The sequence below is a fragment of the Pleurodeles waltl genome, chromosome 3_1 (assembly GCF_031143425.1).
Source record: "Pleurodeles waltl isolate 20211129_DDA chromosome 3_1, aPleWal1.hap1.20221129, whole genome shotgun sequence".
Classification (NCBI taxonomy): Eukaryota; Metazoa; Chordata; class Amphibia; order Caudata; family Salamandridae; genus Pleurodeles; species Pleurodeles waltl.
The window spans coordinates 906,891,233-906,963,321 of record NC_090440.1 but is presented as its reverse complement, the minus strand read 5'-3'; positions in this window follow the sequence as shown (position 1 = coordinate 906,963,321).

The window sequence follows — 72,089 nt, the reverse complement described above, 5'->3', positions numbered from 1 at the left end:
TTTCCATCTTGGCTCCAGACAAGTCTTCCACATATTCTTTTTAACCAAAACCCACACACCAGCCTTTAGGCTGTGGCACTGTTCCTGGATTGGTTGAACTGTTGCTGCTTTGAACTGATGAGACAAAGAGTGAACCACAGCAGCTAGACCTTTGCAATATTCCAGCACTAAGTCCTCTGCTATGTTCAGAAGTGCTGGCAGTATCCTTGCACGACCCATCAGTATCGCATAAGGAGATAGACCCATCTTCCTGTCAGGGGTGCGACGCATGCTCATCAGTACAAGTGGCAATGCATCAGACCATTTCAATGCTGTAGATGCACAAACCTTTGCAATCAAGCTTTCAGTGTTCCATTAATTTGCTCCACCAATCCAGATGCCTCGGGTCTGTAACTGCAGTGAAATTTTTGCTCAGTGTTCAAAGCTGCACACAACCACTTTATAATCTCATTATTGAAATAAATTCCTCAATCTGACTCCAAAGGAGTCCGGAATGCGTACCTCGGTATCAGTTCTCAGAGCAGCAGCTTAGCTACAGTGAGACTATCATTCCTACGTGTCGGATAAGCCCCTATCCACTTGGAAAATACACACACAATGACTAACACATACTTCAATGCATTGCAGGTAGGCATCTCAAAGAAGTCAAGTTGTATTCTGTTAAATGGACTTTAACCACTGAACAATTCCCTACACTCATTTGTTGGCATGTAACACATCTGTGACAAACTGCTCCAGCAACTAATCTAAATCTGGGCTTGTACCATGTCTGCTTGAAAGTGCGAATCATTCCATCTCTACCGAGATGAACCTGACCATGATAATAACTAGCCATCAAATTCAGCCAACAATCTAGTAAAAGTACTTTTCCTTCAATTGAAATCCAGTCATCATCTCCCTCTCTCTGCGAACAACCTGCTTTTATCCAACCTCTGTGTTCTTCCTCTGTTGCTTCTTCCTGTAACCTCTCAATTTCATCCTTGGTATCAACAACTGACAGCAAGAAATTTTGATTTGTCTCATCGGTATCACTTTCATTACGCCACTCTTCATAGAAGGTGACGCAATGAAGTGCTAATCAGGCAATATGTTGAGCATATGCATTACCTAATGATACATAGTCATTCATTTTCACATGTACAGTACACTTCACAACCGTAATTTTTTCAGGTAACTGTAGGGCCTTTAACAAATCATGAATTCTTTCACCACTTCAACATTTACAGGCATCAATGTAACAGGGTTTAAACTCAACCATCTTTGGTCACAATATTGGGGGAACAGAGAATCAATAATTCATATCTATTAGGATGGGCACTTGTCAAATATTGGGTCTTAGAATGGGTCAAGAGGATCTCAACCGAGTGAGGGACGAATACAGTTAGAGGATGTCCCATGACAATGCCTTCACATTGGCTGATGCTTACACCAGCACTGGCCACAGCTTTCAAACAGCCAGGCAAAGCAGCAGCTATAGGATCCAATGTGGCGGAAAAATATGCCACTGGCCTGTTGGTCCCTTCATGTGACTGTGTTAAAACAGAAAAGGTGCAACCATCACGTTCATGACGAAACAGTGCAAAACGTTTCTTGTAGTCAGGCATTCCCAAAGATGGAGCTCTGCACAAACTCTCTCTCAACTCTGTAAAATGCTTTCATGCACTCTTCAAGACTCGATCTGTGACTTCTTTGTGTGTCAACTTTTGTAACAGCTTATAAATTACTGAAAAATCTGGGATCTATTTGTGGCAATAGCTCACCATGTTCTGACATCTCTCTCAGTAACTGGGGGATTAATCTGCATCATTACTGCAACTCTTTCTCTGGACACTTTCCTCACATCTGCCTCAATTTGGTCACCCAAATATTCCACTTCTTTCTGGCAATACTGTAATTTTGCCAGGGAATGCCTCTGTCAGTTTTCACCCAAATGATTCAAGAACGCTATGGTATCTTGTCTGCAAGCTTCACATGTATTGGACACAACCATCAGGTCATCAATGTACTGCACTAAAGCAGACTTAAATGGCATGTTCAGAGATTCTAAATTCTTCTTCAGGATCTGATTAAAAATAGATGGTGATTCCGAAAACCCCTGTGGAGTACGACACTATGAATATACAAGGTTTCCGAATCAGAAAGTAAAAAAAGGAATTGACAATCCTCGTGCAGTGGCACTGAGAAAAATGCTTCTGACAAATCAATAACTGAAAACCACTGTAATTCATGGAATCCGGAATAAAATCACTGCTGGATTTGGCACTATGGGATGACAGGATACCACATTTTTATTCACGTTTCTCAAATCCTATGCGATAATTCCCACTTGGCTTTCGCAAACCCTTGATTGGAGAATTACATAAGCTGCTCATCACTTCTTTTAGAACTCTGTGCTAAAAAAAAAACTGCAATTACTGGGGTAATTCCTTCAATCACTTTTGGGGTCATGTAATACTGCAGAGTTCTGGGGAAAACTACATTTGGTTCAACAGTTACCTTGACTGGTTAACACCTCAAATAAGTCCAAAATGTTTTCCGGAAAGATCCCACACTCTCAGTGTTACTGTCTCTTGTAATTTGTCTGGCAAATCTTTAACTGTCATAGCAGGTAACAATGTCAAAAGGGGATGTCTCTTATCAGTTTGATTAGAAGTCTCATCATTGCTATTAGTCTAGATTTCTATTCCTTCATGTGTACTTAATGGAACATTTCAGGGACTACTCGTACTACTCGGGCCTCCACCACGTCCACACCAGAATTGACAGGGGGGTCAGCACCCCGGGCTTGGCCCGTGGGACGATACGTTCTGAATACCTCGCCCGAACAATCTCAGACCACAACCCACTATTATTAACACTGAGGACATCGCAGGATAGACCCCCCCATACCATCATGGCGGCTTGCCCCCGCGGGCCCGAGGATCAAGCGTATAGAGAGGCACTACGAGACTACCTGTCAGAACACATTGAGATCAATAAAGGATTCACCTCCTCCAGGGCAGTGGAGTGGGAGACACTCAAGGTGGGGACTGTTTTTTTTTCCTGGGGCAGTCAGTAGGGGTGAGGAAAACACTAGAAAAGGAGCTCACTGCATTAGAAAAGGTCATACACGAGTGCGAGCTAAGTCTGGGCCTTACAGCACACGAGGAGGAAGAATATAACCGTGCCCGCAGAGAACACTCCCAAGCAGAAGAAAAGCTCAGATGTCATAGCATGCAGAAATACCTGGCATCCCTGCAGTCGGAGGAGGGGAGGTCGGGCAGGCTTCTGGCATGGCTGGTGCGCCCGGGCGGGAGCAGCGAACCCATCACTAGTGTAACAGACAAAGAGGGAAACCGTAGACTTAGCCCAGGCCCCATCAATGACGCATTCAGAGATTATTACATGCACCTGTATGGTAGACCTAGCAACCTGGAGCCAGTGACCTTTGACAATTATCTGCGACAGACCCCGCTCCGGGAGCTGACACCAGAGGACAGAGACAGCTTGGGGGGGGCGGTGACTATAGAAGAGATCAACGATGCAATAGCGCATCTAGCTCCTGGGAGGACCCCTGGAACAGACGGTCTCCCCGTGGACTTCTACAAAAAATATAGATCCTTGTTAACCACAAGATTGGCGGAAATGTACGCGGAGGCGGTGCGGAGAGTTACCAGACACGATGCGCGAAGCACTGGTGGTGCCACTCCCTAAGTCCACCATCAGTGAGGCCTCAGTGACAGACTTCCGCCCACTATCAATGCTGAACAGCGACTTTAAGATCCTTAGCAGGATCTTGGCCGACCGCCTGCTCCCCCATATGCCCACGCTGATACACGCTGATCAAAACGGCTTCATTCCGGGCCGCAGCACTTCCCTTAACCTTAGGCGTCTTTTCTCTATCATGTATGTTAGAAATTGGGTCTTTGGTTGACAGTCAGGTTATCCCCTGTTCAAGCAAGGACCCTCACTCTAGTCAGGGTAAAAGAGAATCACCCTCAGCTAACCCCTGCTTACCCCCTTGGTAGCTTGGCAGAGCAGTAGGCTTAACCTCAGAGTGCTAGGTGTAAAGTATTTGTACCAACACACACAGTAACTTAATGAAAACACTACAAAATGACACAACACTGGTGAAGAGTGAAAACAAGCCGATGCGCGAAGTAGGGAATCGCGGTGTCTGTGCGAAACGTTGAATCAGTGCACTTCAAGCGGCGTCGGTCACGACGTGGTGCGGCGACTTCCACAGAGTCGCGGACTTCAGCGGGGCTAATGCGGCATCGGGCCTGCGAAGAGCGTCGCGTTCCAGCAAAGGTCACGGCGTCAGGTGCAGGCGGCGTTACCGGATTCAGCAGCGGCGTTGGTCCGGAGTCGTCCGAAGTCGATTTCTTTGGATTTCCACCAGCTTTCCTTTCAAGGGCCCAGGGACTGGATAGGGCACCACTTGTCAGAGCAGGAGTCTCTCCAGAGACTCCAGGTGCTGGCAGAGAGAAGTCTTTGCTGTCCCTGAGACTTCAAACAACAGGAGGCAAGCTCTAAATCAAGCCCTTGGAGATTTCTTCACAAGATGGAAGGCACACAAAGTCCAGTCTTTGCCCTCTTACACTGGCAGAAGCAGCACTGCAAGAAAGCTACACAAAGCACAGTCACAGGCAGGGCAGCACTTCTTCCTCAGCTATCAGCTCTTCTCCAGGCAGAGGTTCCTCTTGGTTCCAGAAGTGTTTCTAAAGTGTGTAGATTTGGGTGCCCTTCTTATACCCATTTTAGTCTTTGAAGTCACCTTTCTTCAAAGGGGACTCACACCTACTTGTGAAATCCTGCCTTGCCCAGGCAAGGCATCAGACACACAGCAGGGGGTTGGAGCCGGCATTGTCAGAGGCAGGCACAGTCCTTTCAGATGAGAGTGACCACTACACCCCTCCCTCCTAGCAGAGATGGCTAATCAGGAAATGCAGGTTACACACCAGCCCACTTTGTGTCACTGTCTGGTGTGAGGTGAAAAACAACCCAACTGTCAAACTGACCCAGACAGGGAATCCACAAACACGGCAGAGTCACAGAATGGTTTAAGCAAGAAAATGCTCACTTTCTAAAAGTGGCATTTTCAAACGCACAATCTTAAAATCAACTTTACTAAAAGATGTATTTTTAAATTGTGAGTTCAGGGACCCCAAACTCCACATGTCCATCTACTCTCTAGGGGAATCTACACTTTAATCATATTTAAAGGTAGCCCCTATGTTATCCTATGAGAGAGACAGGCCTTGCAACAGTGAAAAACAAAGTTGGCAGTATTTCACTGTCAGGACATATAAACCACATTACTATATGTCCTACCTTATCCATACACTGCACCCTGCCCTTGGGGCTACCTAGGGCCTACCTTAGGGGTGCCTTACATGTAATAAAAGGGAAGGTTTAGGCCTGGCAAGTGGGTACACTTGCCAAGTCGAATTTACAGAGTAAAAAATACACACACAGACACTGCAGTGGCAGGTGTGAGACATGATTACAGGGTTACTTGTGTGGGTGGCACAACCAGTGCTGCAGGCCCACTAGTAACATTTGATTTACAGGCCCTGGGCACCTCTAGTGCACTTTACTAGGGACTTAACAGTAAAACAAATATGGAGAATTAATTACGTACACATTTTAAACAGGAGCACTTGCACTTTAGCACTGGTTAGCAGTGATAAAGTGCCCAGAGTAACAAAAACAATAAAATCAGAGTCCAGCACCCATCAACAACCTGGGGAACAGAGGCAAAAAGTTAAGGGAGACCACGCCAAGGATGAAAAGTCTAACAATGTACATGCCCCGAGAATCGATTCCACCGACCGGGCACCTGTTGGCGGTAGACTTCGAAAAGGCTTTCGATTCAATTAGGTGGGACTACCTGAGGTCGGTGATGATGAGGATGGGCCTAGGTGAGAACTGGGTGAGATGGGTTGACCTACTATATTCGTCCCCACTAGCAAGAGTGAAGACGGGTAGAATTATATCCGGAGCATACCCAGTGTTTCGTGGAACCAGACAGGGATGCCCCCTCTCCCCGCTTCTGTTTGCCCTGGCGATTGAGCCTCTCGCAAGCCGACTGCGGGAGGAGGGAGCAGGACGGGGGGGTAATATGCAGATCAACTGAACATATTGGGGGTCATTCTGACCCTGGGGGCCGGTGGCCGCCAGGGCCACCGACCACGGGAGCACCGCCAGCAGGCTGGCGGTGCTCCCACGAGCATTCTGACCGCGGTGGTTCAGCCGCGGTCAGAAGCGGAAAGTCGGCGGTCCCCCGACGACTTTCCGCTGCTCGGGGGAATCCTCCATGGCGGCGGAGCGCGCTCCGCCACCATGGGGATTCTGACACCCCCTACCGCCATCCTGTTCCTGGCGGGTCTCCCGCCAGGAACAGGATGGCGGTAGGGGGTGCCGCGGGGCCCCTGGGGGCCCCTGCAGTGCCCATGCCAATGGCATGGGCACTGCAGGGGCCCCCGTAAGAGGGCCCCGCAAGGTATTTCAGTGTCTGCTTTGCAGACACTGAAATACGCGACGGGTGCAACAGCACCCGTCGCACCTTCCCACTACGCCGGCTCCATTCGGAGCCGGCGTCCTCGTGGGAAGGTAGATTTGCCCTGGGCTGGCGGGCGGCCTTTTGGCGGCCGCCCGCCAGCCCAGGGCAAATCTCAAAATACCATAAGCGGTCTTGTGACCGCGGAGCGGTATTTTGATGGGGGAACATTGGCGGGCGGCCTCCGCCGCCCGTCAATGTCAGAATCACCCCCATTGTCTCCCTGTATGCTGACGACATACTAATATACCTTGGGGACGGCAACAGCAACCTCCCCTGGGCCCTCAGTGTCTTAGAGAACTTTGACGAGGTCTCCGGACTTCGCCTAAACCACGGCAAAACATACGTGTTCCCTCTGTCTCCTGATGGCGTGCGTCCTGCTTCATGCCCGACAGACGTGAACCGGGTCCCCGAACCTTCAGGTATCTGGGTATCCAGATATTCCACGAGCTGGGAGATCTCAGGGAGGGTAATCTGGGCAGGGCACTGCGATCACTGAGGTCCTCGGTGGGATTCTGGCGTTCTTTGAAACTTACAGTGATGGCTAGAGTGGCACTGTCCAAAATTATTATGCTTCCCCGACTCCTCTATTACTTCGCAAACCTACCGTTGCTGATCCCCCCATCATGGTTCCACGACCTGAACATGCTGCTAAGGGAACTAATCTGGGATGATGGTCGTAGGCGCACCGCACTTACAACCCTCTGCAGACCGACTCAAATGGGAGGACTGGGCACCCCCAACTTTGAGGCTTATTACTTGGCATCCCAGCTACAATGGGTATCTGGTTGGATGTCGGGCAAAGGACCATTGGACTTGTGCACACCTCAGGGGACAATAGAAGCGACATGGATTGTGGCACGCATGATAGGTAGGAAGATAGCCCTTCCTGGTAGCAACATAATGACGAGAGTTGCATTGGCATGCTGGGAGAGGTGCATGAAAAGAGTGGGAGTAGGCCCCCCCTATTCTCTGGCTCTGCTGATCTCGGCATTGGTCCTGGGAGTTGGGGGACTGGGCCCGGGAAGCCTCGGACTTGGCCCATGGATAAGAGCAGGGATCGAGACCGTGAGCGCCCGCTTTAACGGGGGGTACTGAGGGATTTCTCTGCCCTAACGGAGGCGGGTGTTCCCCGGGGCCAGTTCCTACTCTTCGGGAGGCTGGTTCACACCCTGAAAGATCATTGGTGCACGATAAACGCAGAGCCCGCAGTCCACAGGGTACTGCACCTTTTGCTGACATCGGGGGATGAACCCCACCTGATAGCTAAAATTTACCGGGCCCAGGCCCATGCAGTATTAGACCCCTTGCAATCCCTGAGGGAGCGATGGGGAGGCACCACTGGGAGGGAATTGACTGAATCAGAATGGAGCAAGGTACTAGCATACCCCCGGGTGGTCTCACATAACATGCGACTACGTTACATCCAATATAATTACCTACACAGAACTTACCTCACACCGCACCGACTATTCCGAATATACGGAGGTACCCCCAGGACATGCCCAAGATGCCAGGGGGGCGAAGCAGATTTTGACCATATGGTGTGGGGGTGCCCGGTGCTCCAGACCGGCTGGAGGGAGGCACTGGCTGCCCTCTCCTGGCTACTCGGAGTGGAGTTGAGGCCCACCCCGGACCTGTGCTTGCTGGGACTCAGGCCGACTGAGTTAAAGGGGAAAGTAAGAGGGCGTTTTCTATACCTAACGCTGGCCCTCTATTAAAGGCTGATCTCAAAGGGCTGGAGGGCCCCGGTCTGCCCATCGCTTACCGATTGGAAAAGGGATGTTACGAAATGGTCGAGGGCCGAACTACAGGTCCTGAAAGCCGAGGACGCCAAGGGCATCCGACTTGTTCCTACCGCCCGACCTGGGAAGAACTGGTGACGACATGGGAGGAACTAACCAAGAGAACAACAAACACCAACGTAGGGGTGGCCGGGGGGCGGCATGCTTCAGGGGGAGGTCCTGAACAGGAGGTTGCCAGGTTAGTGCCCTGAGGTCCGTGTACTGACAATAGGACCATATGTAGAAACGATAAAAAAGCCACACGAACCGCCACCAGCCACAATGCCTCAGGAGCAAGGGGGTGGAAGGGGCGGATAGAGCAGACTCCTGCCCCACTCACACACTGGTGCTCCCCGGACATGGCCCCCATAAGGCTGTCACAGCGCGCCAGCTCCTTAAAGAACATTAACCACAAGTATCACCCACACAATGCTGTAAAGTTGACCCTCTGTTTAGTTTGGCTACCCTTCCTATCCCCTCCTAGTCTCCCTTTCCTCCCTTCTATTCCCTTTCCCTCCCATTATCTCCGATCTTCACTTCCTATGATCCCCTCTCCAAGTTGCAAATAGGAATGGGCTTTCTTTTTTCCACAAATTTGTTACATATAAAAATGGCATAAAACCAATACCTTAAGATCAAAGATGAGCTTGGCGCAGTGGGTCAAGGGGCTTAAAGCACCAGAGTCAGGACCCGATAAATGTACAAACAACACTATGGGCGCCGCAAGAACTAACAGTGTAACACGAGTAATGTATGCTACAACTGTGACCAGCTTATGTGCTCATGTATAACTGGTGCAAGTGATTACTCTGAACTGACACACAAACGTATAATAACAAAATGTTAATAAAATATATTTAAAAAAAAAAAAAAAAGCATATGTTGTGTAAGAGAAGGTAAATGAAAAATAGTGCTAAATATGTGTACAGTGCATATAACACAAAATAGTCATTACCAACAGGACAATAATTTGGAATAAAGGACCCATAAAATGAATCAACTCAAAATGTTTTCCTCAAAGAGTCCCTTCATTAATAAACAAGTAGATTAGACATAACAGTTGAAAATTCAACCCCAAAAGATCATTTAAAAGACTGTTCCTCAAGACCGATGTAGTAACCTTATAGAGGGTAAAACGATGTCTAAAACATATGAGACCATCAATGGGAAAATACAATAAAAATCATCTACACAACTTAAGGGGAATCCTAGGGAAGCATATAGAATACCACCATTGTGCTTTCCAGCAAAGCAGAGTCACAGTTCTTCAATCTGTAGGCTCAACCTCAGCGTTCGACTGGAATACAGTGTGTCCACTTTTCTTTATTTGATTTAGAATATATCTCACAGCACAATATCTCAAGAAGCCAAATCAAACAATGCAGTGAAAAGGTGGCCCAACTCCTTCCAAGGCACACTTGAAAGAAACCAACCAACAGTTTTTCACTTAATTTATAGTGATTAGAAACTTGTTTCTGAGAAACATATGTATATGTTGTAAGGCTCCCTGTAGCTGTGCACTCAAACTACATACATTATAGAGAATGTTTCTAAAAAAGTCTGATGTTAAATCTTTTAAGTTTAATAATTTGCAAATTAGGTGTTGGGGAGGTCCGGATCTTTTGTGATTACTCATTGGTTTCCGTCGGTCAGCCCAGTGGGAAAGTCGTAATGGGACTGGCAGTGAGGTCACCAGCACAGCGGTGACCACCCCATCTGGAGTTTGGCAAATAGGTGTTTCCATCCGCCAAACTCCTAATCGGCCCCTTAGTAATTCCACTCCACATTTAGCTTCTTTGAGGAAATTGATAGACTCTGTAGAGGTCAAGTTTACTATTCCCACTTTAAAAAAGCCACTTTAAGGAAAGTGATAGATTGTGTGTGTGTGGGGGGGTGAGGTCACATTTTCTATAACCACTCCAAACAAAGCTACTATGTGGAAAGTGTGAGACTCTGGGGGCGTTAAATTTTACTATTCTCATTCCATACTAAGCCACTTTAGGGAAAGTCCTCGACTCTGGGGAGGTCAAATCAATTAATACCACTCCAAATGAAGCCACTTTGTGGAAAGCGAGGGACCATGCGGAGTCTGCACAGCAGACAATGTGCATTACGAGGGTGCTAGAGAGTCTGGATATTGGCCTTGGCTCCCTTAAAGGAGCCAAGACCAATATCCTAGCACTGTCCCCACCTGTCAGCCTGGTGGGAACACGTATTTCAATGTTCCTGATGGTCAGCCCGGTGGGAACACTGTAATATGCTGTTGGGGGGGGTGGGGGGGGGGACACCACCGGTATGAAGCTTTTAGGACCGCCAAGGTTGTAATGAGGACCTAAGCCATTTTGGAGAATGTGTTGGACTCTGGGAAGGTGAGATTTACTATTCACACTCCAAATAAGCCATTTTGGAGAAAGTGTTAGAATCTGGGGATTTACTATTCCCACCCAAAACTAAGGGCCTGATGTGCAAACCCATTTTGCAATTCCAAGCACTGGGATTTGCAAAATAGGGGCATTAGTGACCACAAAGCACATTTTTACTGTGTACTAATCCCATTTAAGCAGGCTGTACATTTTTACCAACTCCTAAAATTGGATTGTGAATGGATTCCGATTCACATATTGAAGGGATGTGTTTTAGAAATCACTTCCAAGTTGTGAATCGGTATCAGATGTAGCAATGTTTTAAGATCATAAGTAATACATTAATAAAAGGGAATTAAAAAAAAAAATTTAAATGTAAAATAATGAATTTAATAACGTGTGCTGGGGAGTAGGTAGTTGTCCAGGGAATCACTTTCAACTCTTACCTTCTATTGAAAAAGTAAACTTTTTTTTTTATTCATCCCCATTTCCTTAGAGGAAAACGTGGTGCAAATTAAAAAAAGTTTAATCTATTCAAATACTATCACAAACACTCTGGTCTGCTGACCCCAGCAGGCCACCACCCTTGTGATTGCATCCAATCAGGGTTACTTGCAGATTGCGCCTTTCCTCATTAATATTTATGAGGAAAGTCAAACTGGGACACCACTCTGATTGGGAATTTTGAGAATCGGCCTATTAGTATAGAGGTCGGTTAATAAAATTCCACACTGTTTGCAAAAAAATTGGTTGTTACTTGTGAAAAGTATTTTGCATATGGGGCCCTAAACCACTTTGGGGAAAATGTTGAAGTCTAACGAAATCAAATTTCCAATTCCCACTTTGGCATAATTACACTTAAATGTTTTTTACAATAATTAAACAAATATTAGCAATTATTAATAAATAATGAAAAAATGCATACATGTCAGTACTCATAATACAATAATTGAAAACAATAATACTTATTAACTAATGACAACTAAAGAAAATTAGAAAATAATTCCTCAATAATAGTATAAAAATAGAAACCAATCCTGTCTTAAATAATGAGAAAATGTCAATAACAAAAGTGATATAAAATGATTGTCATAAAATAAATATTTCAAAAATATGAATAACAAACGAGAAAAATAACCCTAAAAAATGTATCCTCATAAATAATATCCTAACATGTTCCACAAACCTCTCAAACAAAAGTAAAATGCATATTATTTCTGATTCAAAATTACACATTTATTTATTCACAAATTTTAGAACAACACTTTGTAAACATTTACTAAAAAATGTACAACTATTTTTATATTATTGGTAAATTAATCAATTATACATTAATACAAAAAATATATCTAACCAAAACAATCCTCGCTCAAATTCCATACAGACATTGAAACCCACCACTAATATTTGTAATCTTTTCTAAAAATGTATTGTAGGCAATACATTAATAAATAAAATGATTACTGAATTAACCAATTAATTGAGAATATAATAAAGACATAATCAGAAAACAAATTTAAATCACAAAATATATAATTCTAGAAGAAATCGATGTTATGTGCAAAAATAATAAAACTATAAATATTTCTCACAATGACATGTACTACTAAATAAATAAACAATATTCTTACCTGCGATCCAACAATATTCTTGACATGACAATTTTTCTACCACACTATTATTTATAATTTTTAATTATATTAATGTCAAACATTCCTGCAAAACATGCTATGTATGCCAGATTCTATAATGATATATTGAAAGGGGTTGATGCTAGTACTCTGAGACAACAGAACTGATATTAATATCATGTGATTCAGGTTAATGGTAATGATGCATCCTGAGATATTGGGGTTGATGACCATAATGGTGTAGGAGGCTGGTCCTCTATGTAGTGTGCAAAACTAGGCACACTGTGCAGAGGGTCCGGGCAAACACACATTGGTTTACAGAGATAAAAACTATACCACTTAATGCTCTAATTTTTATGGTTGCTTGGTCGAGCAGTTCGGCTAAGCTTGGAGAAGTGCAAAGTATTTGTTATACTCATAGGGGCATATTTATACTCTGTTTGCGCCGGAATTGCGTCGTTTTTTTTGACGCAATTCCGATGCAAAACTAACTCCATATTTATACTTTGGCGTTAGACGCGTCTAGCGCAAAAGTCCATGGAGTTTGCGTCATTTTTTAGCGTGGACACCTACTTTGCGTTAATGATATGCAAGGTAGGCGTTCCCGTCTAAAAAATTGACTCCGAGGCATGTGCGCCGTATTTACACTCCCGGGCAAAATTCACGCCCGGGAGTGGGTGGGTCAAAAAAAATGACATACGGCCGACTTTGCGCCGTTTTTTAGCACCTGGACAAGGCAGGCGTTAAGGGACCTGTGGGCTCGGAAGGAGCCCAGAGGTGCCCTCCCATGCCCCCAGGGACACCCCCTGTCACCCTTGCCCACCCCAGGAGGACACTCAAGGCTGGAGGGACCCATCCCAGGGACATTAAGGTAAGTTCCTGTAAGTATTTTTTTTAAAACAAATTGTGGCATAGGGGGGCCTGATTTGTGCCCCCCTACATGCCACTATGCCCAATGACCATGCCCAGGGGACAGAAGTCCCCTGGGCATGGCCATTGGGCAAGGGGGCATGACTCCTGTCTTTGCTAAGACAGGAGTAATTTCTATGGGGGTTGGGAGTCGAAAAAAATGGCGCACATCGGGTTGAGGCGAAAAATTTGCCTCAGCCTGACTTGACCCATTTTTTGGCGCCCATATCCCCCTACGCCGGTGCTGCCTGGTGTACGTCGTTTTTTGTCACGCACACCAGGCAGCGCCGGCGGCTAACGCCGGCTAACGTCATTGATTAAATACGGCGCCCGCATGGCGCTTCAGAATGGCGTTATCCGGCGCTAATTTTTTTGACGCAAAACTGCGTTAGCGCAGTTTTGCGGCAAAAAGTATAAATATGGCCCATAGTATCAATAAATGAGACCACACTCAAAAGAATAATTTGAGACCAATTTATAAACATACTTCAGATTTGTATAACATTTTAAGATCAAGACCATCAAAATCGAGTAAGTACTTTTTAAGTTATTAATTTTTAAATTTTAGTAAAAATAGTCTTTTGGTGCATAATTATGCACTGTAGGAAATAATGGGGAAATAATTTAAAACAGCATATAAAATTTAGTCAATGTGTTTACTAATGTCTCCTTTTACTGGTATGTAGAGGTCATCGGTGGGCACCATGAGCCAGCTGGAGAAATTCAAGCAGTTCCTGGTTTCAGCAGGAGCAGCTGCAGAAAGACATTGGAACTGCTGCCAACCCACAGAAGGGGACAACTTGGAAAAGCACTGCACAGGTGGACTTAAAGTACGTCCGGTGGGTCCCCTTGGAGTGTCAAGGTCGTAAGGGCTGGGGGACCCTTACGCAGCTGGATCTTTGGTGCAGGGCAGCCGGAAGCCAGGAGCTGTGCGCAAAAGTGCTCTTGGAAGCAGAAGGTAGGTCAATAATGAGGGTCGCTTGCAGGTCAGCAGGGGCACTCTAGTGGGTGGGAATTCCTGGTGGTTTCTGAAGTCCATGGGCTTGGGCTTCCTCCTGATCCTTTTTCAGTGCGGTGTGGACTGTCCTTCTGGGTGTCTGATGTTTGATGACCACTACCACGGGGAATAGTGTGGCTTGGCTGCTGGAGGGCACAGTGCCACCAAACCTGGCACACTTGCAGGTTTTGTCCTCATGGTCCATGGGGTGGAGTGTGGTCCAGCTGAGGCATCTGGTTCCTTGATCAACAGCCAGTCAGTGAAGTGGCCTTCACTGGGTCTTTGGTCTTTATTGCAAGAGAGTGATGCCTACACTTTGGAGGGATATCTTTGGTGATTTTCCAATTGTGTAGGTCCTCTTGGGGCTTGTAGAGTCTGCCCCACACCCAAGAAACCCCTAAGCAGTGATTGTTGAGTCCTGGGTGCAGTAGGCAGGGTTTGGCACCTTTTTCTTGGTGCAGCAGGACTTCAGTTCTTGAGCCTTGGGTCTTCTTTGTTGCTAATCTTCTTTTGTCCTTGGATCTGATTCTCTGGTCTAGGGATGCCTGCTAAATACTGTATTTAGTGGGCATTTCGGGCAGTACCTAGTAGAGACCAATGGGTCATCTACCTTAGGGTGGCTACACCCACTAAGTGACCACTTCCTGTGGGTAGAGGTCACTTCCCTACACCTGATTGGCTATTTTCCTTCCATGCAAGATGGAGGAAAATGAATTTGAGGGGTCACCTCTCATGCGGTGGTGCAAGCTGGGGCTGACCACTCCTCCTGTCCTTTGTGTGTTTTCTCATCGTTGCTCCTGCCAAAAGTGGGGTTTTGCAATGGGGGTGACCATCTGCTGCTAGCAGGAGGCTTGGGAGTTGGGTTTCAAGGATGATAAGCCCTTTTAAGCTCGCTAGCAGGGCAGTGAACATTCCTGGGGGAGGTGTGATAGCACCTCTGCACAGGAAGGGCTTTGTTCTGGGATCCAGAGAGCGGGATCTCTCACCCCTGGGTTCAAGAACCTTGTCTGGTGGTGGCAGGCTGGTTGTGACCAGCCAGCAACCATGCTAGGTCAGTTAGCTTTTGCAGGGGACACCTCTAAGGTCACCCCTTGTACATTTTGTAATAAATCCAATACTGGTAGCAGTTTGGATTTATCATTCTGAGTTGTTTGATGCGAAACAACCCAAGGTTCAGAGTAGCCATCTTGTAGCTGTGAAACCCGTACTAACCAGTGTACAGCACATGCATTTAAGATGGCTGCTCTGTTCACTTACTATGTCCCAGGTTTGGCAAGGATACAGTAGGGGCATATTGCTCACACATCTATGCCTGCACATACAGTATAGTACACCCTGCCTTAGGGCTGGAATGCCTGTCATAGGGGTGACTTACCTATTCCGTTTGCATTGTATAGTGGACAAGGCACACAGGCTGTGTGCCATGTCGAGTTTGCATTTTAGGATTGTATCAGAACACTGAACCTGCAATGGCAGTGCTGGGTGCTTCTGGATGCAAGGCTTTAGAGGGTAAACAATCTGTGCTGCCGCCCTCAGGGGCCTGCTCTTAGTGACCCTTGCCCTGGGTACCTAAGTACCATTTACTAGGGACTTATAGTGGCAGCTTAAGGTGTCAATTGTGCCAATGCATCACAACAGTTTTAGGGAAAGAGATCTGGCCCAGCAAACCTGGTTAGCAGGGGCGCCTGGGCACTAACAACACTGAAACTACATCAAACAGCAGGCAACAAGTGGGGCTAACCATGACAAAACAGGGCTTTTCCCACAAATGGGACCTTTTTTATTCCAGCCTTCTTTTACAGCTCACAAAATCACTCTCAATAGAAAATAAGAAAAAGACAACAGGGTATTGATACAACGAAAGCACAGACTACCAGGATAGCCCCTCAGCACAGCATACGTCAGGACCAAGGGACTTCTTGGAAATCAGGGCAGAGAGAAGCAGGGCATTTCGTAGATCAAGATAAAAAGGGGATTGTAATTAAGAAAGAAGGTTAGATCATAGAAGAGTGCCTCAGAAACCAGGACAGAGGCAACATATACCCTTGTGTTATGCTACGTTATGTTTGTTGCTTTAAAAGCATTTATTAAAGCATGAGTTCATATCAGAGTGCTGGAAGAGAGAGTCACAAGGAGGAATCGAGGCACAGGGGATGAGAAAGAGCCTTGGAAGTGTTCATTACAGTCTTGATATCCTCCGCGGCATTGCACTCAAGACACTGATGACACCCGAAAATGAATCCTGTATCTTTACATTTCTGGCCATGGTGAGTATTTTCTGTCCTGTCCCAAATGGAACAAATTGCTCAGCTCCTTACATTTTGCTTTGGGTAAAGAGGGTGTCGTGTGAAGTGTCCCAAATTAAGGTCATCAACCTTAAAACGGCTCATGGGAAGGGAACCTTGCTGTTTTCTTTTCTTGTGTTTTATCCAATAACCACCCAGATCACCTCCATTGGATGTTCCTGGCTAACAACCCACTATCTGTCACCATCTAAATGTTCTTCATAAGGGCCAGGCAAGTGATTCAGGGCCATATTTATACTTTTTGACGCAAAACTGCGCTAACGTAGTTTTGCGCCCAAAAAATTAGCACCGACTAACGCCATTCTGAAGCGCCATGCGGGCGCCGTATTTATTGAATGGCGTTAGCCGGCGTTAGCCGACCGGCGCTGCCAGGTGTGCGTGAAAAAAAACGACGTGCACCAGGCAGCGCCGGCGTAGGGAAAAATGGCGTTTGGGCGTCCCAAAATGGGGCAAGTCAGGCTGAGGCAAAAAAATCGTCTTAACCCGATTTGCGCCATTTATTTTGGGCGCCCAGACGCCATTAACATGACTCCTGTCTTAGCAAAAACAGGAGTCATGCCCCCTTGCCCAATGGCCATGCCCAGGTGACTTATGTCCCCTGGGCATGGTCATTGGGCATAGTGGCATGTAGGGGGGCACAAATCAGGCCCCCCTATGCCACAATTTTTTTTTTTTTAAATACTTACCACAACTTACCTTTTCTTCCCTGGGATGGGTCCCTCTATCCTTGGGTGTCCTCCTGGGGTGGGCTAGGGTGGCAGGGGGTGTCCCTGGGGGCAGGGGAGGGCACCTCTGGGCTCATTCTGAGCCCACAGGTCCCTTAACGCCTGCCCTGACCCAGGCGTTAAAAAGAGGCGCAAATGCAGGGTTTTTTGCCCCGCCCACTCCCGGGCGTCATTTTTGCCCGGGAGTATAAATACCACGCACATGCCTGGGAGTCATTTTTTAAGGCGGGAACGCCTACCTTGCATCTCATTAACGCAAGGAAGGTGTTCACGCCAAAAAATGACGCTAACTCCATGAACTTTGGCGCTAGACGCGTCTAACGCCAAAGTATAAATATGGAGTTAGTTTTGCGTCGAATTTGCGTTGAAAAAAACGACGCAAATTCGGCGCAAACGGAGTATAAATATGCCCCTCAGTGTACTCTATCTCAGACTGGTCAAAGCTGATCTTATTGAGATGAGCTATTGTGTAAACTCTGTGAGACAATATGACGTCTGCTTCTTCCTATACTCAAACCAACCTACATTTTAATAAAGACAAAGAAGCCCCCTCCCCTGCGAACACAGTCATAACTGAGATTGCGCAATTGGAAAAATCCAGATATAAAAGCCTCAAAATAGGAGCATATAATCTTTGCTCATATTAGTCCCCATTATTGCACAAGTGTGCAAATTGCCACAAAATTCTGCGAACTTCGTGTGCCATGTAATAAGTGCTGAGTCATTTTTGCCACATGTTTTTGTAAAAAAGGATTTAATAAACACAAAAGTGTTCATCTGAGACCACCATGAAATGCCTCCACAGTGTGGCAGTGAACATTACTGTATCAACAAGATGGAACACAGCTTGTTTGTCTCACCTTAGGCCTTCATAAGTTCTCGCAGTAATGGGCATTACTGACAGAACCGAGGATACAAGTTGTGCAGTAGCACCCATTTTTATTCTCCTTACCTCGAGAAATGCATTTGCGGCTTGTGGTGAGCGGATGGGGTGGGGCGGTGCACGGAGGGGATTAAAATTTAAATGAATTTAAAACACAATAAAACACTTACCTTGCTTGCTGCCGCCACACCGCTCCCTCCACTTCTCTGCTGCAGGCACAGGCTCCTAGCCTGCCCTGGGGCCAATCCTGACGCTGCTCATGTGTGTTTGGCCGGCCCGAGACAGACAGCTAAACACACATGCACACTGTTTATTATAGTTTTCATGTAAAGGTTTTACAGCTGCCGCTATTGGCAGGGGCGACGCTCGTCCGCCCTAATGGAGAATCTGCCCCTGGTGAAATGCCTACTGGCACAAGGTCTCAGAAGGAGGAAAAACAAACATGAAATGGTGCGCAAACACTGATCCCCATGATCATTTCTCAAATCAGGGCTCAATGGTTCAGTAATTTCAAGTGCTAGAATTACCACACCTTCAATCTCTCCCATTCTGGGTGCAACATTACCTCACTGAATAATTCAAAGGCCCTTAGCCATTTCCTCACATTTTCATTCTTGTCAATAACCAATTTGCAGTTTCTTTTTTTGTCACACAGTTGATCCAGGGACTGTTAAGTTTATTTTGAGTCTGGTTGTTGAATTTTGCTTTTCGGACACTGCAGTAAATTGGTTGATTTGTACCGTGGGAATGCAGTGAGCGATGTCACAATGGGTCTCAATGCCCAAATCAGCTGGCTCCAAGCGACAGTGGCATTCGGACACTCGTATTGATGGTGATTGCTAATGATATATGAATAGGATAAAATAGCTAGTTTTTTAGGGTCGAGTCTGCATTGCATGCGCTCGCGCATGCGTATCGCAGCGAGACGCTTTAGTTACTAGAAAAGGGCTCGGAGCCCTGTCAACGTCACGTCAGTGTGTTTCATTGGTTCGTGGGCTTGCCTAGTAAAATCTGCTTGCTTTCATTAGTGTAAGGCATGCACACGTCATGCCTTTTCCGGTGGTTAGCCCTCCTCGAGCGCAGCGACCAAGTACAGAAAACATGCGAGGCTCGCTGTTTTCTATCGGATCGTGGACTACTTTTTCTCTATTTTCCTAGCGCGATTTCGCTTGGCAGAAGTCGAGCGCTTAACACAGTTAATTTCACTTTTTCGGGTTACCTACATAAAAGCACTTTTGTCGATAGATGAAAAGTCGGGTTAGGAGTTTACAACGCGATCAGCTCTAACATGAGCAAACGCGAGCCCCTTTGCATTGCAAATGCTTGTTTAATTTTCAAACACTATTTGATGTTATGCATTTCTTGTCGACCCCCTGCTTCGACTGTGAATAAGCCTTATGCTCAGCTGGTTTACACAAATTGTCCAGCTCGATATTTAAAAATGGCAGGTGGTCCAAATATATTCTTAGTGCGCGTTATCGGGAATGGTGGAAGGTTATTCATCGTGCCAAGATAAACAGTGGAGTGCTCACCATAATAAAAAGAGCATTTCCCGTGCCTTCTGCAGTGATTTCTCACAGTCACAAGGTAGCACCCTTAGGCAGCCTGACCTGTTGCCTCACCAAGGTTTACGAAAGCACCGCCTTGATCCCTATGGCTTGGATCCAGACATTATCTGAACAGTGATTCAATTTTCATATCTTTAACTTAAATCTCTGTTTCTACTTGTTATAATTTGGGGCTGAATATGAAATAAATCTTCCTAGCCTTGAATCCATCTCGACTTTTGATTAAAAGTTTATGAAAGTGCTTTAAACTTGTGTCCTGATTTGAGGTCACCTGCCAACCCTCTGAGGCATGACATTGAAGGAAATCTACTCAATATGCCACTTGCAATGGCCTCTACGTTGCTCCTAACTGCACATTAAATGAACAGTTCATGCTCAATCTATTGGCTCATCGCCCAGACAAGCGTCTGGTTTGAAAGAATGAGTTTAACTTTTCTTCATTTAAATACATTTGCTGAATTCTTTCTGCAACCAAAGGTTCGTGAAATCCATATTTAGAGAGAGAGACCAGAAGAATGGTTTCAATCTGTGATTTCATAAAAATTATGGCCACATTCCTAATTTCAGTCTGTGATACAAATTTAAATTGGACTGGCTACAAGTTCCGTAAAATTGGGACTACTGGAGCATCCATTATGCTCTATTAAAGTTTACGGCAGGAAATGTTAGTACTTCCCTGAGTGGCTAGCGGTCGCCCATTACTAATATCCGATACCTTTTAAATGTGACGGGAAACTGAAACTTATTTAGGAGGAAACAGAATGTTCAGAGACAGTTGAGTTCTTAGCAACAGCCATTTGAGATTTACTCTGACACGTTTAAAAATCTAGCTGACATTAGATGTTGCGGAAACATTTACATAAGTGCATACAAGTAAATGGTGTTCGATATATGGTGAAAGTTAAATCAAGTAGTTATCAAACGCAACTGATACTTCTCCTTCCATTCTGCCCCATCCCCTTTAAACCGCTCTCCTAGATATGTAAAGTGTCACGCATCGAGGGTAAGATCAACGTATTTCTATACTTGCTCCAGCATCAGGTCACACAAAGGAACGCTCTTCTAGATGTCTCCCACGACGCTACCAGCTGCCCATCTTCAATATCACAAGTCTGGTGCTGGGTGCCCAAACAGGGCCCAGGGTCGATGACAGATACGATTTGTCATGCATACTGAGGCCGTGCTAAGGCCTGGGCAGAGGCCTTCTCTCCACAATGTGCTACTCTAGGAAGTTAGGAGACACTTTGGGCCTTATTTATACTTTTTGGTGCAAAACTGCACTAACGCAGTTTTGCACCAAAAAGTTTTGCAACGGCCTGCACCATTTTTTAGCACCAGCTGGGCACCATATTTATGGAATGGTGCAAGCCGGTGCAAAGGGTAGGCTAGCTTTAAAAAATATTACGTTAATGTGGTGCAAAAAAGTATGAATCAGGGCCTTGGTGCTAGATGGATCTAGCACCAAAGTATAAATATGGAGTTAGATTTGCACAGAATTAGAGTTAAAAAAATGACGCTAATTCGGTGCTAACAGAGTATAAATATGCTGCAGAGTATAAATATGCCCCTAAATATGGCGTTAAGGCCATAGAGTCATTTTTTGCACGGGAACGCCTATCTTGCATCTCATTAAGGCAAGGTAGGTCTACACTTTCAAAAACTGACTTTAACTCCATAAATTTGGTGCTAGAGGGGTCTAGCACCAAAGTATAAATATGGAGTTAGTTTTGCACCGAATTAGAGTTTAAAAAAATGACACTAATTCAGTGCAAACAGAGTATAAATATGCCCCTTTATTCTTACAGTTCTTACAGTTCTCCAATTCTCCAGTCTGCACTGGCCGCACCCCAGGTCTCAGCCCATGTTTAAGTGTGGGCATGTGATCACTAATTATTGTTTGTTGTTTTCTCCGACTTGGCACTTTCAACTCTCAGGAACCCAGCGTGCTTCCGCCTGGCAAATTGATGACTGCTGTTTACATCTGTAACTTACCCACAGCAACAAAGTCTTTGCTTGATGATGCTAAGGTGACTTTTTATCCATTTGAGCTAAAAATCCTTTTTTTTTTTGGTTGAAATTTGCAAATTATCCAGCAGATGGGGAATTATTTTGAAAGTGTGGTAAATCAATAATTATGTGGAAAAGGTAGTTGCAGCAAAATCACAGCAATCAATGACATGCAAAAGTGGCACCCAATGAGGTATCCCTGATGACATAAATATGACATTTATGTGCTACTTTATTTCTGAGTGTGACATCCTACAGGAACACTGACAACTATGGTTGGGAAACACATTTGAAAAATCCAAGGGTTAGTAGAGGTGACATCTCGCTATTATCTTTGTTCATTGATGATATTGCAAAGTAGGCCCAGTTTCCTCTGCCTCCACTTTGCTGCTGATGTGCAAGGATTCTAAACTAGAAACGTAAACTGTGCTCAAGGAGCTCGTTCTGTCGTTCTGTTCTTGTTTTTGCTTTCATGTACATTAAAACTGCTCTTCTTCTCCTTGTCAACATCAGTGCACCCTCCCTTTTTCAGAATGTGCAGGGCTAGTGGTCATAGACTGACACTTTGTCGAGGAAAGCCTATTGGTGCAATGTTCAAGCCATAAAATCACTACTCCTAGCCTTTTTTTAGGACGGTCTAGGTCTCCTATGTGTTATACCATCTCAGAACTCCAATACTGCTCTTCAACCAATATCTTGAGAGTCGAGTTCGTCTTCTGCTTAGCCAGGTCAAAGGCAGGTACAGTTGTAAATCAAAGGTATTTAGTGACCCTGCCCACTGCTTCGTCAGAGTGGTCCATTTCTGGAACCCAGAAAACAATGACGTGCCTTCTGGAATCATTAATATTTATATGGCCATTTCTGTTGAAGAGCCCAGCACAGGAGTTTCACTGGCATATAGAGATAATTTCCCAGTTGCTAACCAAGGCAGATGCATGTGTTTTCTGGTTGGCTGGAATACATTGCTCTGTTTTTTAACTTTCTCCAAAATATACTTTTCTCATACATAGATATTGTTAATGGTTTACTTGGTCTGCAGCGTGCCAGGTTTTAAGTATAACCAATGAATATTCCCTTTGAACAACTATATCTATGAGTCACATTCCCCCCAGTTTTTATATGTGTGTGTTCTGATCATCTGACATTAGACCTTGGGATTTGCTGAGGCCTTCTGTTCACGCTCAAGTGACTCGTGTTCTTCCCAAATAATGATTTTTTTGTCTTTAAAGTTGCCAAAATAGACACTTTGTAAGAGAATTATAATTATGTCCAACCAGTTTGTGCAGTTACAAAAACGTCACTTACTCAATGTAGAAGTGAGGTGCATGGTTCCCCACCCTCATCTGTGAGAAAGAGTGAGAGGGACAAGGACCTCTATGTGTGGGCAGCTTTCTCTCATGCAGTATAAATGACGATGTGGTTTCTTTTGTCAGGAACAAAAACACAAAAACAGCAATCGGATCATTCTGTAGAAAGTGAAGAAAGTGACAACACTTTAGAACAGGTGTCTTCGTCAATTACAGATTAGTTTATTAAATTATTAGTTATTTCATACTGTGTGCATGCATTTATCTATTTATTTTTAGTTATTTATTTATTTATGTATGTATTTATTTATTTATTTGCGAGAGTTGTAAAGCAGTGGATGTTGCCCTGTGAATGCTTCATAGTGTTGAGAGAGGAATAAATATGAACTGCATAAGGCAGATAGAATTGAACCAGCAATGATATGATCCAGTTTAACATTCTTCATCTCTGCCTCACGATGAGCTGAGTTCAGTTATTTGATAGTTGAAACAATTCATTATTCAGCTTCTTCTTGTAGATGTGCAGTTGGTTCAGCCCTCAGTCATGGGATCAATGCATACACCACCTAGATCACTGGACTCCAAAGTCATGCCCCCCATCTTTCAGTGATAAGAAGACTCTTTGTGTCATCTGGTGGACAGTAGTGTAAAGGCGTGTGTGGAACATAGTGAGGTACAAGAATTTATATGCAAACTTGGGCCTTGTGTGACTATGTTTTCTGCATTGTACAGAGCATCTTAAATTGGATTTTCATCTCCAAAGGGTGTCAATGTAACAATGCTAAAGGGGGGAGGATTAATGTGGACTTCTCTTAGTTCAAGGAAATTCTGGCAGCATGGTGCTTGAGCCTTTGCGGCCTATTCATCAGTTTCTTTAGGAGTTTGGTGTGGATGACGCTGTAGTAATGTATGTGTGCCATCACCAGGGCTCATGTCATCTTGACACATTTCTTCATTTGAAGGGGTGGTTAGAATCTTTCACTTTAGGTTGAGCACCAAATTGCCATATTTGCCCAGAGCAGTAATTTGAGAAGCGAAAGAGAGCTCTTCGACAAAGGGGTTCCATGTTCGTCCTTTTGTCATTGATGTAGGTTGGTGGACCATGGTTGCAGGTCAGGTGAATGAAGGCTGGCCTAACGGTGTTCACCCCTCGTCATATAATCTTAGTCTTGGCTCTACTTAGGCTCAGGAACCTCTTTTTCATCAAGAAGAATACATGACATTGACATGTTGTGACAGTGTTCTGGTTAGAAAATCCATTTTCAGTAAGAAGTACATTTTTATGTAGGTTTGCCTTGTACTGCTTCCGAAGATAAGCCAAAGGGCACACATATATTTTGGGAAAAAATCAGGATAGCAGGAATCGGAAGGAACCCTATGTGGTAGGATACGGAGAATGATTCAAATGCTCCTGCTTTGACTTGCTTAATTGGGTTGGAATACAAGCAACTAATACATTCCAAGAAGGCTCTAGATAATCCCACATATTCTTTAAACTTAATCAAAGGAACTTTGTGAACCTCGGTATCGAGCCTGCTAAAATATCAAAGAGGATGACAGCTGAATTTTCATTTTCATCCACAGGAAGTAGTTTTTCTCTAAAATGGATCAAGGCTGATTTTGGACCCTTAAGTTCCTGATGTCTTATGGATATTGCGGGATAACATACTTCAGTCCAACACGAACATAGAGCTGTCTCATTGCCTTTTTTCCAATATATTGTTAAGAAAGTGGAGATTAAATACAGTGTGATAGTTAACCATCTCACTTTGGTAAGTGATGATTTCCTAAAGAGAATTTGATTGGCATACCTCATGAATTTTAGGATAGTTCAACCAAAAAGAAGACATTGTTCATGAATGCCAAGGAAAGTAATCAATACAAACCAGAGGCTAAACGTGGTCAAAAAGGCATACTGGAAGCCTTAATTTTGTGTGCAAGACATGTTTGTTCCACCTCAGTCATTGTAATGAATGTTGAGGATGCAGAAAGAAGTAATCGTGGGATCAGAGAAGGGTTCAGAGAAGCTTATAAATTGTGAGTGTAGGAGGCTGGCCTGGCTTGTAGTGGGTACCAGAGGTACTTACACCTTGTGCCAGGTCCAGTTATCCCTTATTAGTGTAGAAGAGGTGTTTCTAGCAGCTTAGGCTGATAGAAGGTAGCTATGGCAAAGCAGCTTAGGCTGAACTAGGAGACATGTAAAGCTCCTACTATACCACTGGTGTCATATGCACAATATCATAAGAAAACACAATACACAGAAGTACTAAAAATAAAAGTACTTTATTTTTATGACAATGTGCCAAAAGTATCTCAGTGAGTCCCCTCAGTATGAGGATAAGTTATATACACAAGATATATGTACACAAAGACAAAATTATGCAGATACTAGCAAAAGGAAGTAATACAAACAATGTAAAGTTACAGTAGATTGCAATAGGTGCACATACGTATAGGGGCAACACAAACCATATACTCCAAAAGTGGAATGCGAACCACGAATGGACCCCAAACCTATGTGAGCTTGTAGAGGGTCACTGGGACTGTAAGAAAACAGTGAGGGTTAGAAAAATAGCCCACCCCAAGACCCTGAAAGGTAGGTGTAAAGTGCACCTACTACCCCGAGAGAGCACAGAAGTCGTGATAGGGGGATTCTGCAGGAAGAGCAAACATCAGCAATGCAACAACTGTGGATTTCCGGACCTGAGCACCTGTAAGACAAGGGGACCAAGTCCAATAGTCGCGACAGTGTCGAGAGTGGGCAGGAGCCCAGGAAATGCCAGCTGAGGGTGCAAGGAAGCTGACACTGGTTGGAAGAAGCTTGGTGTTCTACAAGAAAGAAGAGAACTAGGAACTTCCCCTTTGGAGGATGGGTGTCCCACGTCGTGAAGAAGCTTTTAGAGGTGTTCTCACACAGAAATACTGCAAACAAGCCTTGCTAGCTGCAAGGGTCGCGGTTAGGATTTTTGGGTGCTGCTGTGGCCCAGAAGGGACCAGGATGTTGCCACTTGGATGAGGAGACAGAGGGGGCACCCAGCAACGCAGGGAGCCCTCACAAAAGCAGGCAGCACCCGCAGAAGTACCTGAGCAGGCACTTAGAAGAAAAGTGAACCAGAGTCCACCCAAAGTCACAAAAGGGAGTCCCACGACCCCGGAGGACAACTCAGAAGGTTGTGCACTGCAGGTTAGAATGTCGGGGACCCAGTCTTGGCTGTGCATGAAGGAAATCCTGGAAGAGTGCACAGGAGCCGGAGCAGCTGCAAATCACGCGGTACCCAGCAATGTGTCTAGCGTGGGGAGGCAAGGACTTACCTCCACCAAACTTGGACTGAAGAGTCACTGGACTGTGGGAGTCACTTGGACAGAGTTGCTGAGTTCCAGGGACCACGCTCGTCGTGCTGAGAGGGGACCCAGAGGACCGGTGATGCAGTCTTTTGTTGCCTGCGGTTGCAGGGAGAAGATTCCGTCGACCCACAGGAGATTTCTTCAGAGCCCCTGGTGCAAAGAGGAGGAAGGCTACCCCCAGAGCATGCACCACCTGGAAACAGTCGAGAAAGCCGGCAGGATGAAGCGATGCAAGGTTGCTACTTTGTTGCAGTTTTGCAGGCGTCCTGAGCAGTCAGCGGTCGATCCTTTGGCAGAAGGTGAAGAGGGAGATGCAGAGGAACTCTGATGAGCTCTTGCATTCGTTATATGGTGAGATCCCCAAAGCAGAGACCCTAAATAGCCAGAAAAGGAGGTTTGGCCACCTAGGAAGGAGGATTGGCTACCAAGAGAGGTAAGAGCCTATCAGAAGGAGCCTCTGACATCACCTGCTGGCTCTGGCCACTCAGAGCAGTCCAGTGTGCCACAAACACCTCTGTTTCCAAGATGGCAGAGGTCTGGGACACACTGGAGGAGCTCTGGGCACCTCCCCTGGGAGGTGCAGGTCAGGGGAGTGGTCACTCCCCTTTCCTTTTTCCAGTTTCGTGCCAGAGCAGGGTTGGGGGATCCCTGAACCAGTGTAGACTGGCTTATGCAGAGATGGGCACCATCTGTGCCCATCAAAGCATTTCAAGAAGCCGGGGAGGCTACTCCTCCCCAGCCTTCACACCTATTTCCAAAGGGAGAGGGTGTTACACCCTCTCTCAGAGGAAATCCTTTGTTCTGCCTTCCTGGGCCAGGGCTGCCTGGACCCCAGGAGGGCATAAACCTGTCTGAGGGGTTGGCAGCAGCAGCAGCTGCAGTGGAGTCCCCGGAAAGTCAGTTTGGCAGTACCCGGGTTCTGTGCTAGAGACCCGGGGAATCATAGAATTGTCCCCCCGATGCCAGAATGGCATTGGGGTGACAATTCCATGATCTTAGACATGTTACATGGCCATGTTCGGAGTTACCATTGTGACGCTGTACATAGGTAGTGACCTATGTGCAGTGCACGCGTGTAATGGTGTCCCCGCACTCACAAAGTCCGGGGAATTTGCCCTGAACAATGTGGGGGTACCTTGGCTAGTGCCAGGGTGCCCACACACTAAGTAACTTTGCACCCACCCTTCACCAGGTGAAGGTTAGACATATAGGTGACGTATAAGTTACTTAAGTGCAGTGGTAAATGGCTGTGAAATAACGTGGACGTTATTTCACTCAGGCTGCACTGGCAGGCCTGTGTAAGAATTGTCAGAGCTCCCTATGGGTGGCAAAAGATATTCTGCAGCCCAATAGGGATCTCCTGGAACCCCAATACCCTGGGTTCCTCAGTACCATATACTAGGGAATTATATGGGTGTACCAGTATGCCAATGTGAATTGGTAATTTTAGTCACTACCCTGTTGGTGACAAATTTGGAAAGCAGAGAGAGCATAACCACTGAGGTTCTGGTTAGCAGAGCCTCAGTGAGACAGTTAGGCATCACACAGGGAACACATATAGGCCACAAACGTATGAGCACTGGGGTCCTGGCTAGCAGGGTCCCAGTGACACATAACAAACATACTGACAACATAGGGTTTTCACTATAAGCACTGGGCCCTGGCTAGCAGGATCCCAGTGAGACAGTGAAAACACCCTGACATATACTCACAAACAGGCCAAAAGTGGGGGTAACAAGGCTAGAAAGAGGCTACTTTCTCACAGTGAGAGATTGAATCCTGGATTTTCAAGCTTTTGAAGTGGAAGTCCTTACAGAACAATTGCAGTGCTCCAGTGCTATTTTTATTGATGTCTGAAATGATTGTCTCCTGTTAGATATGAATAATCTCACTTCTTGAATCATGTACTTGGATACGTAGCATTTTTAGTTATTTGATAGAATTTAGCTAGCCCTTGCATTGTTTCATGCAATGTTTTATCTGACTTCATCATGTATTTGTGTCATTGGCATTAGAAGCTGCAGCTGATTTGATCAATTTAAGTCACAATTTTGTTGAATTATTTTTTATAATATTAGGCATGATTTATTTGTTTTGGTCATGGAAATACAAGCTTGTCAAAGGTGGTTGATATGATTAAGTTTTCTTGCTGGACGCATTCTGAGAAGATAACTTTCTGGAAGAGAGGAGAATAAGAACACTTTCCTGCCTTTGATAAAAAGAAAAATTGTTTCCCTCTTTGAGTAGAGCAAGATGTCTTTGGTTTTGGACTTGAATCTCTGGATACAGTACACTTTTCCTGTGGGGATAGATTCTTGCCAGCTCTAAAGTACATATGTGTACAGCTCATTTCAGAAAGTCTGCTTGTACTGTGCAGATTCTTTCTTGAAACTTGAGTGCAGAATGGATGTAAACTAAAGAAGATAGGTTAACCAAAGAGGTCCTGATCTACAGCACCCAATACATTAATATTGATTTTTGCATTCTAATTTCTGCTTAGAGTGCTTTTGTTTTTGGTTGTAACTTCCAGCCTCCATTTAGTTGTCTTAATCGTTCCTTACTATTCATCTGTTAACTATTGCTACTTTTTATGTCATTTGGTTTGGAAATTACCCTTCCTTTATTTGAGACTATTGTTACGTTGCTTGTATTGTGCATGTACCACATTAGTTTTCCACAGAGAAAAGCCATGCTGCTTGTGACATTAAAGGAAGGATAAGCCAGGCATTCTTCACTGAAATCTGTTTACCTAGTTGGAGTGAGATTGTTTTGGCTTTTCAGGGAACTCAGCTAAAGCTCACATCAGGACAGCAGACTCACAAACTCGTACCTTAAGGGTCAAGTTTCATGCAGCCCTCGCTGCAAATCTTTCTTTGTAAAGGTACCTCATAAATGTTAATCAAAAATTCCCATAACGCCACACATAGGGCCTCATTTGCAAGGCCCTTGCACTACAGAAGCGTCACTTTTAGCGATGCTATGGTGACACTGTGCCCTGCTCCTTATCTACAAAGCGGCGTTAAGCCACTTTATGTGGCTTAACGCTGCCTTGTAAATATGGGCTGCCCGATGCAGTTTTCTGTGGCAAAGGCGCGTGCAATGGGTGCTGCTGTGGGCATACCCACACAACCCCCATTGCATTTTGACGCTGCCCCAGATTTACAAGAAATCATAAACCTGAGGCAGCACCAAAAACTAACATTACCCCAGGTGTAGGGTTAGAGTGGTGCAACAAGAAGAAATACTTTCATTTCTCCTCTTTTTTTGCTCTTTCTATGTGTGCTGCATTCTGCTGCACACGTAGAAGAAGCATATTACCATTAATGATTGTGTATGTGTAGGAAGGTGTCCCTTCCTGCACATAAACAATTACCCCCGCAATGCAGGCATCCTTGAGCCATGGTGCAAGGGTGGCTGCATTGGTGCTAGGCAGCTGATTTAGCACCAGTCCAGGGGTAAACACATGGATCCGCCGTATTCTTGTAAATACATATTCTTGTAAGGGCGCATCCCTGCATTTTGGAAATGACGTAGCTCGGCGAAGCAATATTGCTTGCACTGCACTGCAGCATTTCCTACAAATTGAGGCCCTTAATTCGGCCTTCAGGATCAACAAAATTGATTTGAACAATCATTGAGCGCAATATTTTGAACATTGTTGCTGTCTACTTGCATAATATTTAGACATCGTTTCGCTTTTGTTTGATATGTTCATGTTTGCATATTTTATTTTATACTTATGTTAATTAATACGTGTTGTTATTGCCAAAAAATAATCACACCTGCTTACCAGCTACCCACTTGCTGCTCACTACTAACCATATTTCGCTACACAATAATATTTTTGGAAGACAGTTTAATACTATAAACTGAATTATTATTTCTTGGCAATAGCATTTTCCTCTTTAACAGAAAAATGTGCAACATTTCAGGGTTCCGGTGGGAAACTATCAAGGCACTATACAGTCCCAGTGCGGTTCTAAACTTGAGAATAAATAATTGACACCATTTATATTGAAGATGTTATTTTTCACAGTGTGAGCTGCAGTCCACCAGCATGTAATTAAGTAGGGCAATTATCAGCTAATGAGCATGCTGGGGGCAATAAATTTCACTTTTAAATGACGTAAATAAAAGGGCGCGCGTAAACCCAGCCTTAGGTGCTTAGGAAGCCATACAGTAGCAAACTCGCGATTGCTGGGGACCGGAGGATTTATTCTAAAGTTCACTTGAATGTCGTTTCAGGCGCTGTCAGACCAGGTCCAGCCTCACAGCCAGGCTCTCATATTAAATTATGTTTTTTCAATATCAAAAGTGCAAATAAACATTACGTTACCCCCATCCAAGGCAGGTTTGATTAGAAAAGAAAAAAGATTCAATAAACTCTCAAACAATTATGGATTTCTTAAAATAAAAAAGTAAGCACGAATTAGTCTCTCAACCTCCACCGGCTGCTGAATGCTCACAGCCCTTTCTTCCGCCATGCAGCCCCCTCCTAGTGCCTTGACTTCAAGCCTCCGGGCTCTGGTATAATGTACCCCTTGCACTGTGCAGAGCTTCGTTGCTAATTTCGTTGCTTTATAAATCCATATACATACGTGTGCAAAGCCCATTTGTACATTCTTGCACAGTTTTGTATTTTGCGGTGCGGCTTGAGGATTTCTTGACGGAACGCTCGCGATCCGGGTTCATAAAAGGATATGTCCCCTCGCACAAAGGGAGATTTAGCATAACTGCACAACAAAACATAGCACAATTACTTCTGGGTAATGACCCTCGACTGAACACCCACTTTGTGAAGTTGTGCTTGAACACATCTTGGGAACAAACTGTTTAAATCATTCAAAGTTGTAACTCAGTATTAGTACAAAATATATGAGACCCTGGCGGAGCACCGTATGCCGTATTTAGAGATCCTCTCCTGCCTGATGGGGATCTTTGTGCAGCAGAGAGAGAAGCCGCTGTGGCTGTGGAAGGTTTTCCAAGTGGACGCCATGTTTAAAGAACCCTTTTGGTACACTCACTTTTAATGAGAAAATAAACTTGTGATGCAGGAATTCATTTTCTCAGTACAAAAACCGTGGTGGCTGGTGAATGAAAGCAGTGGTGGGGCCCAAATACAAGACGGAATTGCACTGTATGAGTGAGCCTCACTACCTACTTATTTGCATTCACCTACTCACCCACTGCCTTTGGTCGCCTACACATTCACTCATCCACATTGTCATCCACTGCCATTCACACTACTCTTATACACAGACACCCACATTTTCTCAGCCACTCAGTCAAGCCCTGCAAACACTTGTTCAAACACACATTGGCTCACCCATCCAGTATCCAGCAGCTTCAGTGATAAAAGCTACCTTTTTATTTGAGCTGCAGATTACAATTTTAATATGACATATCACCTCATAGTCTGCAGAAGAAACAAAGAGCATAACTAGCCATGATAAATTACTGGAACCATTACTGCCTTTGAGAGACAAAATCACCTACAGAGTCAGTGAAGGGAAGGGAGAGGAGAGCTGAGAGAACAGATTTTTTTCTTATTGTCTGTAAAAAAAAGATAGAGCTCCAACTTACTTGTATGCAGGTTGTCTTTGGCATATTTATGACTTGAGGTCTTCAGGTCACACTCCTGTCTCCCAGAGAGCCCTGGATGAAATTATTTATTGTATTTATTCAATTTCTCTGCCACAGAGTCCTTCTAATGCAGGAAAAGGGGATTTCTTTTGCACAATGCCACATTCTCTTAATGAAATGTGACCTCTGATAACATGCTTCTCAACCGACCTTTAACCATTGCATCATAGCGTGGGGCGTGGTCAGTAAGGCCTTCTGATCACACCTCACCATTTGAGTATATAGGAAAGGGTGGAGTAATAATGTCAGAGTGGCATGAAGTTTTCAGAAACCCGGGCTGAACATACAACGCTCCAGGCTGTTTACAATCAGGGCTTCTGGTGGAGGAGGAGATAAGCCAGGGACGTCACTGCGTTCTGAGAAAACGTAAGGGCTTTGCATTGGCAAGCCCTGTCAGCCCTACTGTGCAGCTTTCAGCCACATACTCACGCAGGCGCAGTGGGGCTTTTGAAAGTGCACAACTTTCACTCATAAAATATTGTGGAGAAAATGTTTTACTTTCATCATGTATTTAAATATATGCTTCACTAGAGAGGCAAGGAAAGGCTAGGGGCACTGCCCCTTAGCCCTTGAACACCAGCTGTCCCTGACAAAAACAATACGTGCTCTAATACAATTCTCATGGCATAGGGCCAGTCTACATTTTTCCTGTCCTCGTCTGCAGTTCGTTGCATGGCAAACAGAGGCTTGGGAAAACGAAGTACATCATATATATTTCAGCATTACACTGTGATGTAATTATTCTCTATCTTAACTAATATGTAGATTGGTGGGTACAAATACGTACATGTTCAATTATATGCCAATAGTCATGTAAGCCTGCACTACAAAATAGTACGGTTGGTAGTTTACTCAGTTGTTAAGTATTGTTGCAGACTCCCTGCATTCTGTATTGATTTTTCCTCCTAAACAATTCATCTTGTGCATGGACAATTAAAAAAAAAAGGTAATTCCATGCCAGGTGACCTTTCAGAACGTGCACCTGGTAATTCTGTGAAGGAAGCTTTTCTCATCAACATTATACTTAGAGTCTAATTATTTCTCCCTTGCGTTAATTAACTTCTCCTTTCGGCTTCTGGTGAAGAAAAACCGACCATTCCATTTCCGCCAGGTGACTTTTTGCAAATTAACTCTTTCCAGTACCTCCTGCCCTCACGTTGCTGAACTTCTGCAGCATTGGCTATGCTGTTGTCAATATTGCAACCGTTTTCACTTGTTTAGTGTGGTTTGCAGTGTGGTCGATTGGCCCTCAGTGCTTCACAAACCAAGATTTTTATGTGTCTGCTAAGATAGCAGAATACGTCTAGTAGTTAATTTTATGGACCTAGGACTGTTGAGCCATAAAGTGTTCCCAGTGTTATAGGTGAGATCTTCGGACCTGGTTTAGAGTCCGGTGTTATCTGAAATTTCTTACAATAGAACTACTAACTGGAAACCCTCCACAACACTATCTCTATAGTGGAGACAACTTAGCAGGGGAGCTGTGTTATGTATCTAGTTTTTCTTCGCCAAACCATATCATACTCTGACACTGTTAGGCCCTCATTATGAGTGGCCACTGTAATTCTGCGTGGGCAGATAGCAACCACGAGCTGTAACAGAATTATGAGAAATATTCGAACACTGTGGTTCTATTTACTTTCACCAGGGTAAAGCAGCCGAAAGACCTGGGTTAAAGTCTGGGACAAAAGGAGGAACTAATGAGGGCATCACATCTGAAATTACCCCATACATCTGACATCACCCCAATAACTCCTCAATACCTATTTCTCAGGAGATCTTCGATGCTCCACCTGCAATTTCTGTTAACTCGGTTCCTCAGAGTTACAGCTAACCCAGGTATCAGTAACTCTGGGTGGGTTGGACTTAATGTGTCCAAATAAGGTACCACGTAATTAGGCTCTAGTAGTCTAGTACAGACTGCAATACCATAATAGTTTCTATTAAAATACATGATGGACATATTGAAAATTATAACACTAAACAATTATCTATAGCTACTTTCTAAAATATTAATAATTATACCGTTACTATTTTGTAACTATAGTTTTTTAATACGTGTGGTTAAATGTGTGTGTGTTTATCGACATGTGACCCATGTATGTGTGTTTTTAATTCTATATGTGAGTAACTGTGTGCATGTTAGCGCCCGTGGGCATGGGTGTGTGCTTTTTGGTGCATGTCTTTGTTTGTGAGAAAGAGAGTTTTCCTGTGAGTCCACGTTGTTAAAAGTGTGCAGTAGTTGTCTGTATTCGTGTGAGTGAGTGGGATCCGGTGTCTGCCATAGAGTTTGAGTTTATGTGTCTGGAAAGATGCTAACGTGATTGGGTGCATATGTATTTGTGAGAGAGTGAGAGACCAGGCATGCACGTAGGTCTAAACATAACTGTAAATGTTGGTGTATGTCTGTACATTTTGGTATCTGTGAGCTTTTGCTGATATGTATACCTGTGCACAGTACCTTAGTAATGCACATCGTCTGGTCATTTATAGGTTTGAGCCTTCAAATAGGATCTGATGTGTCTATCTGTGGGTCATAATATTACACTGAAATGTTTTGTGCGTGTTTGTGTGTGGCCTTGTGTACTTCTTTCTCAAGACCATATTTATAAAGTTTGTAGTCTCTTTTAAAATTTAGCCACCAGCTGGTTCATTCATTTGCTTACATTTATTTCTGTTCATTCATCGACGAGAAGTACTCCATTGACACAACATTATGGTCATTTTATTCCAGATCTCATTGCCTTACAAACAATAACAGCCCCTTATCAGCAGACTAATACATTATAATTTCTATACCACTGTATACCCTTAAAAACAAACCAGCCCGCCCTCGTTAGCCTTCGGGCCCAAACACCCCACCTCACAGTCACAGCCAAAGGTCATCTCCCCTTTCCTTTCCCTCAATAATATAGTCCCGGTTGGGCCTCGGAGGCACCTTCTAGCCTTTATACCACATGTTCGTCCTAGCGCTTAAACCTGCTAATTCCAGCTTCATGAAGTCACAGCATCTGCTGAATGGACTGACACAATGGACGCATACCCACACTTTGCCACTGTGTGCTGTGTGACAGATGTCGTTATTGCCTTCTTACTGCAGCACCAGAGTGGTGCATAATAGAAAGGAGTCCCACAATCTTCTACCCCACTAGCAAAGAGACAGTTAAAGAGCGGAGCTTGTCTCTTGCGTCAGCTTACTAATGTATCACAGCAAAGAGCATCCTCTCTGCCCCTCACACAGGCAGGATGAATGATACGGCAGAGGGAGCACAAACAGCAGGCCTTCAGAAGGACTCCTTTAAGGCAGTGACTCTTACCTCGTCAGCGGCTAAGGTTTGGTGATATCTCTGAAGACGTGTCTCCTTCTGGAAGAAGCTGCTTGTACAAACTGCTGGCCTTCAAAATGAGCACTTTAAGTCAGTGCTCTTACCTTGTCAGAGGCTGGGGATTGGTGAGGACTCTGGAAGACACTGCTGGTTCTCTATGCTACTCTGGCTACTTGTTTCTCGCTATTTGAGAAATTGAACTAACTGTTCCTATTATCTATAAAGTTTCATTGGGTCTGTATCAACGGTTTTGTCATTGACAAACCCTCCGATTAGGTAAATCCGAGGATTTAAAAATGCTAAAACCGTTTTAAAATATACAAATCCTATTCAACGATCTGAAAAATATTTTCCGACTCATTAAATGAGATTAAGAAACCATTGAATCAGTAGCAGGAGGGGCATGCTAAATGTGGCACTTTCAAATACCGGTTCTTTAAGGTATGTATTAAGTTTTTGCGGCCGAAAACCGGTTGTAAAACATTATTGTTTTACAACCCCTTTCCCCTTTATGAATGTTTTAAACAACGTTTTTAGGTGTGGAAAGTGGTCTAAGGGACCACTGGTTCTAGTAAGACACGTTTATAAAACATTTCATTCTATTTCTTGAATGCATCTTGTTTTCCATTTGGAAAACAGGCTGCATTGAAAAAAAAATGCTTTATTGAAAAGCAATTACAGACATGGTGGTCTGCTGACTCCAGCGGGGCACCATGCCTGTGTTTCTAGCCAGTGGTAGTGATGCACAATGTGTGACCTACCTCACTTATAGTTATGAGGTAGGTCAAATTGCAGCTCACTATGATGCTGTATTTGGTGAACAGAGCTACTGATGTATACCACTGTTTACAAAATGCAAATGTAAAAGAAGTTGTGCAAATTGCTACCATTTTTGCTGAACGCATTTTTAGTACACGAGGCACTGTATTCATAACGTGGTAACAGAATACATCCATCGGGGTTGAGCATGAGTCTCTGGAGGAGCTTCACCTAACTGAGCTCAGCACCTTGTGTTCACTTGATGGGAAATGAGCATGCGAGGCATTTTACTTTAATATAAGGTTTAGTCTGCTACATTCCATTGATATTGATTCACCTCAATCCTAGAATAGCGGAAGTGACATAATTCACATTTTGACCCTTGATGACATCTTAGCATTTTACCACTGTGATATGACACATATTCATTCCATGTTCACCATGCCAGGTGGTACCACTGACAGATAGCAGATGTCATCCAAATCAATGTCATCCATTGTGTCTACTTCAAAAGATTGAAAAGCTGAGTGAACCCACCAGTATTTGAGTCTGTGATTATGGGCTAAAAACACACAGTCATGCAATAAGTCCCTGTAACGTTGCGTACATTAGTCCCTCAATTTCATTCAATTTTACTCTGCAGGACTTAAGTAGGGGCATATGTAAAGAGGATATTTTGAGCCTTGTTTTCTTTCTTTTCCTGCCACTGCTTACAAGACCAGGGGTAGAAAGGGTAATGGCAGTGGTACCAAAAGGCAAACCAGGAGTAGCAGTTTTCGACCCTGCTGCCCCCAACTGAACTACATGCTACATGCAGCTAGAGTAGCTTGAAAGGGTATGTCTGGTTTAGAAGACATACAGGATACTGCAGATGTGATTCATATAAATATGGGTTAAATGATTTTCTGGCTTAGCATAAATAGAGGACGCCACTAGTGTGTTTGGTTTAAATCATTGGCTAAAAGCTTGGTGGTACATTCAAGATTTCTCTACAGTTTACCTTCAAAGTTCACTCAAAGTGCAAGTTAGAGATTTATAGCTTACCTAGGTGTGCACGTCCATTCATATTTTGTGATACCTGCCCGTGAGTATCTTTTTCGAGGACGCCAATTAAATGAAACACAGAACTTTAAAGAGTTGTGTACAGTATATTTACCAGCAAGTTAGCAAAGTCCTGTGAGTGCTGGTTGCCAGTGGTCGATGCCTTCTATTTAAAGGGCAGGTCTGGCCGATTCGCAATGGAATGCAAATTGTTTATCAAGTTCAGGGGCTGCTGTGTTCATGTAGCAAAGCTTCTGTTAAAGAATGGCTCTGTCTGAAGTGACCTTCTTTGTGTCATTGCGGCATTTTCATGCTGTTTGTGTACAAAAGTGTCAGTTACAATTCCTGAAAACCTGTTTTGCTTGTGCATTGAGTGTGACATGTCTGATAATACCACAGGGCAGATTCACCAAAAATGTAGCGTAACGCAGTTCAGCAACCGAAATTGCAGAGCTGTGCAAGAGGGAGAGGGCAGTCATATTTAGTAAACATGGCCTGCTTCTGCTGTCTTCAGCTGTGCTGGTGCACAAACAATCTGCCTAGTGCCAAGCGCATACCTTTGCATCTTTGTGTAGAGGTGTGTTGTGATGTCTAGCACAGGTTTTTGTAATGGAAGTATACCCTTCCATTGCAAAATCATATCCTTAAACAATTTGTACATACATTGTATGTGTGATGTACAGTGCATGGCACAGCCAATTTGGGAACTGTTTGGAGAAATCAATATACTTCTCCTACTTTGTGCATGCCTAAAGGCATTATATTTTGACGGAAAGTCCTGATGAAGCTGAAATGAAGGTTTTACATTTATTAGTGCTTAAACGTAGTGCTGCAATAATCAAGAGTGACTTTAACCGAACTAATAAAGATTGTACGGGGACAAAATGTGCCCTCAGAGTAGTTTGCCAACATTTATAAGCGTGCTTTATATAACGTGATGTATTAGAATTTTACGAATCTAACATAATCGTAAACGTGTGCTATGATTTGCTTGTTTGAAATGTTTTAGCTTAGCATAACTTTAGTGCAGGCTTCGGCCTAGTTGTCTGGTCTCACGATTTAGATGCTCGTATTTTTCCAATGTGCTAATAAACGTGTATTTCTGCTTGAAGCTGTACTTTTCCACTGAGATCGTTCACATGCTTATCTTAAGGTTTCGTGCCAGCCTGGCATTTTTTCTCTTTGCTCCAAGGTCAATCTGCAGGTGCGGACAATGGAAGCTCTGAAAGTGAGTTATTTGGTATAAAATGTTGCAACTTGCGTACCCGTCTCCAAGGATAATGTATGCTTAAGTAAAAGCTTGAGAACTGTTGTTTTTGATTGGACAATTTGAAGCCAACCTATGAACCCTCCAATGGAAGACCCTACTGGGTTTGAACTGTTGTCTATTTAAACCAGGTGCACGAGAAGAAAGTAGCCATTACCAGCCCGATACCCGCCATTTTGCAGGACATTGCAGCTATTATGGCCCATCTTGTTGCGACGCCATTTTAAAAGAGACTCTGATGCTTTCTCTAATCGAGAGAAAGAGACTTTAAATGATTCTTGCCCTAGAGACTTTAACTTTGATCCCTTTGCATGAAGTAGTAGTTTTATCTTGCCGCCGTGAGGCAATTGCCCCGTCCACCTTGCCCCTTTGCCCCGTCCCATGCTGATCGAGAAACAGTACCTGCGAGACGAAGACTTCCTTGAATGCTGATTGAAATTGGTAAATATGAAAGGACATTGTACAATTGCATTGTGTTTCTTTTAGGTAACCAACTGCTGATTTTTGATAAGAGCCCTAGTTAGGAGTTTTCCAAATTAATGTTGCTAAATTGTTTTTGCATGAAGTCCCACATGCCGATGCTAATTTGAGGTTAGATGAGGATTCTTTTTGTTGCACGATGCAATTTGAGACCTTGTTATGCTGACTAAATGTATGCAATTAGTTCATTACAGATTATAGTTTTAGTGATTTGCATTGCTATCATCGAATGCCTTGTTATTCAAATGCTGCATAGATTGCACCTGTTTCGTCGTTATGGACAGCTATTAATGTTCATTTACGTTTATCATTTGGTGTTGAGACACATCTATATTGTGCTAGCTTTGTTAATATAGGGAAATAAATTCACTAACTTTGCAATAAACTGGTGTGGTTATTCATGACCGGAAGGTCATGGTTCGCCGAAATGTATTCTGGATTAATTGTTAAGTGTTATGTTGATCAGGGCATTGCTTACGTTCGTTATTGATTATTGATTACATTGGATTGACTGATCTCGGGTGAAGAGAGTCCCACTTAGCCAAAAGATTCATCGGCCTAAAGAGCGTCCAAAATACAGGTAAATTATTAGTATGGAACGCTCTATCAGTAGATGGTAGCAGAGGACGGTTTCGACTTTTGGGACCCCACTCGAGACATACATGGTGTTGAATTAACGGTTTCGACATTTGGGACCCCACTAGAGACATACATGGTGTTGAATTAACGGTTTCGACTTTTGAGATCCCACTCGAGAAGTTGAATTAGAATTTCTTGGGTAAAACAGATTGAGAAAATGATGATGGGCTAAGTCCACCGTGACTTTCCCGGGATCTCGGAGCTTGCGAATGGAGAGAATGGAGGTGTGAGATCAGCGTTGGCGGTACTGGTGACGGTATGAGTGAAGTTAGGGTTTTGCGCTTGCACAGCTTATTGCCGCAGATTGTTTGAAAAGGTTGTGAGGATTTTAGAGAATAGCGGAGGTGCGACTCCGAGTGTAGGAGTAGGAAGTCGTCGAACTTCATAGAAATAGCGGAGGTGCGACTCCGAGTGTGAGAGTAGGGAAGTCGTCGAACTTCATGTGCATGTGGTGCTTAGTGCAGAAAAAGGTCCACGTGGTTGTTGTTGAGACGGGCCCTGCGAGGTCAAGAGACTCCGGAGTATGTTGAAAAGTGTATGAGACACTTGTTTTATGTTGTGGTCTGGTCGGTTTAGTAGGTTGATCGGGCGTGGTCAACGAGTCGGTACGTGTGTTAAGGGAGTGAAAGAAAACTTCTACTTCGGGCTCTGACAAAATTCTAAGTGCACTAGAATAGATCACTGACAAGTTGAGAGGAGTCTGAGGGTCAGATTTGCTTGCGAAAGTGGGGACGGAGAAAGATGGAATAACTGCCGAGGCTAGTGAAAAATCCCTAAGGTCCTGAAGCGATTGTGTTACCCTTCCTGTAGTAAACCGACAGATCTGTTTTATTATAATTTTTTTGGTTGCTCGCGATACATGCTAGAAGTTGTTACGAGAGGAGCTGAGTGAAGGAGGATTAGCCGCGAGGCTTTGTCAGCCGCAGAGTGTGTGAGTGTGACGTCACTAGGAGCCGCGCTGGGATAGGTTGGTTGGTGAGAAGGGTCGCGCACGGATTGGACGCAGTCCGTGGGGCTCGATTGGAAGGGGAAAGGCAAGCGAAGAGTATTCCGGGAATTAAAGTCACTTATTGATTACAAACTTTGTGAAATAAAAGACGAGAAAATGAAATTTTTTAAAGCATTAAAGAGTGCAATGAAGGGGGAGTCTTACATTAAAGTGAGCGTAGGAGAGGAGACGCCACCCGAAGGTACACCAGCTTACATTGTAATGGAGGAAAAGGGGGTAGCTCCGTGCCTTTGGCTAAAGCAATGGCACAAGCTGACAGAGAAACATGGGAGCGTAGCGTTCCCGATCCATGGGACATTCAATATAAGGATCCTAGAGAATTTGAGATTCGCGATGTACGACATGAAGGTACCTCCAAGGCCAGCACAGTTTGAGGCTCTAGCGATTTGGGAACTAATGGCTAGACAGCAACAGCAAAATAAGTTCGAGACCAGGATAAGGAAGGTAGAAAAGACACTAGCGGACGCTAGGTGGGATAATGCACAGAAGATGTGGAGGTCGGATGTATTGCAGGGGATAAAATTGTTTCCCGCAATTACCAAGGAAGAAGAGGAGACGACAGGCAAGAAGGTTACCTGTAAGACAAATGGGAGGTGTTCCAAAGATAGAGAGGACGAGGAAAAGTTAAGGAGAGAAGAGGAGTTAGAGGATGAGGAGTTAATAATGCAATTGCTGAACGACCGTCCGCCACCTTATGCAGAGAATGGACAAGGTCCAAGTACCAGTTCTGCCCCTCAGGCACCGGTACAGAATAATGAAACTCCGAGTTCAGGAACGCCATCGGGATCTAAGGACCCGAGTTTACTGTTCACCCCGCAGATACCGCAGGTTAGGAGAATATATCCAGATGTGCCTATGTTGAAACCAGCAGAAAACTATCAGCCGCAGGTCCCAAGGTACTACAGCAGTGACAACAGTACGGGAATGATTATAGATCCAACCGTAACGGGAGTACAGAATGGTCACAACCCAACATTGGCACAAGCTGAATCAACCCAGTTTTTGATGTCTCAAAAGCAGATACAGGGGGGAAACGCACATGCTCAGATGACGGGGAGTCAGATGGGCATGCCGGCAATGATGACCCATAGTGTGGGAATGAACATGTCTCAGAACATGGGAAATGGACAGAACCCAGATGCGATATCACTACCCATTACTGTAGGTCCACCGGTACCTTTGTACAGTCAGCCTAACTTAGGTATGAGCGGTCAGGGATCAATGCTGCAGAATGGGACAGAAAGGAGGTGCATAGAAAACACTCCAGGGATAACTCCGATAGCGGCTCAGCCAACTGGATCTGGGTCCTTGATGGAGTTTAGTCCCATATGTGCTCAGTCAACACTGGTGAGGTCGAGTCCCCCACTGATGATACCGCTATCATCGAACACTGAAAAGTTGCCGCAACCATCGATGGCAGTTGATGTGAATGCTACATTGATGGGGTTGAATGCGCAACAGCTGACACATTGGTTCAACAGTCTGAATTCCACACAAAGCTCAGCCAGTGGGAAGGGAGAAGACTATCTGAATAGGGTCAGGTTGAACATGGAAGCACAAGAATTGGTGGAAGGGACTATGGGAGTGAATAGGTTAGAGTCCTACTCGGAAGAAGAGCTGAGGTATCTATGTCCCAGGATTACGAGAGAAGTGAACAAGGTACATAGAAGCTTGCAAGAAATAGCTGACAAAAACGGGGTTGATATAGACAAGACAAAACACTTGAGCAGGAGCTATAGATTGGATTTCGGGACCACAGATTTTGAACACATGAGGTCAGCAGGCATGAAGGCGCACCTTAGAGAATTGCTGCAGAGTGCACAAGTGTGGAGGTGCTTAGACAAATGGGAAAGCAGATGGGTAAAGAGAAAGGAAAAGAGGAAAGACAGTGTCCCAGAGCTCAACGAGAAAAGACCGCAGAGTAGTGATGCAGTAACCATGTTACCAATGAGGGAGACAGCAGGGGGAAAATTAATACATGTACCGTGGCACAGAAGCGACATTCAGTCTTTTACGGATGATTTTCCCAAACTGAGAGAGAAACCGATTGAATGGTATCAGCAGACTGATAGGTTTGTGAAGCTTGCAAAATGTCTTTGGGAAGATCTGAACACCCTCTTTGAGATTGTGGTTCCGGCAGATTTGTGGGAGGATTGCAAATCAATCAATCAATCATAGTATTTATAAAGCGCGCTATGTACCCGTCAGGGTTTCGAGGCGCTGAGGGGGGGGTGGGAGGGGGAGGAGCACTGCTGGTTTAGTGGTCGAAGAGCCAGGTCTTGAGGAGCCTTCTGAATGCGAGGAGGTCCTGGGTCTGGCGAAGAGATGTGGGGAGAGAGTTCCAGGTCTTGGCGGCGAGGAAGGAGAAGGATCTGCCGCCGGATGTCTTGCGCTGGATTCGGGGTACGATGGCGAGGGCGAGGTTGGCGGATCGGAGTTGACGTGTTGGAGTGTAGAAGTTGAGTCTGGTGTTGAGGTAGGAGGGTCTGGTGTTGTGAAGTGCCTTGTGAGCGTGGGTCAGGAGTTTGAAGGTGATCCTCTTGTCTACCGGGAGCCAGTGGAGTTCCTTTAGGTGAGGGGAGATGTGACTTCGGCGGGGTATGTTGAGGATCATTCGGGCGGAGGCATTTTGGATACGTTGGAGGCGTTTGATGTCTTTGGTTGGGATGCCTGTGTAGAGTGCGTTGCCGTAGTCAAGTCTGCTGCTGACGAGGGCCTGGGTCACCGTCTTTCTGGTTTCTGTTGGAATCCACTTGAAGATTCTGCGGAGCATTCGAAGGGTGTTGAAACAGGAGGAGGAGACGGCGCTGACCTGTTTGGACATGGTGAGGGCGGAGTCCAGGATGAAGCCGAGGTTTCTTGCGTGGCTGGCAGGGGTGGGTGGGGGTCCGAGGACGGAGGGCCACCATGAGTCGTTCCAGGCCGAGGGAGTGCGTCCGAGGATGAGGACTTCCGTCTTGTCGGAGTTGAGTTTCAGGCGACTGTTGTTCATCCAATCGGCGATGGATTTTAGTCCCTCGTGGAGGTTTGTTTTGGCGGTGAGCGGGTCTTTGGTCAGGGAGAGGACGAGCTGGGTATCGTCGGCGTAGGAGATGATGCTGAGATGATGTTGGCGGGCCAGTTGAGCGAGGGGGGCCATGTAGACGTTGAACAACGTGGGGCTGAGGGAGGATCCTTGGGGGACGCCGCAGATGAGGTTGGTGGCTTTGGAGCGGAAAGGGGAGAGACGGACTCTCTGCGTTCTGTCGGAGAGGAAGGATGAGATCCAGTGGAGGGCTTTATCTTGGATGCCGGCTTCCTGGAGGCGGGTCAGTAGGGTGCGGTGTCAGACGGTGTCAAAAGCGGCTGATAGGTCGAGGAGGATGAAGGCTGAGGTTTCGCCGTTGTCCATTTGATGTCTGATGTCATCTGTGGCGGCGAGGAGGGCGGTCTCAGTGCTGTGGTTTCGTCTGAATCACAAAATGCAAAAGAGCTGTAGGTTGGCCGACAAGTGAACCAGAGAGAGACAGGGATACGGGTGCACCTTCCGCTATGGTGATGAGCTTGTACTATAAGGTGATTGAGCATTTGAAGACGAAGGTGGCCGCGAAAAACGTGGATTGGCAGAAGATAGATCGAACTGCCCAAGAGGCTAAAGAGTCGATTCATAGTTACTATGAGAGGTTGTTGAAGGCGTTCAAGAACTACAGTGGCACGGAGACAATAGAGGCGAAGGACATGCTTCATTTTGTGTTTAGATTTGTGGAAGGGCTGAGACCAGAGATAAGTCAGATGATAAAGTCGCATTTGATTTGTTGGCAGTCGAAACCTATTGATGAGGTGTTGAATTATGCGAAATACTGTAGCGACGAAATTGAAGTGAAACAGAAAAGGTTGAAAGAGAAGGTGATGATGATGCAACTTAAAGCAGCTCAGACAGGTCTGCAAGGTTTGCAAGGGTTCCAACAGCAGGTACCGCAACCGCAGCCGCAGTTGCAGGGAAATATGATGTTTCAGCCACAGGCGAGAGGCAGAGGCAGAGGAGGTTTTGGGAATAATGGTCCGGATTTGAACACTGTTGTGACTCCGAATGGTGTGCAGGCATTGAAAAAGGTGATGCCGTGTCACGTGTGCGGAATTGTCGGACATTGGAAACGCGAGTGCCCGATGGTGGTGCAGGAAGGTGCAGGTGTTGGTCAGCAAAACAATGATGTCAATGCATTTCAGACAATGAGGGGACCGAAAATGAGAGGTCCAAACCCAAATTTCCAGACCATAAATCAGCTGCAGGGATTACAGCCTATGCAGCCGCAGCAGATGCAGATGCCCCGTATGCAGATGACGCAAATGCAGCCAATGCAACAGCAGTTTCCCATGGTACCTAATCAGCAAATGCAAATACCTTTGGCACCAATGAGTCAGCAGCAAGTGATGGTTCCTCCACAGGTCTCGGGTCATGTAATGGATACAAATGGCACCATACAACAATCCCCATTACACAGTGAGAGTGGAATAAACAATGTATGGGAGAGTGAAAGTTCAGGAGAGGAAGGAGATTGTGTGCTTGCAGCATCCTTGGAAGTTGTTCAAAAGGGTCCGTACGTGGAGGGAAGAGTAATGGGTCATCGTGTCTCATTCTTGGTTGACACAGGAGCCACACGTTCAACTGTTAAGAGCATTGAAGTACCGAATTTGCCACTCTCAGGGAGAACAGTTCAAGTGGTGGGAGTAGCAAACAGGCACCTGACGAACCCAATCACAGATCCAGTACCAGTCAGCATTGGTAACTATCAAGGGTTACATAAATTTGTGGTATGTGACTCAAGCCCGATAGCACTGTTAGGGAGAGACCTATTGTGCAAATTGGGATGTTCGATTATGTGCTCGAACGATGGAATTAAAATTCAGACGAGCAGTGATGGGGAAGAAGAGGACAGTGTAGAGGGGGATGAGATGGAAACTGTCGATGAAGAGTATCCTCTGATTTGTCTTTTCCCGATGATAACTGAAGAAGATATTCCAACTGAATTACGGGAAACAGTCGGAAAGGAAGTGTGGGATATGACAGGGAAAGAGGTGGGATTGATGAAAGGAGTGGAACCAGTGAAAGTGACTGTAAAGCCCAATGCAACCTTTCCCCAGACCCCACAATACCACATGGCACAAGACACCCTCATGAAAGTTGCCCAACTCATTGACGAATTTGAAAAGCAGGGAGTACTGAAAGAAGTGTTAAGCAGTCCATGTAATTCACCAATCATGGGACTAATAAAGCCGAGTGGAAAGGTCCGAATTGTACAGGACTTGAGGAAGATAAATGACATCATAATTAAATGTTGCCCTGTCGTACCAAATCCAGCTGTGATAATGTTTCAAGTCCCTTGCGATGCCGAGTGGTTCTCAGTCATCGACTTGTCACAAGCATACTTTTCGGTGCCTCTTCATGAGGACAGTCAATTTCTCTTTTGTTTCAAATTCTTAGACAGAGTGTACAGTTGGTGTCGAATTCCTCAAGGGTTTTCTGAGTCACCATCAATTTTCAATCAGATTCTAAAGAAAGACTTGGAAGCATTAGAATTGCCATTCGAGTCAACCCTAGTACAGTACATCGATGACTTACTGATTGCATCAAAGACAGAAAGTGGCTGCACAGCCGATACCATTGCTCTGTTGAACCATTTGGGAAGGAATGGACACAAGGTGTCTCCTTCCAAATTGCAGTTCTGTCAGAAGAAAGTGAAATACTTGGGTCACCAGATAGAGAAAGGGTCACTGAGAATAATGAAGGAAAGAATAATGAGTGTACTTCAAATGAGTCCACCAAAGACAAGGAGGGAGGTGAGGAAGTTTTTGGGAATGGTAAGCTACTGTCGTCAGTGGATTCCCAACTTCTCAACTCTAGCAAAGCCTTTACTGAAGCTGACCCAGAAGGATGCCTTGGATCAAATTGAGCTGAAAGGAGATGAGATGGATGCTTTTATCGAATTGAAAGAATGCATGTGCAGGGCTCCAGCTTTAGGTATGCCTGATTACACAAAGCCTTTCACATTGTTTTGTCATGAATGTGATGCATGTTCTTTGTCTGTCTTGACTCAAGCCCATGGTGGCATAAACAGACCAGTGGCGTATTTTTCAGCTACTTTGGATCCGGTCGCAGCAGCACTTCCAGGGTGTTTGCGCGCCGTAGCAGCAGTTGGTATCAGCCTCACTCAGAGTGAAGGAATAGTGATGGGACACCCAGTAACAGTCATGGTCCCTCACTCAGTTGAGATACTTTTGACCCGCTCCCGAACGCAACACATGACTGGAGCAAGACTCACAAGGTATGAAACGATAATTCTGGGCTCACCGAATGTGCAGCTGAAAAGGTGCACTACGTTGAATCCAGCAACCTTGCTTCCTGGTGAAAATGCTGAAATTGAGAACGCTGAAGACGTCGAGCATGACTGCCTTCAGGTGACTGAATTTTGCACAAAACCCCGACCTGACATTAAGGATACTAAGCTTGATGAAAATGACCAAATTGTTTTTGTTGATGGTTCATGTCTAAGAGATGGGATGGGAATTTTGAAAGCAGGATATGCTGTATGTACTGTAACAGGTGTCTTGGAAGCATCCTGGCTCCAAGGAGTCTATTCTGCACAAGTAGCAGAACTTGTAGCCCTTACAAGAGCATGCCAATTGTCTACACTGATGAAAGTCACCATTTACACTGATAGTCAGTACGGGTTTGGAATTGTGCACGACTTTGGCCAACTATCGTCACAGAGAGGTTTCCTGACTTCTTCAGGATCCCCAGTGAAAAACGGGGAGAGAATAAGGGAATTGTTACACGCCATTCAAATGCCAGCCGAAGTTGCAGTGGTAAAGTGTAGTGCTCATACAAAAGGACAGGACTATGTTTCTCTGGGAAATGCATATGCGGATCAAGTCGCAAGATTTTGTGCCTTGAACTGTATATTACTCAGGGATGAATGGAACTCAATAAGTGAACCAGAACTCGAACCAGCTGAAGCATTTGCCTTGAAGGTCATAGATACAATGGATGAATTAAAAGCATTACAGAATAACGTCAGGGAGGATGAAAGAGATTCCTGGATTAAATCACAATGTATAAAGAGACCAGATGAGTTATGGGTTTCAAATGAGGGAAAATTTGTTTTGCCAAATGGTCTCTTATCGCAGCTTGCGCGGTTCTATCATGGGCAGGCTCACCTAGGGAGAGATGCCATGATAAGATTGTTCAAAACTGATTGGTTTAACCCCAGATTCCGTCAAGCTGCAGAAGCAGTTTGCCATCGATGTGTCACTTGCCAGCAGATGAACCCAGGGAAGGGAACGGTTGTGAACGCGAGCCACATTGGTAGGGCGAGTGGCCCGTTTAGTAGAATGCAGATGGACTTCATTGAGATGCCTGTGCATGGAGGTCTGAAATATGTGTTGGTGATTGTGTGCATTTTTAGTCACTGGATTGAGGCATACCCCACACGTAGAAATGACAGCCTTACAGTTGCAAAGCTATTGTTGAGGGAGTTAATACCACATTTCGGATTCCCGATCTCTTTAGAATCAGATAGAGGAAGTCACTTCAATAACAAGGTGATAAAGTTACTTTGCGAAGCGCTGAACATTGAGCAAAAACTGCATTCTATCTATCGCCCAGAAGCCTCAGGACTGGTGGAACAAATGAATGGTACGCTGAAATCAAGAATGGCGAAAATATGTGCATCGACAAATTTGAAATGGCCTGACGCATTGCCTTTGGTGTTAATGTCAATGAGAAACACCCCTGACAGAAAGACTGGATTGTCTCCGCACGAAATTCTCATGGGCAGGGCTATGAGACTGCCTGCAGTTCCCGCAAACGCGCTTTTGAATATTACAGATGATATGGTGTTAGACTACTGCAAAGGTCTGGCTGACGTGGTTCGCTCTTTCTCTCACCAGGTGGAAGCGACCACCTTGCCACCGATTCAAGGTCCAGGACACACACTGAAAGCAGGTGACTGGGTCGTGGTAAAGAAGCACGTGAGGAAGTCGTGTCTGGAACCCCGTTGGAAAGGCCCTTTCCAAGTGATCCTGACGACAACTACCGCTGTGAAGTGTGCGGGAGTTCCCAACTGGATTCACGCCAGTCACACAAAGAAAGTGTTGTGTCCCACAAATGAGGAAGTTGAAGCGCTGAAACTGCCAGTGCCTGATAAAACAGTGCTAAGCGCTGAGACAGAGCCAAACCGAACTGAAAGCGAACAGGCAGGAACAGAGGAGAGAGAAGTATTCTCTGAGGACGAAACGACCGACTCACTTGGGGAAGACCAAGGAGAGACCTCAGACAGCGACGAAGCAGCTGAAGGTGACAAAGAGCCTGAAGCAGCTGAGGGTAGCAAAGAGCCTGAAGCAGCTGAAGGTGACAAAGAGCCTGAAGCAGCTGAAAGTGATAAAGAGCCTGACGAAAGTAACGGTGACGAAGGGCTCGAAAGAGGTGAAGAAGCAGGAGAGCCTGATCAGAGGAGGGCTTTCCCAGAAGCAGACGATACAGAAAAAGAAAAAGAGAACGTGATCGATTCCCCAGAAGGAGGGGACAAGGCAGGACAGAACGAAACTGTTCAAGCTTCCACAGAAAAGATCGCAGGTCCATCAAGTGGACACAGTGCAAAGAGGAGACTAAGTATATCGCCAATAAAACTAAAAACTAGAGAAAATTTTAACGACGGAGAAAGGCCAAAAGTAAAAGAGAAAAGAAAGGAAGTGTCTGTCGTGGTACCAACCCCAAGTGAAAGAAAAGACTTGGCCAAAGAGGAAAGTACCAGCGAAGCAGAATCGAAAAGAGAAGCAAAATTGAAAAGGAAAAGGATACCGAACAGGAGATATTCCGGTCCAGAATGGGCCTATGCAGTCAATGACGATTGGACTGACGAATTTGTATCTCTAAGCCTCGAGAACGAAGAAGAAGAGATACCAATAGAAAAGAAAAGTTTTATGGACGCTGTTGATTGAAAGGGTGATAAATGACATTGCTTGCTACAATCTAACGAGATACAAACAACCAGCTGAGACATTGCTAAACCGGATGAGACACTTGCTGAACTGATAAAGACTGAGTTATTGCCGAATTGAGACAAATGCTGCTAACCGATAAGTGACTGGCCTCTCGAAGAAAACTGTGTGAACATTGCGCTCGTTCAGCTTTGTAACTGAATTGCTAAATAGTTTCTTTATAGGTGCTTCTAGCTCTCTGATTCTATACAGATCATGGCTACACAAAACAGTAGAAAGAAATATTGTAAATATGCGTGTATAGGCTTGATAATTGCATGTGTACTAATAATAGTGGGAATAGTGCTCGCTACACGTGGGAAGGGTGAGAATGAGAGAACCGATGCTTCTACTTTTGCTCCTGTTACTGTCACTGAACTAACTGCATTGAAAAGACTAGAATTAGATGAGAGACACTTGCATGATAAGAAGGAACTTTCGTATAATGTTTTCTATCGCTTGCTAACAGAATATGTTGAGACTATGGATGCGAAAGATTGTTATGTGTGTACACAGATACCGACATCAGTAAAGGAAGGGGTGACTTATCACTACATGCCTCTTACATACGGGATTACATGTAGTATAGTGACTTCTAGATTTTATGGTCAAACTAACATACAGTATTTTTACTCAAATTATGATGTTACCTTTGCATATGTTCCTATAATAGCGCAGCTAAGCCAGATTGCTAAAGATTGGGATGCTAAAATAATGAGGGAATTTTTCGAGCCAATGCAACCTTTTGAAACGGCTCACGCTCATAGGGAAAATCTTACCTGCTCGCTCACTGCAGTAGAAATAAGCTTTTTAGATCGCACAGATGATAGAAGGGCACAAATGAATGCGAAATTAGAAAAAGAGCTAAGTAAGAGGACTTCAGTAGATCATTATGATTTTGCCGCAATAAAAACACAAGGGAGAATAGCTTTAGATGCTTGGCATGTAGGGAAATTTTGTATATATCGAGGTGAATCTTATTATGATAACATTTTCGTAGGAGCAAGTGAGTGTAAACATACGTTTATCTTTAAGGCCAAATGGACATTCATGATGAACGGACTTGACCCTGTCATACCAGGTGTATATTACATTTGTGGGTATAATGCCTATTATCGTCTTCCGAAGGGATGGTGGGGGAGATGTTATTTGGGTATAGTGTTCCCAAAGGTTTATCAACTGGATGACCTATCGATGATTCCAAAGACATCTGGATCCCATTGTATCCAGAAAAGAGAGACCGCAGCTGCTGTGGTAGGAGATATATTTGGAGCCATGATTCCTTCATTGGGAGTTGTGTTGAATTACATCAAAATAAGAAAGTTGTCTACTATAGTGGATAACATGTTGACAAAGTTTTCAGGTGCTATAATCCTGATAGATGCTGAACTTGCAGCGGAAAGAGCTATGACTCTTCAAAACAGGCTTGCCTTAGATATTCTTTTAGCAAAGGATGGCGGCGTTTGCAAAATGCTTGGTGCACGACACTGTTGCACGTATATACCAGATAATAGTGTGAAGATTAAAACAATGCTTGCTAATCTAACAAAAGAGAGTGCAGATTTGAAGGAACTGAAAGAACAAGGAGTGTGGGAGAAGGTTGGAAAAGGACTTGCTTCAGTGGGAAATTGGCTTGGTGGAATTTGGAATGGAATATTACTAAAAATAATACAGGGAATATTAATAGCACTGATTTGTATATTTGGAATTTGGGGAATAAAAAGGGGAATAATAATGATTATGGAAAGAATTAAAAGAAGGAAGGAAGAGAAAATGATGAAAAGAATGGCAGAAGAATACAAAGCGAAAACTAGGGGAACTAAAAGGAAAAGAGAACTGACAGAAATTTAATGGAATAAAATTTGTGGGAATAGTTTGTGTGATGACAAGTAGTCATCAGAGGAGGGATTGATGAAGCTGAAATGAAGGTTTTACATTTATTAGTGCTTAAACGTAGTGCTGCAATAATCAAGAGTGACTTTAACTGAACTAATAAAGATTGTACGGGGACAAAATGTGCCCTCAGAGTAGTTTGCCAACATTTATAAGCGTGCTTTATATAACGTGATGTATTAGAATTTTACGAATCTAACATAATCGTAAACGTGTGCTATGATTTGCTTGTTTGAAATGTTTTAGCTTAGCATAACTTTAGTGCAGGCTTCGGCCTAGTTGTCTGGTCTCACGATTTAGATGCTCGTATTTTTCCAATGTGCTAATAAACGTGTATTTCTGCTTGAAGCTGTACTTTTCCACTGAGATCGTTCACATGCTTATCTTAAGGTTTCGTGCCAGCCTGGCATTTTTTCTCTTTGCTCCAAGGTCAATCTGCAGGTGCGGACAATGGAAGCTCTGAAAGTGAGTTAATTGGTATAAAATGTTGCAACTTGCGTACCCGTCTCCAAGGATAATGTATGCTTAAGTAAAAGCTTGAGAACTGTTGTTTTTGATTGGACAATTTGAAGCCAACCTATGAACCCTCCAATGGAAGACCCTACTGGGTTTGAACTGTTGTCTATTTAAACCAGGTGCACGAGAAGAAAGTAGCCATTACCAGCCCGATACCCGCCATTTTGCAGGACATTGCAGCTATTATGGCCCACCTTGTTGCGATGCCATTTTGAAAGAGACTCTGATGCTTTCTCTAATCGAATCGAGAGAAAGAGACTTTAAATGATTCTTGCCCTAGAGACTTTAACTTTGATCCCTTTGCATGAAGTAGTAGTTTTATCTTGCCGCCGTGAGGCAATTGCCCCGTCCACCTTGCCCCTTTGCCCCGTCCCATGCTGATCGAGAAACGGTACCTGTGAGACGAAGACTTCCTTGAATGCTGATTGAAATTGGTAAATATGAAAGGACATTGTACAATTGCATTGTGTTTCTTTTAGGTAACCAACTGCTGATTTTTGATAAGAGCCCTAGTTAGGAGTTTTCCAAATTAATGTTGCTAAATTGTTTTTGCATGAAGTCCCACATGCCGATGCTAATTTGAGGTTAGATGAGGATTCTTTTTGTTGCACGATGCAATTTGAGACCTTGTTATGCTGACTAAATGTATGCAATTAGTTCATTACAGATTATAGTTTTAGTGATTTGCATTGCTATCATCGAATGCCTTGTTATTCAAATGCTGCATAGATTGCACCTGTTTCGTCGTTATGGACAGCTATTAATGTTCATTTACGTTTATCATTTGGTGTTGAGACACATCTATATTGTGCTAGCTTTGTTAATATAGGGAAATAAATTCACTAACTTTGCAATAAACTGGTGTGGTTATTCATGACCGGAAGGTCATGGTTCGCCGAAATGTATTCTGGATTAATTGTTAAGTGTTATGTTGATCAGGGCATTGCTTACGTTCGTTATTGATTATTGATTACATTGGATTGACTGATCTCGGGTGAAGAGAGTCCCACTTAGCCAAAAGATTCATCGGCCTAAAGAGCGTCCGGCTGTACAAAAAATTGCTGCTTGCGCTGAAATGCTCAAACACCACCTATATAACGACCCCCGGATGTAAAGCGGAACAAAGCAGGACAAAGCACTCTGTGAATGAAATTAAGGTCTATTTCAAGTCTTTGTGCTGCTATGCATCACTTGTGTGACTTTGCATTGACGCAATATCTTGATAAATCTGCACCCAAATGAAGAATTATTTGCTGTTTTTGAATAGCAATTCCCTCACACATCCACCTAGCCTGCAACCAAACAGTCAGAAACGGAGCAACCAACGAATATCTGAAACTTCCAAATCAGTGAATGGGTTTAGAAATGGAATAGCTGGTTTCCAAAGTATGTTTCTTGTCCCAAACATTCAGTGAGCAATTTGCAACCGATTTTTGAAACCAGTTCTTTAATACGCCTGGCCCAAGCTTTCCTGGAAAGTACTTTATATGTAATATTTGTATGATGCGGTCAGTTGTCTTAGAAGGGAGCCAAGCAGAGGAATTTGGGCCTGCTGCAATAGGGGCAAGCAAACTTCCTAGATCCAGTGGGGTCAGAAATATGCTTCACTGTTGTGCAATGAGTGCCTTATACAGGGAAGGAGAGCAGGCTTTTTAGTAGACGTTTAGTGCAGTGGTGATGTCAGTAGCATTGTAGAGGTGGGTGCTTTGTGTAGGTAATGTTTATGAGGCCCAGAGAATTGCTCTGATCATGCAGCAGTGACAAGCACAGCGAAGAGGATGGTTGCACTCTGGTACATATTACTTGTTTGCAAGCTCTTTCTAGTCAGTTCAGGGCTTTTGTGTTGGAAATTCAAGGAGAGAATACTACACAATCTTGCTATTCTCAGAAATGTGTTTTTTCCATTTATTATCATTTGGAATCCTGAAAATATCCTTCATTGTTGGTCATATACTGCAATCACCTTACTCTTCTGCAAATATCCAATTATTTCCTTCCTCGCTTAAAGCATCCTGATATGCAGTTTCTCCTGATGAGGAGATGTGCAATTACCTCCATATTTCTGTGTGTCTTATGCTGTTGAGGCATTTTCTTGGTGGGAAACAGGCCAGGGGCTCTATCCAGACTTGGATGGGCTGACATGATCAATCATTAAAGCCCTTTTGTCCCCATTCTGGTCGTGGTGTCCTGTAGAGTGCAATTGGTTGGGACATATATGCTGGGGCTGATTTTGATTCCAGGCTGGTCCTGGTGATGAATTCTTCAGCTTCAGAAGAAGATACCCATTATCTCATTTTGAGCAGAAAAATGAACCTGCTGAACTTAGTGTAGATCAGAGATATGTTACTGCATCGATGATGTAGACAGATACCACAGTATTTAGAATAGATTCTTATAACAATGTAAAAAAGATGCTAGGATCAACTTAAATCACTAGTGTTAAAAGTGATGAAATTTACAGCTAACAAACATTGAGCACCATAGGGCTGCAACTCCAGGAGACTTACTTAGTGCACTGTGGCATGAGAGAGACGCAAATTCCCTAGCAAAGTTCTGTACTCTATTCTGGGTGAAGAAGACAAGCTGAAGGCCAGGCCTTTGTAACATTATCCCCAGGTCTTGATAGCAGGAAAGAGAAGGATGGTGATTGCACCACACAAACGGTGCAAACTTTCTGCTATGTCCTCTGAGATGGACCTTTATCCCAAACTGTGGCTAAAATCATAAATTCAGCAATATACCAATGACAGTGAAGCAGAATTTGCCCCCACAAAAATGATGGAGAAGAGTAATTTTTTTAATCATTAAAGATTATTAAGACATTAGTAAATTTACAATCCCAAACTTAATAACTTAAGCATAAATCAGTAATTACCTGAATACAATATGATCCAGGCAATTCAATTCAGCAAATGCAAGTACATGCTATTAATGGCAGCATATGCAAAGTGAGATAAAAGTCAATTAATTAAAGGGAAACTCCCTAAAGCAACATTGTGGGTAAGTCTGAAAAGTTTGAAGCAGCTAATGTCAGCACATATAGCATCGAAAGTAGAAACAAATAAAAGTTCCAAACAAGAAAAAGAGAAATGTATTTGTTCTAGGAAGTAAGTCTATGAGTGTAAATGTAAGGATCATTAAGTCTCAAGAGACAGAGAGGAAACGTCCGCCCGCAAAGTAGGGCAGGGGCAAGTCTCTTCAACTAAAGACAAAGCACATAATGAAATCATTGAATATTCAAGATAAAATACATCTACTTCCCATCCCGTGCAGATGCTGAGAATCATCGTCCAACCAATTAATTGCAACAAAACATGACCATCACACAACAAGCTAACAGAAAATATTTTTTTTAGAGCACTGACTATGGTGCCTGAAACAAAAAAAATCTATGCACACCAATGAAAAATAAGTGTACTTTCAAATTGAGTCAGGCTCCCAGGTCCACTCATGTTAATGTTAATATGCATATTCCCAAATTTTGGTGATTGTCCGCATTTGTCGTGTCCGTGAATGTCTGCTTTGGCTCTCTGTAGGGAGTTTTTTTTGTGACCACGGGGAAACATACTTACAAATGAAAGCACGTGGTGGTGTCTTCTTGGGCCTCCACATCTTCTTCATCGCTTTCACCTTTGCCTCCTCATTCAAAGAAGCGTAAGGAGGACTTTCCTGGAAATGTGGGATACCGGAAGGCCAAAGGGGTTCCTACTGTTGTTTCTCAGTCTTCAGGGTCTAATGAGGAGGGGCCAGGCCCTTAGGAGGAGACGGCAAGTCCATCTCATGGGAAATGTTGCCAGACCTTATTAGGCATCATAAAACTAACATGGGATTTCCAGAAGAAGAGATGGCGGAGACTTCGTAATGGTCCTCGCTGTGTTCATTTTACAGTATGACGCCGGTGGATCTACCAGTGCTCCCCTATAGCCAGGAAGTTCTCAAATGGGAGTGGAAGGATCCAGATAAAATTCTGATGCCCCGCTTTATGGCCAAGTTGTAGCCATTGCAGGGCGTGCAGAAGGACTTACCAACCTTTATTTTCATTGATCCCTTTGTGGCCAGTTTGGCGGGTAGAATGTCTTTGGCTGAAGATACGGTCATCAAGGATCCTGTGGACAAGAACGTTGATGTCTCCATCAAAAAGGTGTATTTGGGTGCCCATCTGACTCTCAGAGCTGGTACCTATGGCACGTATGTGGCGCAGTCTCTCATTTCAGATACGAAGACCTTGTATAGGGCCTTGGATGAGTGAAGACGTTTCAGGGTGCTGAAGCATATCGAAAGGGAAGCAGGATTTCTCTCTGGTGTGTCCTTTGAAGTTGTGAGGGCCTCAGAGCTCTCTGTTGGAGCTTGTGTGGTGGTTCAGTTAATCTGGTTATGAAGGACTGGTGAGCAGATGTGACCCAGAAGTCTTCAGTGCTGCGGATGCCTTTCCATGGATCTGTATTGTTTGGCGCCGAGCTCGAGGATAATCTTCACAGGCTGTTCAAAGAGAAAAAATCATTCCTCCACTCTGAAGTCAGTTTCTGGTGACAAGCAGCCTTTCAAATGCAAATCCCCCTTGCACCAACAAATACAAAGGCAGTTTATCCGGTCCCAGGGATAGTTTCTGGCTGGAAGAGGTCGTGGGAGAAAACTCATGCCTCCTCCTCCAAAGCCTCACTCCTAACTATATGGTGGGTCAGAAGTATGCGGTAGGGGATCACTTGCAGTTTTTCTCTGGGCCTGAAAGGAGTCACCTCAGATGCTTGGGTCTTGGACATTTTGCAGAATGGTTTAAGGATGGAGTCTGGGGTAGTTTGCCCTTCTTTGGAGGGTGCGTCCAACTCCTTGGCCCTCCAATCTGGTGAAGCGGGACACTTTGTCTCAAGGGATTCCTTCCCTTTTTCAGACTTGAGCAATTCTGGAGATTCTTCCCTTGGGGAGGGGCAAGAGGTTTTACTCCATCATCTACTTGGTTGCAAAGTCCACCGGGGGCTTCCTGCTGGTTTTGGACTTGAAAGCCCTGAACAAGTTTGTGTGTCATGTCTCTTTCAAAATGGAGACATTGCAGTATATTATTCCGTTGGTGGTCAAAGGTCATCTGATGTGCACTCTGGATCTGCAGGTCGCTTACTACCATGTCCCAGTCCATCTGTTCTCCCAACAGTTTCTGAGGTTCTGTGTCCAAGGGACCCATTATCAGTTCAGGGTTCTGCCGTTCTGCCTCAGGTCTGCTCAGAGGATTTTTACCAAGGTGGCGGCCCCTCTGGTTGCCTCTCTCCATCTCTGGGGGATCCACCTGTACCCTTATCTGGACGACTGGCTAGTTCAAGCCCTGCTGAAGGAACGTGTTCTTTAGGACCTCCAGGTGGCGTGTGCTAAAAGCTAATGGGTTTCTGATAAAATGAGAGATGTGTCAGCTGCGTCAGGACCTGACCTTTAAAGGTGCTCGGTTTCGTACCCCTCAGCAGAGTCTTCCTTCCAGTTCCCAGGGCTGTGGCATTGATGTCCTTGCCACAAAAGGTAATTGGAATATCTTCTGTGCCAGTCCACAGGTGACTTCACCTGCTGGAGTTCATGGCAGCAGCAGTGTTCATGGTGGCTTGGGCTCAGTTTCACCCCAAGCCTTTGTGGCTTCATCTTCTGTCCTTTTGGGATCCATGCTTCAGAGACTTTGAGTTGTAAGTTCCAGTGCCTCCAGCGGTGATTCCGAAATTGGGATGGTGCTGGACAATGTCTCCAGGGGTGCTCCCTTGCAGCTGGATCCTGCCCTAGTGCTGATGGCAGATGCCTTTGTTGGGGAGTGACCCTAGGGAACAGATCTCTGCAAGCTTGGTGGTCTCTTTAGGAGGGAAGACACTCATCCAATTGGAGTGAACTGATGGCAGTCTTCCGGGCTGTCATGGGTCATCTTCTGGTGGGGAACAACTTGGTTGTGTGCTCATACAACCAGGTGGCTGTGGCATATCTCAACAACCAAGGGGGTATTCTATCTAAGTCCCTGAGTGCTGTAGCCCTCACCTTGTTCCAATGGAGGAGATGCACCTTCAATTTCTAGTGGCAGTTCATGTGAGGGGGTGGACAATGGGGTGGCAGATGCCCTCGGTCAGTTCTTTCCTCTATCTCCCTCTCTGGAAGTGTTTCTTTAGGTGTGCAGGAGGTTTGATGTACCTTTCCTGGACCTATATTCTTCCTGCCTCAATGTGCAGGTTCCCAGGTTTTGTTGTAGTACTCAACAGGATGGAGTCTGGGGGGAGGATACTCTTACAGATCCTTGGCCGGACCATCAGTTGTATGTCTTCCTCCCAGTTGCTCTCATTCCCAGGTTTCTGGCTCGATTGATGGGGGTGTCCAGGGTGGTGATCCTGTTGGTGCCGTCTTGGCCTCGGTGTTCTTCGTTCCTCACTCTCAGGTTGATGGTGGTTCAGGGTGCCTGGATGATTCCTTGCTCCCCTTTTCTGCAGTCAGTACCACCTCTGGATTTCCTGCAGCTTTGGCTGTCGTTCTGGAAGTTGAGAGAAGGGGGTTGCAGTGTAAGGGCCTCCCTCGCATTTAACAGCCACCATTCATTGATCCCAGAAGCCTGCAGCATTGAAATCTTATGGCAGGCATTGGAGTAACGTCCAAAAGTGGTGTGAGCCTGTTGTGTTGTCTCTTTTGGAATGTTCCTTGTTGGACATTCTGCAGTTCCAGTGGGAGGGCTTTGAGAAGCATTTATCAGTGTCTACCTTCTGGGCCCAGTGGGTGGCTACTAAGGCGTTCCCCTCTCCTTGGGGGAATCTGGAGGATATGGATGATTTGGTGGCTTGTTTGCTCCATAGTTTCTCTCTTACCTGCTTTCAGTAGTGAAGCCTCTTTATCCCTTTTAGGATCTGCCATTCGTTCTAAAGGCTGTGGTGTCTGCCCCTTTCGAGCCCATGGAATTGTCTGACTTTAAGTTTGTCACACTCAAGGTGGGATTTTTGGCGGCTGTCACCTCTGCCACGCACATTGGTGAATTGGAGACTCTTATGGCTCGAGAACTCTTTCTGTCTTTTTCAGAAGATGGAGTGGTGTTGATTGTGGATCCCACTTTTGTTCCCAAAGTGGCTTCCAAGCTTCAACCTACCCAGGAGGTGATTTTGCCTGCCTTGGTGGCCGAGTCTGCAGGGGACGGGGATTTGTATTGGTCTTTGCTGGATGTGAAGTGGATTTTGCAGCTCTATTTGGATCAGACCCGGTTTTCCAGTAGTCTGATTCTTTGTTTGTGTCTTGTGGGGCATCTTCGAAGGGGGACAAAATCTGCTCTTTGTCTGTCAGCAGATGGCTTAGGCAAGTGATTGAACTGGCCATTCTTTGTCTGGGGTTCTTCCTCTGGCTAGGTTGCACGGCCAATCAACCGGGGTGGGGGGTGCCTTCCTGGGATGAATTGCAGGGCTGTCCATTTTTTTAACCCTGGGATGAATTGCAGGGCTGTCCATATTTTTAAATTTGCCGGATGGCTACATGGGCATCTTCCAACACTTTTGTCAGCATTATCGACTACAGAATCTCTTGAGGGAGGACACTAATTTTGGGTTGGGAGTTTTGCATGCTGTTTGCTCATAATCTGGCACTGTTGTGCCTGTCTCTTTCTTTATAAACAAATATTTTTATTGGAAGAGTTCATACAACCCTCAAACGAGATACTCAATAAAACAATTCATCATGGTAAAAAAAAAAATTCAAATTCCACAACAAAACATATAGAAACCAGAGCAAGATGCAGCCAATAAAGAAAAAATAACCTTATATTACACATTTTCCAGAATCACACTGCCCATATCACCCCATCAGTCCAAGCTCCCCCATTAACTCTGGAATTTGTGAAAAGATCCTGATCTTAAGGTATAACAATGTTCTTTCTCCTGATTTTCAACATTTTAGACCAACATTGCTAGTATGTTGGAATCACTTCCGAGCGCCAATTTTGGTGAATTATTGATCTAGCTATAAAAACTTTTTTATGCAAAGGTGCAATGTTAACGTCGGGAGAATACCCTAAAGCTGTTTCATCCATAATGTACAAAAGCAGTACTCCTAGATTTCTGCCCAGAAATGATTTTTTTGTTTTGAACACCCCGAATTGATGTGGATCAAATTACCCCCATCCCAATTGAAAACCTAAAGCAACTTTTTAGTATTTGAGGGTTGATTTTGTGCAGAAAAGCAGTGGTTCTATAAACTAGCCATTTTGCATAAAATTGCATTCAACGAAAATTCACTCCTTTTATTAGAGAAAAAATAAACACATTTATCTTAATCCACATCTCTGTTGAGCCCTGGAAGCCTTTCATAGACTGCCACTTATCCCAGCCCTTCAGGTATAGCTTATTGTCCTTCTTTTGTCTAAGGATAGAAATCCAGCAATAATGGATCTTCAGGTTCTGGTTTCTATCAGATCTTCCACCAGATACAGACTTGTGAAAATTCTACTGGGAACTAAGGCCCATATTTATACTTTTTGACGCCAAACTGCGCTAACGCAGTTTAGCGTCAAAAAATTTAGCGCCGTCTAACGCCATTCTGAAGCGCCATGCGGGCGCCGTATTTATGGAATGGCGTTAGCCGGCGCAAGCAGACCGGCGCTGCCTGGTTTGCGTGGAAAAAAAACACGTAGACCAGGCAGCACCGGCGTAGGGGGAAAATGGCGTTAGGGCGTCTTAAAATGGGGCAAGTTAGGTTGAGGCAAAAAAATCGCCTCAAACCGATTTGTGCCATTATTTTCGACGCCCAGACGCCATTTAAATGACTCCTGTCTTAGTAAAGACAGGAGTCATGCCCCCTTGCCCAATGGCCATGCCCAGGGGACTTATGTCCCCTGGGCATGGTCATTGGGCATAGTGGCATGTAGGGGGGCACAAATAAGGCCCCCCTATGCCACACAAAAAAAATTAAAAAATATAAAAAATTATACTTACCTGAACTTACCTGAATGTCCCTGGGGTGGGTCCCTCCATCCTTGGGTGTCCTCCTGGGGTGGGCAGGGGTGGCAGGGGGGGTCCCTGGGGGCAGGGGAGGGCACCTGTGGGCTCATTTTGAGCCCACAGGCCCCTTAACGCCTACCCTGACCCAGGCGTTAAATAGTGGCGCAAATGCGGGGTTTTTTGACCCGCCAACTCCCGGGCGTGATTTTTGCCCGGGAGTATAAATACGACGCATTTGCGTCGCCGTCATTTTTTTAGACGGGAACGCCTTCCTTGCATCTCATTAACGCAAGGAAGGCGTTCACGCAAAAAAATGACGCTCTTTACTCATACTTTGGCGCTAGACGCGTCTAACGCCAAAGTATAAATATGGCGTTAGTTTTGCGCCGAATTTGCGTCGAAAAAAACGACGCTAATTCGGCGCAAACGGAGTATAAATATGCCCCTAAATTATTAAGAAAATGGCTTATTCTAATAAAGGACCAGTTGTCATTATTTTAAAATGCCTGATAGAAGGTTCCACCTCAGTCCAGTCCTTCCAAACATCAATGTTAAGAAAGTCCAAAATCTTTCGAAACCCATTACTTTCCCATGTAGAAACAACATTCTTATCTAATAGGGTCGATCCCCAATGTAGATTTCTGCCAAATAAGTAACCCCATTAATGACAGGAATATTGTAATGTTAGAACAGCTATTCTTTACATTTTACGGATCATGGTAGAGTATTATATCCAACCTTTTTAGATGATCTTGCGAGGAGCTGAAAATCATATACTCGTGAAATATCAGGTTTAAAAAAAGTTAACGATCCGTTTCATTCCTGGGGTCTTAAAAAGCCTATGTGAACTATGTACAAATTTTGCAAAGAAATATTCTCTTGATTTTGGCAAGGCCAGGCCCCCCACCCTTTTACTGGCCCACTTAATGTATCTAGCACTAATCTAGGCATTTTATCAGTGCAAATGAAGGGGGAAAACATCCACTATGGTTGTTGAAGAAATTCATCTGAAGAGTACAAGGGTAGCAGCAAACAAGAAATTGCACAAAGGTAACGTTGACATTTGAATCAAAGCAAGGCGACCCATTATTGAGAAAGGTAGGTTAGTACATTATGCAAAAAGTGCCTTGCTCTTACTAATCAAAAGGGAGTAATTCAGTGCATAAAAATCATTGATGCTGTCTGTGACATATACTCCTAAATATTGCTTAGGCCTCAGTTTGACTAGGGGTAAAATTCTACAAGTAAAGTGTTGAGTGTGCAGTTACATAATAAAATCTTCATTTTCAACTTATTGATCTTGTATGAACCCAGCATTTGATACTCTTGAAAAATGTTAAAAACCTTATTTTCTTTATCTGGTTTTAAAAATAAAGCTATTTCATCATCATATAACTTGATGGTAGTCATCCCACTTATTGGTGGCACTATGCTTGTATCAGTCAGAACAGCTATAGTTAAGGGCTCCAAAAGAAGGGCAAAAAGTATAGGTGAATGTGGACATCCTTGCCTCATTCCCCTTCTAACCTCCCAAGAGCCAAAATTGCTAGAGTTGATAATTATTTGGGCTGTTGCACCTTTGTATAGTTGAGATATAATCTGAATACATTTGGTACGGAAACCAAACTCCCTAAGAATAAAAAAGAGGCTTTCTCATCACACTAGGTAAAATGCCTTTTCTGTGTCTAATGAAAAAACCTGAGCAGGAACTTGTTTTTGTAGAAAATAGTCTAGGGCTTCAATTAAAAAGATCACATTGGAGTAAAGCTGTCTGTCAGAGACAAACCATACTGATCTGGATGAACAATAGAACCCATAATTCTACCCATACGATTGGCCATTAAGTTTGTGATGACCTTATAGCCAACTTTTAAATGGCTAATGGGTCTATCCGAATTTACATTTTCATTATTTTTATCCTTTTTTCAGGAAGCTGACCACTATTGCGGTGTGAAACGAAGCCGGAATCTTGCCCACTTCTATAATGTAGTTAGATAGTTTCAGTAACTCAGAATTTAGAACCGGTGCTAATTTTTTTTATAAAACTCAGCTGGCAGACCATCTTCACTGCAGGCCTTCCCACCAGCCAACAATTTCACAACCTCCTTAATTTCCTCAAGAGGGATTTTAGCTAACAAAGATTGAACTTGACTTGATCTTATCTTTGTAATGGAAAGCTGGCTTACAAAATGCCTAATTCAAAAAAAATATAATTCTGCTGTTGTGCATTATATATCGCTTCATAATGTTTGAGAATTTTTTCCTGAATGTGAACAGGATCTATTATATGAGTTTTTGTTCCTGCATCAATATGAGATGCAACCGTATTCTGTGCTTGACGTTCTTGGAACTGCCACGCTAAAAATTTGCCTGAATATTTGCTTTCCTCAAAAATCTTTTGAAGATAAGCAGCATTGGAAATGAACCCAAGCTCATAATAATCTTGCATGCATGCTCATTGACTGTCTAGGCGCCAGTTCGTTAGCAGTGGTTCTATTTTAAAAATATTCCATGCTTGTCTGACAAAGCTCCAATTCTGGCTCTGTCCAACGTTCTCACCGGAGTTTCCTCAGCATAATTCCCTTGGAAGTTATGCAACCACAAATAGTTGCCTTTAAAGCATCCAAAATACATTCCACTCTGGCCGTATTTACATTCACCTTAAAGTAGTTTGTTATCTCACTTTGCATCCCCTTACACCATTCTTCATCTTCAAGGTTTATCTAATCAAAGAACTATCTCCCTGAGACTTCCATCACCACCAAAGAGTGATCTGAGAAGCTATTCAGAATGTGAGTGTAATTACTTAGGTTCAAATCATGTGACAAAATAAAATAGCCTACTTTTGCTGCAAATTTATGTCTTTCGGAAAAACAGGAATATTCCCTCCTTTCCGAATGCTTTTCTCACTATTAGTCCACCGAATTCAGATTTGTCATACATTCTGACATAACTCTGGCTGTTTGTGGTTTATTCTGCTTTCGCGTTATCAGATGTAGAGTCTAGTCTAGCGCCAGATATAAAAGAACATTTTAAATCCCCCCTAAAATCATCTGCCCAGTAATGGTCAACAATGCTTGGTAAAGCTCTACCATTGAAGCTGGGTCATCTGAGATCAGACCATAGATTGTGGCAATAGTTTCTCTGGAATTATTAAATAAACCTCTTATAAGAGCCCACCATCCTCCTTTATCTATTTGGTGAAAGGTAAATGAATATGGGAAATGCCTGTTTATATAAATTGCCACCCTTTTGTGGGTGGCACTTGTGCTCGAAATACATTGATGAACCGCCCATTGGTTAAACATTTTATATTTCGGTTCCCTTTATTTCCGAAAATGTGTCTCTTGAACAAGCACACTATCTGGTGAGTGCCCTTTAACCCAGTCTCTGATTGCCCAAGCCTTACACTCATTTTTTAGGCCATTGGCATTTAACATGACAATGTACAAGCCATCTTTATGTACCTTCATCTAAACAGGACCCAAAGCATTCATGTGTTCCGAAAGGGGAAAACGTGTTTGTCTGAATACTATACTGTAGACTAAAGTGCAGTGTAAAAGTATACATTGCTTTAGTTGATCTACCACCCCATTGCACTATTCCAAATATAAAATGCTGGAATGCCTTTCACAGCCACTCCATAACAGCCACAGATGCAAAAGTGCAATGTGCTTAAAGATGAACATCATCGTGCTTAGAGCAGAATAAAAACATCCTAAAAGTAGTGGCCTACCTATTCTGTCAATTGCTAAAGTGCATTGCGGAGACAATTTTAAGCTTATTCGTAAGTGTAGCGGGCGGTTTGCACCATCTATAAAGTGCGTAAGTGCAATTCCTAACATCTGGCAAAACTCCTACCTCACCTTGACTGAAAAAGTGCACCATGCTTAAGATAATATATTTCAGAAAAAGGAAAACAAATTCTAATACACACCAAATACTCAAATTCACAGTAAAATAAAATGTTAGACTGAGTGCTTCCATCATACTTCACCACTGTAGATGGACACCCCATTTGCACATCTTCATTGCACCACCCTGGTTGAAAAGTGCTTAAGTGCTCTTGCTTCATAAGACATTGCAAACCTTTCCTCGACTAGCCCTTTCTGCATTGGTTACATCATTACCAATTTCATTAGTCAATATCCAGCACCAGATAGCCAGTTGTGAAACTGTTCAATTTTTTCATTGCAAAGTCCCCATAACGGCCCCCACTTGCCACCCACCCTGTACACCACCCATGGAGGAAATTGCTCGCATATCCTCCATCTCACCCCACAGCACCCTGGGTACCACGACACTGCACCTCACAAACTCATGCCGGGGGAGTAGACCGAGAATCCCTTCCCTGGGGAGGCACACCAATCAGAGATAGAGACCGATGATCAAAACATTCCACTGAGGCTTAGATATACACACTCCCACTGTTAGAAGAGAACATGTCCTTCACCCCGTATGTTTGTCACATTTACAAAATGCCACTCCTGCAAGAGGAAAATGAATTGTAAATCATTATACACATCTTCTTATCCCAAGGAGGGAGTATATAACCATATATGCATTCAGAGCCTACTTAACACATTTCTGGAGAAGCTCCTGGGCCTCCCCAGTGTCTGAAAAAAGATGGAATTGACCTTTGACTAAGACCTTCAGCTTAGCCTGCTTATCAATAGATGTCTGAGCCCCCGTAGCTTTGAAAGAGACAATCATCCTGACAAATTCTCTCCGTCTCCATGCCACGAGTGCGGACATATCTGAGAAGATTTTAAACTGAGGCATCTCTGAAGTCGAAAAAGTTCTCTTTTCTATGGCTTTAGATAGGATGAGGTCCTTGACTCGATAGGCGGCAAACTTCACCAACATTGTACTAGTTGTTAGCAGGGTGTTGAGCTGGCACCCTGTGTGCCCTAGTGATAGTAAAATCACCCACTAACAAAGGCATTGCTTTCTTCAACAGGCCATCAACCCATTCAAGTACCTGCTGAGCTTCACTCCCCTCCGGAACCCCAACGATTCAAAGGTTTGACCGCCTATTGTAGTTCTCTAAATCTTGTAGTTTCTCTTCGACAAGACGTCTATTCTTTTCCAACTGATCGCCTTTTTGCTGCAAGGACATGACCTTATCCTCCAGGTCCGAAATGATAGCTTTGGCCTTCTTCAGTCTTTCCGGGACCTGGGCCATGCCATCCTTGATCTTTTGCCAGACGCTCAAGAGAGCTGCAATTTCCTGTGCATGTGATGTTTCAGCGCTCTGATCTTGGCTAAAATGATTTCAAACATGCTTTCAATGGACTGCTGAGATCCACCACGAAGCTCTCCCAGCTCCTGCTGCAGACTATGGACCTGATTAGGAGTTCAGTGGATGTTTTTCACCATCCACCGAACTTCCAACAGGGAGTTTGCTGCCACACTGGCTACCTCCCGCTGGACCCATTAAGAGTTTCCCGCTAGGCTAAACTTAGGTTTCCACATGCCATCCTAGCGGGAAACAGGCTACAGCATTGTCTGCAGCTCATGATCGAGCCAGCAGGGTGCACCAGCACCCTTGCAATGTTCACTGTCTGCAAAGCAGACAGTTAACATTGTGACTGTGCTGGGCAGGGCCTGTTCTCCGCCAGCCTTTTCATGGTGGTATAACCACCATGAAAAGACTGGCAGAGAACAAGGTCGTAATCCACAGGGCAGCGCGCGTACAGTGCTGCCCTTGTGGATTGGGATCTCTGTCACCACCAGGCCCCCAGGATCCAAGATCCTGGCGGAGCTGGTGGTTCCCTGGTGATCAGACCGTTAGGGTTGTTGTTTGGCAGTCGGACCGCCGCATACGCCGCCACACTCACAATGAGGCCCTATGTCTGGGATAACTTCATTGATCTGGTACCAATTGTGTTACTTCATCATTAGAGTTCATAATCTGGGGTGCAATTCCACTGGGGCGCCTGCTGTAAGGAGAAAACCAGTTGTTCATTACTTTCAATTGCCTGGGGGACTACCCGAACATCTGCCTGCGCAATGGCTTTCACATGTTTTGAGAGCAGAGGGTATTGCTTCTGTCCAGCTGGGCTTGAAGCAACTTCTATTATGTTTGCAATAATTCCATTTACCAGCACATTACTGTTGTCTGTACCTTTCAAGCCTGGTGAGAAGTCCATTAACTGGAGATCTGAAAACTCCCTACAGCTCTCAATTTCTGACATGTTTACGATCCCTATTTGATTACTAGGGCCCCCAGTCTTCTTTGTCCCCAGGAGATCTCTAACTTTAGATTCCATCCTTTGTGTGGCACTACGGTTCACCCGAGTGATGAATCACTTGGCCTCCATTATGCATCCGTTTTTGAACTGGGGTGGATTGACTTAACACAGCGGCAGTAGAATTTGCCTCTTTTTGTTGAAGTTTTCACATGTTACAGCAAATTGGTCCTTCTCACCAGATCCAAGTATCAAAGTGCCAGTCCTAACAAATACTCGGTCTGTTAGCTGTAGAAGACTTATAAATTGCAGTTATAGAAACTTCAACCCAGATTTATACTTTTGACGTAGTACTGCGCTAATGTAGTTTTGCATCAAAAAGTTTAGCGCCGGCTTCCGCCATTTTACAGTGGCAGTCGGGTGCTCAAGACAGGGCTAAGCTTGGGCTAGTGTCACAAAACAAGACACTAGTCGGGTGGGGGTGGCAGTATGGGAAGAGGAGGTTGTGCGAACGAAAATGCCGGTAATGCCAGTAACCAGCCTACCGTCATTTCCTGGCGCACAACCACCCAAAAATAACTCCTGCCTTATAAAGACAGGCGTCATGCCCACCACCCCAATGGCCAGCACAGGGGACCAGTGTCCCCTGGGCATGGCCACTACACCCAGTGCCAGTTAGGGGGTCCCATGTGAGGGCCCCCAATTGCACTTTAAAAAAATATTTAAAAATACTTACCTTATTCACCTGGGATGGGGTCCCCCATCCTATGGTGTCCCTCTGGTGTGGGTGGGGTTGTTCCTGGGGCTTGGGGTGGGCACCCGTGGGCCTATTCCGTGGTGTTTGGCCATGGAAATGAGTCCACTGGTACCATAACGCCTGGTCTGACCCAGGCGTTAAATAATAACGTTAAGCAAACTTAGTATCATTATTTGGGTCCGCCTCCCACCCGCATGTCATTTTTGCATGGGGGATAAATATGGCGCTAAGGGCTTGGCGTAATTTTTTAGACGGGAACGCATCTCATTGACGCAAGGTGGGTTCACGCATCCAAAAAATGGTGCTAACTGCAATATTTTGATGCTAGACTGGTCTAGCGTCAAAATATAAATATAGAGTTAAGTTTGTGACGTTTTAGCCTCAAAAACAATGACACTAAAATGGCACAAACAAAGTATAAATATGCCCCTTCATCAGGTAAAAACTGGATAAACTTTATTTAAAAAAGAACCCACTCTCGCATGTCTGAAACATTTGAAACAGCAACTTCAACTAGGAGATGCGTAAACAGTTGGGATGAGGCAGATACCGAACTTCTCCAAATATATGCATGTAAGATATTAATATATTTTAACAAAAAATAGAAAAAGTAAAAAGATAAGACTTGCATTTTGCATGAGCGCAGACAAATATTTTTTCCCCAAAGGCTGATTGTACTACTGCATTCATATACATATATGTTGATTGCAATCTGAATCGGTGCCTCTTTCGAGGTGCATTTTTTTTTCTCATCTGTGATTCCTGCTGTACTGATACGGCTGCTGTTTTTCATTACCACTGGTATTTTACCATTGACTCCCATGGATCTGGTATCCAAAGGCACTACTGATTTTTGACTTGTTCTGCTATTTTTAATGAAAGCCAGCCTTAGAGTTATTGCTTTCCTTGACAAAAATGCCCTGGTCCTCCTGCGCCTCCTCTCCAGGGTCAGACTGGCTTATAAGAAGGGCCAATGGAATTATGCAATCCTGGAGCTGTGGCATTTTGGGCATAACTTTGCATCATAATTCATCATGGGCTGCATACCCTGCAGATTTTAACAAGAAATGATCTAGCTCAAAAGGATTAAACATTACTAAAAACGTGCTGATGTGTTCTCATTGATGTGGTAGGCCCTTTGTAAAGGTTAACTTGTCGTATTTCAGTTGCTTAATTCTGTATTTGATTGTGATACTGAAACTAATTAGGTATTTGCCCAGAGAGAATTACCATATGTAAAACTTACAAATTAATGAAATACTACTATAAAGAATGTGCTCCCTTATGCCACATAATTTGCTTTTTCTTGTTGCATTATTCAGTCAATCCTGCTGCATAATTTGGTGCTCCCCTGTGGCCCTGTCTACAGGGCATTCAGTCAGTTCCATAAGGGATGGTCATGCTAGATCAATATGAACTGATTTTGTGGGCCTTTTTATGGTCTGGCTTGGCAGGGCAGCTGTCGCCAGACAAATATGTGAGAGTCAGCAGGAGAGTGGCTTTGCCTCCACCCACACATTGGGAGCTAGGAGTACATGTTTTCATTAGGTAGAAGGTGCGCGCTTCCACCGAAAATGCATGTCCTCCACACAGCTGTGATTATTTTATTTTTCAGCTGCCTGAGCTTGAACTTTCAGGGGCACACACATTACACTGTAGTGCTATTAACATGTCTTTAATACCAATATAATTTATGGTGATTTACTCTGGCTGCAGCAGATGGAAGAAGGGCAGTCATTAACCTACATGGATTTTTAGGCCTGGCTTAACATTGTAACTGTCACCTGACCTTTTAACCTACACTGATATTTTCCTACAGTTCCTTGCTTCTATATAAGTGCATATCCATTCACATGCTATCTACTTGTAATGCTCCACATTACATGCAATATTCCTTTAAAGCATTGCTAATGCTTTTTTATGGTATGCTGGGCTGGTTTTTACTGTGGTATGCTGAGCTGGTTTTACTGTTGATTTTCCTGATATTATCACACACGTATATGACAAACAGAAATGCATGTAGTCTCTCATCCATGCAAAACATTCGTACAGCATGTCTTTACAAAGTCAAAAATGGCCTGATTTCTAAATGTGGGACACTTTTTTAGCTATTTGATTTGCTAATCAGGGCTGCTTTTTTTTCCATGTCCAGAGCTATTTTCAGTCCCAGTCCAACCCTGCCCTTCCCCGGACCAAAACTGGCAAAGGCATCCAGCTGGTTTATCACCCTCCAAACTCTATGTATTCCAAGCTCTACGAGTCAGAATGGGGAATAACCACACATAACCAGAATTACTGGTTCATTTTCTACTGGTTATCCATGATCCTAGGAACTTTTCTGCTTAGATTTCCACTTGATTTGAAAACGTGGGCAGACATGGCAGGTTCTGCTGTTGCTAGATGTAGTGTTAGATGCTCCCCTATGCTATAGGAGAGGTTTGGATGGGAGTTGGGCAGAGTCTTTCTTCCTTCTGTCTGGCCCAGTAAAACTGGTGATTTTTTTTCTATTTTCAGGTGCAGAAATTAATGGGTAATTTGAAATCAACAGGACTAAATCCTCCCAGGGCATACCACTCCAGCTGACTAGCACTGAAGGCCATGACCTTTCTTTCCTTTTTTTAAAGTGTGAAAGATGAAATTAAATATGAGGCAAAATTACTTTTCTCTTTACTATTTTGAAATGCGGCATAATTGATGAAAAATCAGTTTTCTTTATTTTTATTTACAAACAAGAAAATATAGGTATCATAGTTTATCTTTGTTTAAAACAGAATTACACGTCAAAAAATGATCTGCAGTCTAAAAATTTATCTTTTTTAGGTCAAGCCTACCAGACAGCACAAGCTGCCTGGTTGTGAAAGACATGTTTGGGGCTTGCCAGGAACATACAGGAGCTTGCAGTTCATGATTGCTTAACTCTGATTGGTTTTACTGTCACTTCAATTTACCTACTTCTTATTCGTGTCCCAGCTTGTTAATCCTGTTTTTGTCCCTCTCATGGAGCATAGCCTCTTTACCATCAATTTGATTGGCTGGCTTCAAGGTTGCCTCTGCTAAAAAAAAAAAAAAAAGGCAAATCTGATGGCAAAACATATTGGCTTTGTCAATTGCTGTTTTTTGCATTTTGGTCACAATTGGTGGAAATCTGTATTGAACCAAAGACAGCACATGAAACACCACTCTGTTGGGCATATTTATACTCTGTTTGCGCTGACTGTGGGTCAAAAATTGTGACGCTCATTCGGTGCAAACCTTGGCCCATACTTAAACTTTGATGCCCGAGCCCGCGGACGTCAAAATTCCTCTGTGTGAGTCATTTTTTGGAAGCGGGAAACTGATTTTTGTTAATGGCATGCAAGGTAGGCGTTCCCGCCCAAAAAATGACTTTAAGGACTGTGCGCCTTATTTATACTCCTGTGTCATTTTGACGCACAGGAAAGGGCGGGCCTTAAAAAACGGCGCACAGCCTGATGTGTGCTGTTTTTTAACGCCTGGGTCAGGACAGGCGTTAAGGGATCTGTGGGCTCACTTCCATGGAAAGAGTCCAGAGGTGCCCTTCCCTGCCCCCAGGGACACCCCCTGCCACCCTCTCCCACCGCTGGAGGACACCCATGGATGGGGGGACCCATCCCAGGTAAGTACAGGTAAGTTGAGGAAAGTAGTTTGTTTTTTTAAAGTGGCATGGGGGGCCTAATTTGGGCACCCCTACATGCCACTGTGCCCAATGACCATGCCCAGGGGACAGAAGTCCCCTGGGCATGGCCATTGGGCAAGGGGGCATGACTCCTGTCTTTGATAAGACAGGAGTCATTTCAATGGGGGTTGTGCGTCAAAAATGGCACAAGTCCGGTTTGAGGCATGATTTTTGCCTCAAACCTGACTTGCACCATTTTTTGACGCACAACACCCATTTTCCCCTATGCCGGCGCTGCCTAGTTTGAGTCAGTTCAGTTCAAACAAGCTTTATTCGGTCTAAATAACCATCAAAGCAATAATTTACAACAATAAAATCAAGATCTATACATAATGAATATATAACACCAAAGTTAAAAAATAGGTGATAAAAGAGAGATAAGAATAATGAAAAATGAGGAATCTGCGAGTGTACAAAGAGAAAAAGAAGTCAGATATATCTTCACATATATGCCCCGGCCTGTAGATAAAAGGGAAATGTAAAAGATCCTTTGATTGACTGCTTTTAGCTTCCATAACGGTAATTTGTAAAAAGTACATTTATAAAACAAATAAGTAAAATAAGGTAAA